Source organism: Phyllostomus discolor, chromosome 6 (assembly GCF_004126475.2).
Source record: "Phyllostomus discolor isolate MPI-MPIP mPhyDis1 chromosome 6, mPhyDis1.pri.v3, whole genome shotgun sequence".
NCBI classification, from domain to species: domain Eukaryota; kingdom Metazoa; phylum Chordata; class Mammalia; order Chiroptera; family Phyllostomidae; genus Phyllostomus; species Phyllostomus discolor.
The window spans coordinates 55,412,706-55,484,794 of record NC_040908.2 but is presented as its reverse complement, the minus strand read 5'-3'; the positions used below and the strand labels follow the sequence as shown (position 1 = coordinate 55,484,794).

The window sequence follows — 72,089 nt, the reverse complement described above, 5'->3', positions numbered from 1 at the left end:
TATGAACTTGTCTAGCTTTAGTTTCTTTCCCAGCATTGTAGCAGGCTGTGTACAAGGGTATGCCTCTGGAGCGAGGTGAGTTCACTGTGTCATTTAGTGTCCACACTGCCCAGCTGCCTCTGGTCCCATTACGCATGATAGGAGGTCCTATTTCAGAAGAAACCTACCATGGCCTATAACAGCCCAATACACATTTAATAAATACTTTTTGGTAGATACTTTTTATTAAATACTTTTAAAATGGAATGTAAGATATCTAGAAAAAGGAAATCTGGGACATGTGTGGTCAATACATTTTTCTTTACAATAAAGTATTTTTCTTCTTTCTATTATTTTCTTCCTGTCATTCCATTAATTTGAAAGAAGAAAGGGACATTGTTCTGTCCCCATCTTTGCCATTCCCTTTATTTTGTTCCCTTGGGGTCAACGTGTGCAGCTTGTGGCTAAGGCCAGCTTAGGTACCAGAAGAGTTTACTTATATCATAGAATGCAGAATTGGACTAGGTTTTAGAAACTAGTTAGTTTCCTCTCTTTACTTTATGTTTTTTTTTTCTTCTTGAAAAAAAGACCTAACGAAGGTGAGCAGCTTGCTCATGGCCACGTGGATTCCTACTTTTGGAGCTGGGGCAAACACATAGTGCTGTTTTGCTTCCAGTCTGGTGCTTGTTCTGTAACACAGCCATTGGTTCTTCAGTGAAATTTACACTCATTTCAGTCTTTTAAAAATTCTTGCAGTTGATCGGACATAATTTCCTTCCTGCAATTTGAAGCAGCTTATTGCTTTATGTTTGAAGGGAAGCCACTATTTCATCCTGAAGATGGTTCTTTTGTAATGGCAGGCTAACTAACTTTTATCTTTGGGTTTAAGAAGTGCTTGGGAAAGGGGGTGCTGTGCTCTATAAATATAAATGGTCATATTCTACTGAAACAAGCTATAGCATATCACATCTGATATTTTCCGTGACTTTGCATATAGATAGTATGAATTAGAAAATGCACTTCTTTTGAACTCTACAGCTGTTCATAAAATTGTCACAGAAATTTGCATTTAAAATATACATGTAGGAAATTTGCACACATTTATGGAGCTCTCTAGAATTCTTAAGAGTTAGAATTTAATACCTGCTGGCAAATACCCCCCAGTTATATAATAGGAAATACTGACATATGCAAGCATTGTTTAATTTGGGCCTTATGTGCTTAAATAATGGAGTAGACAGGACTTTGAATATTAGATGGATGATATTTCCATTTAAAAATGGGATAAAATTAGTGTCGTAGGTTCAATTCCCAGTCAGGGTACATGCCTGGGTTGTAGGCCATGACCCCCAGCAACTATACATTGATGTTTCTCTCTCTCTCTCTCTATCTCCCTCCCTTCCCTCTCTAAAAATAAATAAATAAAATCTTTAAAAAAATTGGATAAAATTGTACTTTTAATGAAAATATAGCAAAGTTATTATAGTATCACTGGATCAAGTCTATTTTTATAATGCCAAAGTAAAAAAATATATACTAGTCAAATTTTAAATAAATGGTCAGCATTTATTTCAATAGAATTTAAACACCATAAAAATAGAATTGTTCCAAAAAGAATTATTTAAATGAAGTATTTACATTTAAATTAACTTTTGTAGGCTGTGAATTTCTGCACAAGTAAAACTTATTGAAATGACTGCATTATTCCAAATAGTTTAATTCTAAAAGGTTAATTTTTGCTAATGAATTTATTTTTTATACAACCAAAGTAGTGCAAAATTATTGGTAGAGTTTAGAAAATACAAAAAAACCCCTAAAATGATAAATTAATGCTTTTGAAATTCCACCATCTGAAGATAATCCATTAATATTTTGTGTATCATTTTCAGATAAGGGTTTCAGTGAGAATGCAAACTTCCACCACTTCATTGCTAAATATTATAGTGTATTAAACTGAATCAGTGAGCCATGGTTAATTTTTTTCCCTCTTTTTGTGCATTTAAGGCATTTACATGGGTGTTATTTTTGATAAAATTAACATTTTGATAAACATTTCTATGCTTTCTCATTATTTGATTAGGATAAATTCCCAGAAGTGGATTTTCTAGATTAAAACATTTGTACATTACTAAGTCTTTGAATAAATATTTTTGTATTAACTTCAAAAAAGGCTATATCAAATGTACCAGACATGCTTGCTTCCTCTAAGTCTACACGACCTAAATTCTGAATCCCTGCCTACATCTTTTGCCAACATGATAGGGAAAAGCAAAACAGAATCATAATGTTTACTTTACATTTTAAATTGCCTATGAAGTTTTTCATTTTTTATTTGTTGTTCAAATATTCTAAAGAATCAATATACCCAGAGATTACTATGACAATATTCATAAGATGAGAAATACCTATGTTAATTATTTTTATTTTGGTTATAGTTGTACAGTTATATCTGTGTGTGTATGAGATAATTTCTTGCATATAATGTTGAATTTTCCCTTCTAATTTCCGTTTCTCTACTTTCATCTCCAGCAGCAACCACTTACCATAAATTAGTTCTATATCGTTGGAGTCTATGGTTTTAGTTCCAGGTGTTTGTTTTTTTTTTCTCCCCACATTAGATTTTAAATAATGAACATGTATTTAGATATACTTGATTTTCACTAGGTTTTTGGTTTTATTTTTTGTTTTCTACTAATGCTTCTCATATCTACTACTCTTATTTTTTTATGAAGTTGAAGTTCATGCTTAGGAAATTCTTTTAGAGAGGAAGAGCTAAGTTAGAAAATGGAGCTTAGGCTCCAGGCTAAATTGAAAGACTTGGAGAGTTCAGGGTTGTGTGTACTTTGCCTCACCCTGGCACAGCAAACAGGCAGGGAAGAGAATATAAATGTAAGAGTTTAAGTTGATGGATGCAGCGCCCCATTTTCTTCTTTGCATCTCACATAGGGCTTCCCAAATTCAGTGGTCTTGACAACCCATGTGGAGTGAAATGTGCTCCAGGCATAAGAAGGACAGATCAGGAGTTACAACCTAAGAAGAGCATGTTGGGAAGCTGCAAGTATTTACAGATTTATTTTGTGTAAGAGAGGATGTTTTGGGAGAGGGTAGGAAGGGGGAGAAAAAGGAGGAAAGAGGAGAAGAAGGAGAGGAAGGAGGGAGTAAAGAAGGGAGGACAATGTCTCTCTCTACAGATATGTTATAGGTAGGTAGGTAGGTAGGTAGGTAGGTAGGTAGATGATAGATAGATAGATAGATAGATAGATAGATAGATCCAAGAAGACACACACACAGAGACTAATTTGTTTAAGGTAGTATTTTGAGACATCTGTTACCAGCAATTAAACACAGCTTCTCACAGAGAAAGCCATATAACATAATAATCCCAAAGCTCATAGAATATTCACATCATCCAGAATGAATATCTGCTTTTTCTGGGCATTAAAACTTTTCCTTTGCTAGCCTTGCCAGAAGCTGTCCCTTTGCCTGAATTTGTGCAACACAATCCAGGTGTTTTCCTTGAATTAGAAATCAGGTGTTTCCTGTGGATGATTCCAGTCCTAGCCTAGCACATAATATTCTGTGGGATGTTTGAGTGATGGCAGTTCCAAACATGCTCTTATTTAGACTCATTACTTGAATGATTGCTTAAATAGGTATAGAAGAATCCTAGTTTCAAAATCACTTCTGTGTATATTATTAAAGATATTACTCCATTCAATGTTCTCTTGCCACCAGTACTGAGGCTGTAAAGAGTGATTCTAGTCTGATACTGCAGACTGTGAAAGCTTTTTATCATTTCAGTCTTATCTTTTCAGTTCACCAATTTGTTCTCAAATGTACACATTCAACTATTTAGTCCAACTTTTCTGTTTATTTCAATAATACTTCAATAATCATACATTTTCATTGCTAAGATCTCTAATTTATACTTTCTAAAAAAGTTTTCTTGTGTGGTGAGTATTCTGTTCTCTCTTGTAATTCTGAGTATTTTTAGAAATTATACTTATGTTCAAGTCTTCTTTTGCCTGCTCACTTAACCTACATGTGTTCTCAGCTGTTATTTTTGTTATTGATTTTCATTCTAGGTACCATTCTTTCTTGATGACTTGCCTGAAATATTTGGCATTTTTTGATTGTGTGCCCATCTTATATTTAGGGTTCCAGTTAGCCTAGTGTGATTCTGTTTGTTTACAGTGGTCTGTCTCCAGTAAGAAGGGAAAGGATATCTTCCACACGAGTGTGGTCGGGGGCTTCCCAGTTTCACTAGTTTTCTACTGCTGTGTAATAAATCAACACAAAATAAGTGGCCTGGGAGTTTATCCACTTATTGTCTCATTTCCTTAGGTTAGAAATCAGGTCTTCTGCTCAGGGTTTCACAAGTCTGAAATCAAAGTCATCTGGCCTGGGCTCTTGCCTGTTGTGTCAGGGGAAGAATCGGCTTCAAACTCATTTAGGGTGTGGCAGAATCCACTGTGTAGCTATGGGTCTGAGGTTTGTGTTTCCTTGCTGGCAGCTTTCCTTTCCTTGCTGGCAGCTTTGGGGTTGCTTGAATGCCTTCTCACATGTCCCTTCCATCTTTAAACCAAGAGGTGTGTGAGTCTTTCTCACTCTTAGTATCTGTCTAGGCTGCCTTTAGCCCAACAGCTAGGGGAATGGTCATTGTTTTGAAAATACTGGTGTGATTACCCTGGGTTCCCTTTGGGTAATCTGAGATAATATCCCTATGTTATATTCAGTTCTGCTTGCCACATAACACAGTCACAGGGTTGACTCAGAAGTCTGGGTCAGTAGGGTGTGGAATATGGGGAGGCCATTTTAGCAACAAAAACTCAGCCTTATCTCTTCATCCCAGGCACTCATACTTACTATTGTTACTTAAGACATAGATGCCTCTGCTTCTTACTGCTTTTTGGAACAATGTAGGGGGTGGAAGATGGATTCTTACCCAGTTGTATTAATGTAATCAAACTTAGAGTTAGATTTTAGGTTGCTTTGAGAATTACCTCTGCTTCCCATTACATCTGAGCTCAGAGAACTCTAAAGGATTCCTTCACCATTTATAGTTGTCCATTTTCATGTAAGTTTCAAATTTTAGTTTTTCCTCTTTCAACTTAACCTCATATGCCTTCTTTCTTTAAGGGAGTCATCAGAATTTTTGGCCCACTGAAGGCATTCTCATCCTTAGCAATCATACACAGCATCTCTTTTTAAGTCTTCCTATGACAACTGAATACTTCACAGTTATGGATTTATTTGACTTCTCATAAGCATTAAAGGAGGAGGAGTTCATCATCTCTCCTCCTTGGAATATTTTTGCCTCTCAGCTTTCATCTTCCTGGTCATTTTTCTCAATCTCCCTTGCAGAATTTTAAAAGTTGGAGCTGCTCAGTCTCCATTCTCCATTATCTTCTTGTATTATGTTTATTTTTCTTTAGTAATCAATTCCCACAGTTTTAAATACCAAGTAAATCCAAATGACTTAAATATTTAGTCACTATATCATACCTCACCCTTGTGTTTGGATCTGTATTTTAGTTCTCTATTTGTCAGGTATCACAAAATTAATATGTACAAAAGTGAATTCTTGATTAACTTCAACATGTTTCTATCCCAGTAATTCCCATTTCACTAGTGGCATCACCACCTACCTCACTGCTCAAAAAGGTGATGTGAAGGTGTTTTTCCCCCTTACTTGGTATGTCTGAAATATCACTAGCTTGTGTTAACTTGACATTAAATTGTAAACTGTGCCTATTAGCTCATGTCTCTCACCTAGACTAATGAGTAAGTCTCATGTAGTACCCTTACCTTCAGCCTTGCTATGATTTTGCCCATTCCACATGTGGTACCCAGCATGATACTAAAATATATAGTGTATAAACTCAACCACCTGCTCAACATTCTAATGGCTTCATGTTGCACTAGAATTAAAATTTTAACTTCTTCCCAATGCCTCATAAGGCATTCATGAACTGATTCCCATCTAACACTCTAATCTCACTTTTCCACTCTGCTGCACTCTAGCTATGTGATCTCTTCTAGCCTTTTCTTATGCTTCTCTTGTGCCTGGAAGGATTGTTCCTTGGCTCTTCACCCATGCAATTCATAATTGCCTTTCAGGTCCCTCTTAAATTTTGCTTCTCCAGAGAGGACATTTCTGTCTCCCTGTCTCATACTACTTCTCATATCCTGTTCTTGCTCATTTTCCAATTTGCTCTGATTTTTTCTTTTTTTATTAATTACTTAGTGTATGTCTCAACCACTAAGCTCTAAACTCCACAGGACATGGGCCATTACTGAATTGCTCATCACCAATGCCTAACACAGTTCTTCTATAAAGTGTGTTTTGGTGATATATTTCCTGAGTGACTAAGTAGATGATACAATGACTGAGTAACATATGGTGAAAGTACCTAATAAAATAGTATTGTTGTCAGTTGCCACAGGCATTTCCATCCATTTTTCTTTTATTTATGTCAAAAACATGCAATGTTATTCATGAATTTACTTTTTTGTATTGTTCCTTTTGTTAATATATTGATGATACTTTCTCAAATATGCATTTTGTTTGAATTCAACTTTATTTGAAATTATGATTTCACTTATTCTTTCATTTAGTATTTCTCTGGTAATCTCTGTCTCTTGTTTTTTTCTGATATTAAATAGATAGCATCTGGTTTGATTTCATATTTTTACCCAACTTGTAGTTATTGACATTTAGAAAAGGAGCTTACCCTCTTTGCATTTGTTGTTGTGAATTCTATGCCTGATTCCTTGCAATGACCCTATCTTTGCTCTTTCTCCTCTTAATCATTTAGTAGTGGGCTCTAGTGGGTGCTGAAAAAATCTTTTGGATTTTTTTCTTTACTTCTCTTTCCAAAATTGACACCCTGTCTAAGGGTAAGGAATAATAGTAAGAGTGGTATGGTTAGGTGAAAGCAATTGGAGTTTCCATTTAGCAGAAGGTTGGTGAAGAGCAGCACAAAAGAGCAGAGACCATGTCTCCTTTTGATTCCCCATGTGTCTTCAGTACCTAAATCAGTCTCCTCTACAGAGTGGGCCCCAGTGAGTCACTGTGGACTGAATGAATGGATATAAATGGTCCATTTGTCTTTTCCTGTCCCTGGAAAAGTGGCCTAAAGAATCTCAGCTCTAAGCACTGGGGGCCAATATCCTTTTTTTTTCTGTTTCAGATTATGGTCATCTTTTTCTTGGTAAGTTTCATAAGGGAGACAAATACATGGGATTAAAAAGCAAATTAATATTACATTAAGTAGAATTTTTGGCCCAAACTCCAGTACCTATCTCTAATATACTATATGCAACTAAGCGACTCTCTCTACTCCCTTATCTCTTTCCCCAAACCTGGAAAATGCATTAAATCACATCTCTGGCTTTCTCACTTAGATGATCTATGATATTGAATAAATGCACATCCATCAAGTAAAATGAAAATTCCAAGGTTCTTGGTTTCTTTCATTATAATTTTATGTCAACCTGAGCTGGCCTCAGTTTATAACAAGAATATTTACAACCTACTTTAAATTTTGTGATTTTTTTATTTTTAATTCCCATTTTACATATTTTTCATCAATTTTTCATTTGCTAAGCAATGTCTTCTGTGTCTGCCAGATGAGAAATGCAGAGAAGAGAAGGAGAAAGAGCAGATGCCATTCTTCATGCTGCTGCCTCTCCTTGGAGGTGTTGCTGAGTATATTCGGTGCTGACATTAACTTTATGCTCCCCTTGTCTATCTTCCTAAAATTATTGATTCACAGTCACATGAACCACACTGGGCTTGGGGATGAGATAGATTCTGTTAGAATCTTTAAATGAAAAAGTAACACAACGACATTAAGCCACCTATAATATTATAATGAGTCTTCCAATCCTTAAAAAAAAGCAATAATGTTAGTTCATTAGATAAAACAAACTTGTAACAAAATCTGCATGAATGCAAAATAAAGTCCCTACACCAAGGGATACGAACACTGGGCAAACAGTGTACATTTGGGAACAAAAACCAAGCCATTATTATAAAGGACTTTACCAAGAACTGCTATACTCCTCCATTCATTTGCTGGAAGCCAAGATGAACAGCTAGCTCTTTGTGTTCATGTCAAATGTCATATCAGAGCAACCTAATGCAAATTTTCAAAAAAGAAATAAAGAAAACAAACAAAGAAAAAAACAAAACCACTAAGTTCCCCTCCTCCTTCCCAAACAATAGAAGGAAGAAGGAAGATTTCACTCCTAGCACTTCCTAGCCTCAATTTGAACATCTATCTCCTTCAATCTTTTATTTGCATAATTATAAAGCAGTAGTGCCTTGAATTTTAAATCTGTTTAACAAACCCCTACACAATTTACTTCAAAAATAAAATGATATGGCTGAGAAGATAAAAATACAAATTGTTGAAAGAATGTGAATTTTTAAATCCAAAGTCTATTATAATATAAAAATACATTGACTAAATATGTATATAAAACATACCTTAGTTTTTTGATGTTGTCGAAAATATCTACAGGGGACCTAGAAATAATTAGATATGTGTGAAGGGGTTTTAGGATTATTTGTTGGAAGGACAGAAAGGTCCATAGTAATCTATTACACAGGGGCGTCGTTGGCTGCTGCACTGTGCAGAGAGCCAGACTTCAGACATGAAAAAGGTGCCTTTCTGAGGTTAGTGTGCAGATAACTCACCAAAAGAGATTTATCGAAAAAGTAATGAGCAAAGATCAATGCATTACCACTTAATTTATAAGTCAGTCTCTATAGACTCTGAGTGCATGAGAGGCCTAGCTTCATTCATAAGATTAAAATGCCCATAGTTACCGGAAAGAGATTTAAAGCCATTTTTCATCCATTCATTTTTGTTTATCATGTAGAAAAAAGATTTAGATGTCCAATCGAGATTGAAAGGAAAAACACTTCAGAAAAATTCAGTGACACGCCGACAGTTTGATGACGTGTTTTCTGCCACTGAAGCGATAGGATTAATGCTGCCTGGCACCAGTGACAACATTTAATCACTCCCAGCATGGGAGTGCCCTGGTGGTTTATCACCCACATTGTGCTTTACAGGAAAAGGGCTTTGCGTCATGAAAAACATGTAGTTAGTGGTCTGTCAACACGTTCTTCACATTAACTTTCATTATATGCTTTTAGGTATGGTCATTTCCCCTTCACCTCTACCACTGTTATATGCCTGTGACAAGGTGAGTGGTGATAAAATGGAAGAATTTGAAATTATACTAATATTTTTCAATCCCTCTTTGGAGTCAGTGTTAATCACACACTTTTTTGCCTGGAAGAGAGATGATGGCCCCGCTCTTCACCATGCTGCAAAGGCACTAATCTGAGGACACTGAAGGTATGCTTTAGGAATTCCTTTTCTCCCTGTGTTGTTGGAGGAGAGGGCTTGAGGCCAAAGTTGTTGAAGCCTGCAGAGGTCCACTGCATGGAGTGAGCTTCCTCTAGCCTCTCAGAGGCAGGTTTAGAATGGTCAGTAGCTTGAGCTTTTGCTACTTCCCCAGAATCACAGCTTTACCTGCAGCAGTGCAGAATTGCATGGATTGTAGGGGACAACCAGCATTAATGGCTGTGGTTTCAGAGTCCTTCACTGGGTGTAGGAGCAGTGAAGACTGATGCATGGAGCTACAGAAGAGCAGAGTTTCTGCTCCAAGATCTGCAGGAGTATCAACAGTAGTCAAACCTGACTTTGGCTGGATCCACCAGAAGAGAATTCCCCTGGGGATCATTTGCAGGGAAGAGAGCAACATGGTAACAAAATAGAAACACTAGAGGAAGAACAGTTGTGTTAATTTGTTTACTTAAACACACTTAAAACTTAAAGCTCTTAGGGCTAACATCAAGGAAGTGTCTGCATTTACAAGTGGATATTTATTGAGCACGTAATTTGGAATTCAAAACTGAACAAGGTACAGTCCTTAGCCTTGAATTTACTGCGTCACCAGGGAGATGGACACATAAACAGATCACTTCCATTTGAATGCACTCTGTAATAGATATAATGGAAACAAAGCAAGGAATTAGACAATTAAGTCCTATGAACATTCATTTCCTCATCATTAGAGTAGGGATCACAGTAGCTCCAAACCATCACCATGATGATAAAATGGAGCAATAAATGTAAAGTGCCGAGTACAGTGCTTGAAACCTGAGTTTTCTCATCTGTGAAATAATCTCACTTCATGGAGTTTGGATAAAGACTGAGTGAGGCAACATGTGTAAAGCACTTAGTACACTGCTTGGCACATGTTAAGCACTCAAAATTGTTAGCTATTGATGTTAGCTATTGATATTGATTGTAGCTATTGATCTTGACACTGCCATTGTGATTTTTATGGTGCAAACACAAGGCAGCTACGGTAATTCAGGTGTTTATGGGGTGGGGTGTCTGAGAGGCTGTCAGAGCAACCTCCCCAGAAAATATGATACCTGAGGTGAGTCATGAAGAATGAAAAGCTGTCTGATAAGTAAAAAAAAAAAATATGGGTAAGAGGGCTTTGCAATGTATTCAATTTTCCCCTGCAAGTTCACCTTGGTGGACTGGCCAGATTTTTTCTCTGAACTGCAGAAGCCCAGGGTAAGTCAGGGTAGGCTATTAGAGTTGTTCCTGCAGCTTTGCCGCCATGAGTGCTGTGTGTAATTGTGCGCACATAACGCACAGAGTTAGGAAACTCAAAATTTTATACCATTAGGTGAGAGCTATTAAAGACAGTTAAAAAAAAGCAAGAATATGCTTTAGTTAGAGATTTGGGTTGCAAAGTGCTGAAACTCACTCAAGTTCAAATAAAGAGGTGTTTTGGTGATGAGGAATATGTACTGAAAGTGAAGAATCTGTAGCAAATTCTGAACTGAAGCAAGTCTGTTTTTTAAAAGAGGTTTGTGTTTCATGCAGGTTAGCCAGAGAAAGGTTGAAGATTACATAGACTTTTCACATTCTAATTCTACCTGTCTTACATATTTCTTGCAATTATTCCAAGATTCTGTCATGCTGTCTTTTTAATTAAATATTTATTTTTTAAATTTTATTATTTTTATAACTTACAAAGCGATCAACTCAATTAAGTTTAGTATCCATCTGACACCATACATAGTTAGTACAATATTACTGACTATATTCCCTATGCTTTACATTCCCGTGACTATTTTTATAACTGCTACATTATCTCTTGATATTCTTTCATCTCTTTGTGATGTTTTGTATTTTCTTATTATTAAGTGTATTTTGTGGTGTTTTTGCAATATATTGGAAGAAGATCAATTTGGGGGTTGTTATCCACTTACCAAATTTAAACCTACATCCCTAGGACCTTTTAAACCTCCCATAGAGCTCGTTTCATTGGCTATGTTATACATGAGTGTATTTATGATTAGACTTGCAAATTCAATGTAGCTGAAGCACGGGCAACCTTGACCAATTTTAGCTGATTCAGTGTAGGAGCAGGAGTGATCAGCTTTCCTTTTTCAATAGCTCAACCATGGAAGGGTGATGGCAACCATCTTCTCTTACTTAAGGGTAGTTCAAAGGCTGATCTAGACTTCATCATTCTTAACTGCTATGAGCAAAAACTTATGCTGAATTGTTGCCTGTAAATCAGAAGATTCATACCAAAATCTACATGCATGCTGTGAAACATGTATCCATTTACCCCAGAACTGGAAAGCTTTTGCTGTATAATACTGGACTAGGAGAAAAAACAGATTCATACTTTTGTATTAATAGTGATGTGGTTTTTCAAGTAATTGGAGAGATGACTATCTCTCTGCTCTGAGTGAGTTGTTTTAAGGTGGATTCTCCTAAGTCTCTTTCTGGTAATATGCCCATTTTTTTATGCAAAAAAAAAAAAAACATGGTAAACTTTTTTTTAAGAAAAAGAGATTCTCCTTTCCATCTCCATATTTAGGAGGCATAAGTCTTTGAAAAGCTCTGGGCCAGAAAGTCATTTCCCATTATTACATGTGGATACTGAGAGCATGTGTCCCACCTGAGCAAACACGAGACCCTCAATAGATATTTATTGCATGGGTGAATCATGGCAAAGTGTGGGATCAATCATTCTAAATTAATTTTCTCTTCTTTTTAAAACAGTTTTGATAGTGTTAGAGGTAAACAAGAGCCCCACAATATCCTAGATAAAAAGACAGAACAAAGATACCCTCAGCTGAATATGGACACATGATTATAGGTCTTTCTGCAAGCAAATCAATTGAGAACTTTTTAGAGAATGCTGTTGTTCACTTTTTTATTGTTGTTCTATTACCGTTGTCCCCATTTCCCCCCATTCCTCTCCCCTACCCTACCTACCTCCTTACCTTCCACATTCAATCCCCCCATTGTCTTTGTCCATGGGTCTCTTGCACATGTTCTTTGAATTGACCATCCCCCTTTTCTCCCTCGTTACCCTCTCCCCTACCCCCTCAACAAACAAGTGAGCAAAACAGAACCAGAGACATTGAAATAAAGAAAAAAATTGACAGTGACCAGAGGAGACAATGCTGTTTTGATTATTTAGCTCCTTCATGACAGTTAGCCTTTCCTCATTTTCCTCATTCAGGAGTGCCTGATAGTCACATTCACTGTACTTGTTGTTCCTGTACTTATTCACCCAAAGTTACTGAAGATTTTCCCAAGCTACAGGGCAGATCATGAAATGCTTATCAGCTATTTTTAAGAGAGGAAAGGTAAGAAGCGATTTTTTTATGATATTGCAATATATTTCATGCTATGGATACTTAATCATAGTCAATCAAGTATGGCTACTCTGGTTTCAGATTATTGAAGTGATAATGTGAGTTTGAGCTAAATGCAACCATATACAATAAGGGAAGCTAAGCTTCTCTGAACAGGTGTGGCATGAAACATTGGCCAACTGTGGGTGCTCCCTATCATATCTTTTCGCACAGGAAAAACAATCACTGAGCAAGTCTAGTCATTTAAACTAAGTCATAAATACTATTAAATTATTGATCTATTATATATTTCAGGATTTCAGAGCCAGAGTAGTTGTGAAGCTATGATTTGATGTTCACACTGTCTACATTCTCTGCCTTCTTTCATAATGTAACCTAGGGTGTCCTCGTTCCTGTAACCTTAAAGAGCTAAATAAAACACTAAACACTTTTAAATCTGCACATAAAATCCTGGGTACTGAGCCCTCTTCACAATAATCAGTTTTAAGGTATGTATTATGTGGGACCTATAAATCATCCATAGTCAGCAAGGTTGATATATTGCAAGGTTGCAACAGAGGACTGAAACAAATAAATAATAGTTTAATAGTAATAGAAAGAAGAATCCATTTTATTCTATTTTATTTCTTGGTCATATATCCATGCACTTGAACTTTCCATGATGTTTCCACAGAGGATTGTTTACAACCAGAAATTTATAAATATAAAATTATGTACAATAATTTCTGTATATAACTTTTATCAAAACTTCTTAAAATGATGTTGTTATGAACAATAGCCCAAAGGCAATACAAGCATGGTAGAAATCTATCAGAATATGTTTGTGGGTAAGCAACTGGCCTGGAAAGACTCCCCTAGGGCAGCAGGGCTGCCTAAGGCAGCAATGCCCTCTGTGTGGTTTCCTTGCTGAGGAAACTGCAATTTTGATTTTACAGAGAGTTGAGGTACATATAGTCTAGCTTTCTTTCTAGAACAATTTCTGGAGCTGTTTCCTGCATAAAGTGAGAGAGAAGGGTCAATTTAGAATGATTAGGTTGTCACCATTTTTAAGATTAAGTTGTGCACTAAATAATTATTAAGGGCCTACTGTTTGTAAGGTACTCTTCTAGGTGCTGCAGACCACAATAAAAACCTCAGTTCTCATGGAATTATTGTTCTAGTTGGATGAACAGTCAACAAATACAGAATTAAATATGTACTATATCAGAGTGTGAGCCATGCAATGCGTGGGGAAAAATAAAGCAGGTCAAACTTCTAGGATGAGCACTCACCAGGAGAGAGTGGAGGAGATTGTGTGAGAGGGAAAATAGTGAAAGCTAAGACTAGGAAGGTGGGTGTTGGGGAGGTGGGATGGGATGGGAGTGGGAGGGGTTGGAAGGTGATGTATCAAATAGCAATTGATAGGCAATTATAAGGAATTTAGTTATATTTTAACTTGTAGAAATTTATCGGATATATATTTTTTGGCTTGGCATAAGCTACTATTGTAAAATTTTTGGTGTTTTGTTCATAAAGAAGTTTTTGAAGGAATGGTAACTTCTGAAGGATTGTGAATAAACACATTTTCACATTTTAAAAAGTTTCCATGTCTCCTTGTTCAAGACCTAAATTCAAGTACTGCTGGAGAATTAACTCTGCCTTGGTGATATCAGAGTTTCTGCCATCTCAGTTTCTTAGATCTTCCTGCTTCTCTGGCTGCTCATTTCATTCCAACCTGAGATGATTTGCTGCTGGGTATCGGGGTCTCACAACCAATGTTAGAGAGTAACATCTCTGGGATTGCTGCTCATTTGTGTGTTAAGACTATCCTTAACATTTTTGAGGAAACTTTCCCTCTATTGTGGCTTTTAAAAACCTGCACTATTTGGGACCAAGCCTTTTTTAATAATAGACTTATCATAGCATTGAAATTTTTCTAATTAAAAAATTATATTATAGTTTACTTTTAAGATTATTATGAATCAGTTTCAGGTGTACAGCTTAGTGGTTAGACAGTCATATACTTTACATAGTGTTACCCTTGATATTTTCAGTAGCCACCTAGCACCCTACATAGTTATCACAATATTGTTTACTATCTTCCATGTCCTTTATTTTACATCCCTGTGACTATTTTGTAACTGCCAATTTGTACTTCTTAATCTCTTCACCTCTTTCTCCCAGTCCTCCAACTCCTAACCCCTTCCCTCTGGCAACCACCAGTTTTCTCCCTGTGTCTATGAGTTTGCTTCAGTTTTGTTTGTTCACTTATTTTGTTCTTTAGATTTTACATATAAGTGCAATCACATGTTACTTGTCTTTCTCTGACTGACTTATTTCACCAAGCATAATATCCTCTAGGTTCATCCATGCTGTCACAAATGGTAATATTTCATTCTTTTCTTTGGCTGAGTTATATTCCATTGTATAGATGTATCACCGCCTTTATCATATGCTCTGTTGATGGGCACTTGGGCTACTTCCATATCTTGGTTACTGTAATAACATTGCAATGAACATGGGGTGCATATATTCTTTTGAATTAGTGTTTTGGATTTCTTCATATAAATTCCCAGAAGTGAAATTGCTGTATGTTAAGCAGCTCCATTTTAATTTTTTTGAGGAAAGTCCATACTGTTTTCCATAGTCACAGCATTTTCTTGTACGTGTTATGGGCCAAGGGATAGAACTTATTCCATTTCTTCCCACATCTTCAGAATTGAGGATTACTTAAGGTGATCATAGTTAAGGAAAGCTGAGAATATTTGCAATTCTGCTTTAGAATATGAACAGCAAAATGACAACAAACTCCCAACTACCAACAACTGAACATAAAACAAAAACAAAAACAAACTAAGCAAACAACTAGAACGGAAACATAATCACAGAAATGGAGATCACATGGAGGGTTATCAGTGAGGAGAGGGAGTGGGAAGAATGGGGGAAAGGCACATGGAATAAGAAGCATAAATGATAGGTATAAAATAGACAGGAGGAGGTTAAGAATAGTATAGGAAATAGTACTTATATGTACAACCCATGGACATGAACTCACGGGTAAGGATGCTGGTGGGTGGGGGGTTACAGGGCAGAAAGGAATAAAGGGGAGAAAAAAAGCAGGACAATTGTAATAGCATAATCAATAAATACATTAAAAACAAAAAATAAAGTATACAATTATAAATTTATAAATTCCAAAATTTTATTTTTCCTGTCTTCATTCTCTCACCAGGCAATTTCCCATTTCTATAGACTATTACATGGGCTGTTCCTACTGAGAGAAAGTGGGAGAGTTTTAGGATTAAATAAAAATATTTGATGAAAATAAATACACATAAATAAGATGTTTTAATTTTTTTAAAGGAAGAAAGTTTTTTTAAAGATTTTATTTATTTATTTATTTTTAGAGAGGGAAGAGAGGGAGATAGAGATAGAGATAGAGATAAAGAGAGAGACAGAGAGAGAGAGAGAGAGAGAGAGACATCAATGTGTAGTTGCTGGGGGTCATGGCCTGCAACCCAGGCATGTACTGACTAGGAATCCAACCTGCGCACTTTGGTTCACAGCCCATGCTCAATCCACTGAGCTACACCAGCCAGGGAGATGTTTTAATGTTTTATGTTGAGGTTAGCTTTCAGTTCATACAGTCTGTTTCATGATAAATATGGTTGATGTCTCATAAAAGCAATGTTCTGGAACGGTCTTCATCTTTGTGATATGTTGAGGAAGACACCGAGGCCGGAAGTCTTGTTCTGAGGTTGTGGTTGCTCTGGTCAGCTGTTAAGGTTCCCTGCTGAACTGCTGTGATGGGAACTAAAGTCATATTATGTCTGTGCTTGTGGACAGAGTGGTTCCAGTGTGAGTTCAGATGAGTAACTGCATACAATGACACTTCATGTGCAAAATAGTTAAACATGTTTCCTGGTTTGTGGCTGCATTTTAACCATTTTAGTCCCAATATCTGAGCATTAGGCTTAGAAAAAATACTGTACAAACTGTGTATTGCCATTTTCTATTTTACTCCACATAAACTGTCACTCTAGTTCCCACCCTGCATTGAAAGAACTGGTTTCATAATGAGTTTTCTTCACAGAATTTTGGACTGGAGGTATTCAAATGACAATGTAATTGATTATAAACTCAACATGGAATGCTTTAACTGGAAAAAAACATCATAGCAAAATAAAATACAACTTCAAATTGTCAAGCTGTACCTTCAAATAAATTTTAATAGTAAAACTATTAAATCTTACACAATGCCTTATAAAGAGGGACAAGGAACAGTGGTTCCTTTCTATTTTGCTACAGTTAGGGCAACCTTGGGTCCACAGAAGGAAAAAAGAAAGGACTTTTCATCTGGAATACAAACTATGTCAGTCATAATGTGAAGAATACACACATATATTAACCCATGTTCTATGAGGCAGATATAATTCTGTTTCTAAAGCTCAGAAAATGGGCAAGCAGACAGCATATCCAAAGTAGAGCATGTTTAAGTTGTTTTTTTTTTTTATGTTATGTACAAAGAAGATTCAACTGCTCAGCTACCCAGGAGCTTTAAATTTCTTCTTCTATACCTAGAAAAAGTCAGCATGCACCACAAATTCCTAGGTGTCACTATTTCTCCCCCTTTGATAGCATGGCTTCACAAGCATACAGTGATTCCCTTTCTCCAGAATTGCAAAAGACAAATTTAATAAAACATAAAAGCAAGCCAAACTAGGTTTTTAGGTGTGGCCATTAGTGTCTAGAATTTTTGTTGAATATATGATTATAAAAGTGGCCCCAAATATTTCAAGCCTCCAAATCCCCAGGACCTATGAATATGATGATAGCATTCCCAGGATTGCATTATGAAATATGGCACAGATGACTTTATAACACTGAGACTATCCAGATGTATCTTATCACATGAGCTTGTAAAAACAGAGAGCTTTCTCTATCATGGGAAAGCATGGAAGAAGTCAAAGATATTTGAAACATTGGTAGGATTCAATGCACTGTTGATAAGTTGAGATGGAGGGACCACATCAGAGGGAATGCAGATGACTTCTGGAAGCTGAGAGTAGCTGAAGGCTTTTCCAGCAAAGAAGAGGAGATCTCAGACACACAACCATAAGGACCTGTATTCTGCCAACAACCTGAATGAACTTGAAAGCAGATTCTTCCTGGCTCCAAATAAATATCCAGCCAGCCAACCCCTTGACATAGAACTTGTGATACCTAAGCAGAGAAAGCAGTTGAGCATGTCAGACTTCTAACCAATAGAACTTTGAGCTAATACATGGGTGTTTTATTAAGATACTAAATTTGTGCTAATGATGTGTTAAGCAGCAAGAGAAAATTAGTTAAAATTATTGCTTTCTAACTCTTTGAATGTCTAGGCCAGTTTTACTCTTTTTGTCCCTTACCATGCAACTAAAGAGACAGAGACATCTACCAGTTGCTTGCTATTTTATCACCGTGTTCATTTTCAGTATATCACAATTTGTCGATCAGTAATAACCTTATTTATAAGTTTCTGTGTTGGCTGCTTCCTGGGTAAACTATAAAGTCTGTGAGGGTAGGATTTGTTTTCCTTACTATATCCTTGAACCTCATACATGGTACGACTAGCTTTTATTTGAGGAATTGAGTGAATAAATATTGCTTCCAGGAACTTGACATCTACCTTAAATAAACTACCTTCTGAATAACTTAAAATATATTTGAATGAAGACTCGACTACCACAAATTGTGTGGAAATGGTTATTTAAATATTTTAAATGTTTTGGCAATTCAGTAAATTTCTAAAACCAATTATTATTTCCTGTGTCTTTTTACTTGTAGGATTATTGATTTCCTATAGTTAACTTTAAATACTTTTTCTTACAAATAATTTAGCTACAACCTAGTATTTGTTTTTATTTATATATACAGAGTGCTTTCTGGTTTTCTTTGTTACCATTTTACTCTATTAGGTAGATAATATACACATAAAGTACACGTTGCAATTTATGAAAAATGGAGAAACATACAAAGAGATGCTTAGATCAGAAATGGAACATTGTACTGCTGTTCAGAGAGAAAAATATCCTTGGGTAATTGATTTCAAAGCATGCAAAATTATACCAATTTGTGTGTGAGACAAGCTGAAAAGTTCTAAGCCAAACAATGTCTTGCAGACTGACTGTATAAAGGTTACAGGGAGAAAAAAATGGAGTTTGTTAGTGGTGGGATTAATTAGGCAGGCACTGAAGGCTGAATGACAAGAATGTCTACACCTAGACATCAGGAATATCAAAATGAGGGGGGAAATGGGAGGGTTCCATTAATAATTCAGAAGCTAAGAATTGTAACTGAATATTTGCACTTACTCTCCATTTGATGTCTCCACAGAACGCTGGGATTGTACACTAAATAAACAAGAGGTTACCAGCCAAGGAACTGTCTGAACAACACCCCTAATAGCACCCAGATCAGCTTATTAAATATGGGACCAAGAAAATCACTATGGAAGTCTTCCTCAGAACATGAAGTAATATCAAGAAAATCACTGCCAGCCATGCAGGAAATGGTGGGTAATCCAACACTGATATTGCATAGATGAGTCATCTCAGGGTGACCCATTGCTTTCCCCCCCTTCTCCACTCACTTCTCCAACCCTTTCACCTTAATCTGTATATGAAACTATCCTCCAGTTCCAAAAAAATGCCTTGCTTTTCTTGTATCCATAGTTTTTCACTGTCTGTCCCACTACCTGGAATATTCTTTTCCTTATTCTAAAATTAGACAAAACAAATACCTCTAATGCCCATTTAATCATGTACTAATGGTATGGCCATAAAAATTATTTAAACTTTCCAAGCATTAGTTTACTAATTTTCAAGAGAAGAATAATTATAGTAACTACTGTATTAGCTTTTTAGGACTGTCATTACACAGTGCTACTGTCTGGGTACTATCGATCACAGAAATATTCTTTCACTGTTCAGGGTGCTAGAAGTCCTAAATCAAGGTGTCAGCAGGGTCAAATCCTCCCGAGGGCAAAGGCAGAGGTTGTTCCAAATCTCTGTCCTAGCTTCTGATGGGCTCCTGCAGGGTTTGGCATTTCTTGGCAGCATAACTCCGCTCTTCGCTTGGCATTCCTCCTGTTTTTCTATCCGAATTTCCTCTTGTACTAGGACAAAGTCAGATTGGATTAGGGTCCCACCCTACTCTAGCAAGACCAAAGCTTAAATGAACTAATCTTATCTAATTATACATGCAATGATCCTCTTTCCAAATGAGGTTACATTCTGATGTGCTGGGGGTTAGGGCTTCCATGGATGATTTTGGGGGTGGGGACTGGAATATAAACCATACCACCTATTTCATTGGGTTGTTATAAAAACTCAAAATAATGTATAAAAATATTTTGCTCAATGTTTGGCACATAATATTTACTGAATAAATTATCTGATAATAATGGGTTTGAAACATTTTGTTTACATAAAATGTTGCAACTAATTTTTGCTGCTTATTATTTGCACTTCTGTCTGTCTGTATACCTCACAAACACACTCCCAAACAGTTCACTCTTTCACTCGTCATGTAGTCAAATGTTTCTGTGTTTCCTTTTTGTGCTTTCTACCACGGGCATCATCATGCTGTGTTTCTTTACATGTCTCTGTTAGCCTGAATTTTATTTCCTGTAGTAAAAGAATTGTGACAAGGAAATCGTTGGCACAGGTTATGCTTTACAAGACACCGATTCTGTTTGTCTTTTCTACAACATTTGGCTGTCTCAACCTCAAAAAGACCATCTTGAAAACAGCTGGACTTTAAAAGTAGGTCATTTGTTAGACATCAGCCTTGGTCAGTAACACAATGCTATTCCATACAGAGAAGGCAAGCTCTCACATCAAAAGGTCCCCAAACCTTCTACTTTGCAAGGACTTGCTCGTAATATTCTCATAAGAAATTGACTTTGGTAGAAAATTCACTGTAAGCTGTCAAAACAAATGTGAAACTTTCTGGTTTGAAAATCATGGTTAATACACATCTCATTGCTGCAGTGACAGCTGAAGCTGGCAGAGTTGTCCACTGTAAAAGGTTAACACTAGATGGATTTTAATAAAAAGCCCTTAGAGAATCGTGAGGTCTCAAAGTGCTGCATAAATGGCTAAAATTAAAATAACAACAAAACTGGAAACAAATGATAAGCACTTTAGGGTGTGTCAACTGTAAAATCTCCTGTCTTTTTGTTTCTTTAGGCACAACTTTCATGTAAGTACATCTGAACAGTACCAAAATTAAGTAACTTAAATTTGAACCTGAACCATATCAGAGGTCCTAGTAGTCACCTTTCAAAACATGAGACTGCTGCTTGTCATGATAATTCAATTATACATTCTGTACAAGAAGAATCTTAGCACAGTGCCCAGGCATGAGATTTATCATTGCCATCATCACTGTTATATTAAAAATATTTTTATAAAACATCTAAATGAAATGTTATATTTTTTTATTAATTGCCTAGAAGACTACAAATAAAAGAGAAATTTCTAAAATAAATTCTATTGTTTTTAGAAATTGAAATGTTTGCAGTTCTGTAACAGGGTGCAGCCAAGAGGGGAGCCCAGACAGAAATTTGTAATGGGGCTCAGAACCCAGGGTATCCAGGGAGTATTAGAAAAAAATATATAGGATATTTTCACCCCCCACAAATCTGAGCTGGGAAATGAGACATTCGAAGCAGGGCTGTTGAAAGCTGTTTTGTACAGCAACAGCTTTGCAGCTAACCTCTGGCATGGCCATTTAACATATCTATGACCTTTAACTGGTGTCATGGATATGTTAAATAGCTGTGCCCACTCTTTGAGCCAGGGGATGGAAGTGACTTCCACTCAAAATATAACTGGGAGGCAATGCCCCCTGGTTACAGTGCCTGCTTAAGAGCTTGGAGATGATAGACTCCTCGCCATGGGGCCATGCCTGCCCAAATTTACCATGGCAGCCCAGTAAAGCTGGACAAATACAGGAATACTGGCAGGTGTAACTGATTGTGGGAGGAGTCGGAAATGGGGCTGCAGAGGAAGATTGGCACAGGGATTTAAACCCAGGCATAGCAGCCACGCCAAAGGGGGACCACTCAGTTTTGGTGGAGTGGGGATGCTGCAGCTTGGGCAAGGGTCTCTTGCTGGTGGGCCATGAGAAGGTGCCGCATGACTTTGGATTAACTGGAGGTTGTGGAGGCAACACAGCTGGTGGTTCTGGGAACCTGAGCCACGGACTTATACTTCTTTTCCTGAGATACAGTACCCCAGACTGGGCTGAGGGAGGAGGAAAGACTGTGTGCATCTGTGGGTATTCTAAAGAAGTTTATTATTTTAATGAAGACATTAAGTCATTACTCTAAATCTGTATAACTTTTAAATAAATAATTCCTTTCCTTTTCACCAATCTCTGGCATTGAGAGATGTCTCTACCTGGTGGTGGGCAAGGCAAACCTAGTAGGTGGGGGGGGACCCTGGAGAAAAAAAGGGATGTCCTTTCAGTAATAGTATATCGTTTAGCCCACCCCAAGCCTGTTCTGTAACAATTCTTCTTTCTCTCATCGCTGCTCTTTGAACTGTCCTGTATCTCAGAGTAAATAATCCCTTCTGTTTGTGCATCACCTCAAAGCACACAAAATTCAGAAATGCTAGGATGCAGTTTGGGATTATTTGCATGTCACAGATGAGGTGCCTTGGGCTCCATAGCCCCTCTCAAGGACATTGAGAATGTAACAAAAATAATTTAAAAAAAACATAAATGCTTCAGAGTCTATTCAAACAAATGTTCAAATTTCTTACAGCCTAACCTAATACTACAGTATAGGGGCAATGTTCAGATCAATGATATTACTTTGTTACAGAGCTTATTGTTTTAAACAGTCTCAAAGTAGCCATTGTTAATTTAGCAGCTAGTGGAATAGGCAGAACATTGATGTCAGTAATTAAAGATGAATTTGTAGCCTTAATAAAAAATCTTTAGTCAAGACCTTTGGCTATCATTACTTCAACTTGGGTCTGATCAGAAATAAATACATTGAGAATTTACCAAGTTTTGAGGAAATAATATTTCTAAAGAACATCTAAACCAGGCTTATACTAGCTTCTCAGTATCAAATTACCAGAAAAATCTAGGGTCTCCAAACCTCCCCCAATAGCAGTGAAGCTGCTGAGACTCCATGGCCTCCAGAAAGGACAACCTCACCAACACCCATCTTGCTGTGAGCATGAGAGGAAAAGGGCAGATGTACCTCCCAGATGGCAGAACAGAGGCCATGGAGGGAAAGCTAAAGCAAAACCAGGAGTTGCCAGATGGTTTAATCATAGAATTCACTTCTTTGCCAGGAAAAGAGTCCTCATTCTTCCTTCCAAGCAGGATAGGTTCATTATTCTGGCCCAGAGATGGTTGTATGGTTCCTATTATTTTCTCTTTTTCCACTGGAAGTTTTTATTGTATCTACTTATTTTCCTCCTATGTTTCTTCATTCTTATGTTTGATGTCCTGAAGTGGGAAAGCAGATGTCTTTGTAATTTACCAGACCACAGGGGCTGCATATAGGCTTGAAGAAGAGGGCAGCACATTACCTGGACTTTGAGCTGGGTGTAATTAACAGATACAGAAACTGGGTTGTTACCTTTTGACAGGGAAACAAGTACAGAATGGAAGAAGGACATGTAAAGATGTGAGTAATTAAGAAGAGGCTGTCACAAACACTGTATTAGATTATCAAATATCTCATTTCACCATCTTCTTTAAAACATAATTTTTACTTTACTCTGGGTTGATTTTATTCATAGTTAAAGGCATACATTTTCCAGTCAATCTTTCAGGTTAAAATGAACAAAGAATGCTCTGGCTGGTGTGGCTCAGTGGACTGAGTGTTGGCCTGTGAACCAGAGGGTTGTGTGTTTGATTCCCAATCAGGGCACATGCTTGGACTGCAGGCCAGGACCCCAGTAGGGGCCATGTGAGAGGCAATCACACATTGATACTTCTCTTTCTTTCTCCCTCCCTTCCCCTCTGTCTAAAAATAAATATTAAAATCTTCTTTAAAAAAATGAACAAGGGAATATAAGCAGAAGTTGCTGGGTAGGGCTTCTAGAAATTCTCTTTAAGAAGGCTGACTCAGACATGAAGGCTGTGGTTTCGCCTGTCTTTACCCTTTTCTTTACAACCTGGAATTCAAACATAGTGGCTGGACTCCTGCAGTCCTCTTGTGACTTCAAAAATGGAAGCAACACACTAAAGACAGGTTGGCAAAAACAAAGGAAGTCTGAATCCTGACCAAGGTGTTCTCAATGTTTCCCACAGATTGAATAAACTTTAGACAGGTTACTTCCTGGCTATAAACTGGACCCTCCTTTTTCTTAGCACGTTTACTTTAGAAAACTTATAATTACTAAGCTTTTCTCTGCCCCTTTGAAATATTTCTGAATCTCCTGAAAGGCTCTTGCCAGTTTTAAGACTCTAGGAGTTGTTTTCCTCTAGGACCTGAGAATCATTTCTTTGAAGTATAAACATAAAAAAAGGAGCCTATCTCTCAGTCTCTGTGGAAGTATAGGAACCTAAGTTCAGTGGGGGCCTTGCTCCAAATTGTAAACCTACCTCCTGGGAAGAGGAGAGGAGAATATTTAATTTTCTTTTGGGTACAGCTAATTGGCAAATCCAGATGGCCTATGACCTCCAACCCCAGTTCTTAATACACTTTCCTGTCCTTTGCTTCAGTAGGTTTGACTATCCAGACCTGGTCTGTGCTCTTTCCTCTTTGGCTGGCAGCATTATCGGAATTAATCAATTTCTGTCTGTGCATCTTGTCCAGTGCAATTTTTCTTTAACAATCACTAATGACTTTGTGGAACCACAAGCACATCTCTGGACTGCCAAGCATCAAACTTCTTTAACTTGATCAAATAAACTCTCAATTTGTTTAAATCACTGTAGTCAATTCACTGTTACCAGGAGCCCAAGGCAATTCCTAACTGATAGGAAGATTTGAGATGCAAGAGTGAGTAAGGAAACTAGGAAGAGCCTAGAGCAATCTCTAGAGTGCTTTTGGGAATGGGCTGATCAGAGTTAAAATATTTTAATCTCCTTTTACTTTCTGAGAGAAGGATATAAAGTATTAATTTAATTGGAACTTTATAAATTTAAATATGCATGATAAAATTTAAAATAACCACTATAAGATTAAATATTGAAAAATATAATTTTCAAAACTGTAGAGGTAAAACATAAAAAATGAAAATGGGAGCCCTGGCTGGTGTGGCTCAGTGGACTGAGTCCCAGCCTTTGAGCCAGGGGGTCTCTGGTTTGATTCCCAGTCAGGGCAAATGCTTGGGTTGCAGGTCAGGTTCCCAGTAGTGGGTGCATGAGGGGCAGCCACACATTGATGTTTTTCTATCTCTTTCTCTTCCTCCCTCCCCTCTGTATAAAAGTAAATGAATAAAATCTTTAGAAAGAAATGAAAATGGGAATTTAATCAATCCAATAGAAGATCAATAAAATAGAAACAAAAATAATGTGTATAAAATGCCAGGGGGCTAGAATGCACAAAAGCAGATATTTCACCAGATGCTAACTATGCGAGGTGATGGACGTGTGAATTAACTTGATTGTGGAAATAACTTCACAATTGATATGTAGATTAAATCATGTTATGATACAGGGAGCCCCAAAATAGTGACTTGTAATGGAGCCCAGAACTCAGGGTGTCCACGAAATATTAGAAAATATATATATGGTGTCCTTACCCTCACAAGTCTGAACTGAGGGATGGGACACATGGATCAGGGCCTTTGAGAGATGCTTTGCATAGCAATAGTTCTGCAGCTAACCTCTAGCATGGTCATTTAATATATCTATAACTTTTGACTGGTTTCATGGATATGTTAAACAGCTATGGTCATGCTTTGAGCCAGGAGTGACTTCCACACAGGGTATAACTGGGAGGCAGCTCCCCCTGGTTACAGTGCCTGTGTGAGACTTTGGAGAAAGGGAGGACCACATGGCTTTGGGGCTCCCTTTGCTATGCAGCTTAGGAAGCTGGGAAGCAAGAGGTAGCATCGATGTATAACTCTCTCTTGGCAGTTTGGAAGAATGCAGGAGAGCCTCTGTGGGAAGGAAAGGGGTGAAAAAACTCTTGCTGGTGGGCCATGAGAAGGTGCCATGTGGGTTTGGATTAACTGGAGATAGAGGTGGCAACACAGCTGATGGTACCGCAAACCACGGGAGGCCTGCCAGCCGAGCACGATTACTGGGAAGAACCAGCGACTACTTGAGCCACGGACTTCTTTTTCTTTCCCTGAGATACGGTACTCTGGACTGGGCAAAGGGGTGAAGGAAGGACTGTGTGTGTTTGTGGATGTTTTAAGGGACTTGGGGATTTTAATGAAGACATTAAGTCATTACTCTTAAGTCTTGTATAAACTTTGAATAATAAAATTCCTTTCCTTTTCACCAGTCTCTGATATTGAGAGATGTCATTGCCTGGCGGCAGGCAAGGGGAACCTAGTACAGGGGGACCTGGGGAGGAGAAAAGGGGGGCCATTGGGTAATGGTATTTTATCTCTCCCTACCGGGCCCATTCTGTAACAGTTATACTCTTTAAGAATTGTGCTGTACAGCATCAATATATACAATTTTAACTTGTCAACCATACCTCCATAAGGTTGGGGAAACAAGGATTTATCTCAAAAGGATTAATCTCAAAATACATAATGTATTGAGTGCAGGCTGTGAACCAAAGTATCGCAGGTTCGATTCCCAGCCAGGGCACATGCCAGGGTTGCAGGCCACAGCCCCCAGCAACCACACATTCATGTCTCTCTCTCGATCTTTCTCCCTCCATTTCCTCTCTAAAAATAAATAAATAAATAAATCTTAAAAAAAATACATAATGTAAATAGTTATAAAACTACCAATCAGCCATACTTTTTTTTTTCAGTAATTGAGAAGTTAGGAAAGAGAAAAACGGAACACATGCACACACCATGCGATGTTCACAGTGCAATTAAGTTTAACAGATATGTTTAGAAATCTTCACCTAACAACAATCAAAGAATATACATACATTTTTCTCACACATATGCAACACTTACAAATAATTTTTGTAGAACTAAATGATAGTGACAATAATATGTATTGCAGCTCATGGTATACAACTTAAATTGTACTTAAGGAGAAATATACATAATAATCTTATTCAAGTAGTTTTGAATACTTGAATAAGAAAAAATGATCGAATTTAATAAAGTGTGAGAGTAAGATGTTGAAAATAGAGCAATTGACTTTAAAACATAATTGAGGTGATAAAGACAAAAGTAAAACTTAGTTATCAGAGAAATATATAATAAAGAGGATCAAAATAGCCAATGGTTGTTTTTTGGAAAAAAATAATAAAATAAAGAAATGAAACTCCATTACAACTAATCAAGAAACTGATAAAATGCTCAAAAATATTTTAGACACTGAAAGGGAATATATTAATAGATACAGCAGAGATTATAAAGGTGGGTGACTTTAAGCTGTCATAATTAAGAGCATCCTACAAGAATCTAAAACTAGCTTTACACATTGGCTCTGGGATATGCATAAAACCTAGAACATTAAAACATAAATCATTAATTAACAGTCCCACAAAGAAAACTCTAGACACAGGTGGTTTTATAAGTGAGTACTACACAGCATTGCATTAACAGATTATTTCAGTCTTACACAATAGTGTCTAAACAATAGAAAATTAGATGACTCTCCAGTTCATTTTATAATCTTATATATGTTATATATAAGATCATTTTTATAAAGATTATAATCTTTATAAAAGATTATATAGAAGATCATATATAAATATTATATGTTATGTATGATTATAAAATAGTATATCTTTTATATCACTTTATAATCATATATAATACAATATCTTATGAGATAAGATATATGTTATATCATATAAACTTAAACTCTTAAAATCTTGTAATAAAATTATAAGATTTTAAGAGTTTTGTATAACACTTATATAATTTTATATAAGTTTATATAAAAATAAGTCCATTACTATAAAATAATATTAAACTAGGCCAGTCTTCTCATGAACTCAGATTTTATAATATGCTAAATAAAATATTGTATGAATCCAAGCAATATGTATGAAAATATTAAAAAGTCATGGCAAAATATTTATATTCCAGGATCCTGGGTTAATTTGACATAAAACCAATTATTGAAACCACCATGTTGTAATGTTAATTATGTTTAGAAAAAACAAAAATAGTCTCAATGGATGTAAAAAGTTATTTGATAAAATGCAAAACCCATTTATGATACAAAAAAACTTTAGCAAATTATAAGTGAAAAGAGTATAACAAGTATTATACATAATAATAAAATAATGCAGTCATTCATTTTCAAATCAGACATAAGACAGTAATGACTGGTATCAAGGCTTCAACATTATTTTGAAGTCCCTGATAATGCACTATAACAAAAAAAGGCAGGGTATGAAAATTTGAAAGAGTGAAACCAAACTACCATGTTGTATACAATATGAGTATATACAGAGAAAACTCAGTTCTACAATATTAGCAGGAATAAGGCAGTTAAGCAAGTTTGCTGATATATGTTCAATAAAGAAAAAGAAAACAAATTCTTTTTCTGTGCTCCAGAAAACAATGGAACAAAATTCCAATTATCAAAGCTATAAAAATACAAAAAGAGCTCTTATTCCAGGGAAGACAGACCATGAAAATTCCATTCTCACTCTTCTGCTAAATGCAACTATAAAACCTGGATGGAATGCAGGGAGCAGCTATTTTGAGTCTGAAAAGTGAATATGATCCTGAAGATAAGGTGAAAAGACCAGAATTCAAAGTACCACCAAAGCAGTGGAGAGGCACTGTTGTTTTCCTCTGTGATACCCCTCTGCTTTGAAATAGACCAAACCTGGTGTGATTAACCCCTTCTCTTAGAACCTGTTTGAAACATATGTTGGACAGGATTAAAATGCTTAGTTATATATTCCTCTATCAGGAAATCTTCATCTTTATTTGTGTAGTTAAACAAATGGGCACTAGGTGGACTTTTGAAAATCAAGGCATACTTGGGTCAGGGGTGTCAGGATTCTACAATAACTTTGTGTCTTTTCTTGTGAAGCTTAGAAGCAATTGAGTTTGCAGTGCTTGTATTCCTCATTTACACTTTGTAAAATTTAGAAGTGAGTATTAAAAGCCAAATCTGGAATGTTTACATTTAGGTCAGAGTATCTACTATTCTATTCTATTGTAGAGAAGAATCACATTCCATCGTTACTCTGGTCATAATAGACTCCTATAATATTTTTTTATATTCTCAGATTAAAGGTTTACAGTCTTGCCTTATACATTTAAAGCAAGTATGGAACTGGAATTGATTCCCCCGTTTTTATGGATAATCAACTTTCCTGGGACCATGATCAGATCTGCAAATAATGCCATTCTTCGCTACCATGTGTGTGCTTTGTCTTGTTTACATTGGCCTATTTAGCTCTTCTACTGCCTTGGTTATTATAGTTGATTAATAATGATGAATAACATGTCATCATGTTTGACAAGGAACTCCTTGACTGTCAGTGTTCTTCTTTGGGGTATCAAAGTCATCCCTGGCCTTCTGAATTTCCATATTCATTTATATCAATAAATCATATTATTAGATCCTATGAAAAAATCCTTTCTTGTTTTTGTATGTAATTATGTTGAATCTGCAGATTTATGTAAAGATAAATGATGTGTATAACAGTATGCTTTTCTATAGCTGAACATCTAGTCTTCTTCAGTTTATTAATAATGTTCTTTTATTTTTTCCATAAAGCACTTGTCCAACTTTTCTCGCAGGCAAACATATGTACTGTTACTGTTAATAAATATGACTCTGACTTAGCTTTCTGAGAGGTTTTGCAGAATGATTTTATGTGATGTGTTACCAGTGTTGTTATCTATCTAATGGACCCATGCTTGTCCAACAAACCTTAGAGTGATATTTATCTGAAAGACTCTCAATGCTTATTTTCTTCTAAAAATTATCATTATTACTATCACTATTAATACCTTACTTTTGAAAAAATATATAACAGATTATGTTAGTGAAACATTAATTTTTACTATGGTAGCTAACATCATAAACATCAAATTCAATATTCAATTTAATATTAACTTGTTTTCATTGGCTATCTATTTAAACTACATTAGAAATGTTCAAGTCAAAATTTAAAAGAATTCTACCATTTTCTATTTACAAGGGCTTCCCCATATTTCCCAGCTCCTGGTCATCTTTTGAGCTCCAGATGTCGTATTCTCAGCAGGACTTGAAAGCTTTGCAAGCTTGAGGCTGTGCATTTCTAGGATGGCTGCTGCTGCTGCTTTCCATTTTAACCACTCAGGTCTCAAAGGCACAGGTAAAATTAGCCCATAGGGTTTGGGTTTCAACTGGGACAGACAAAGCCAAATAAACATACTCAGAGATTTAGTCTAACCTGATCTAGCATTAATTGTGTATATATATATATATATATATATATATATATATATATACACACACACACACACATATATATATGTAATATATATATAATTGTATATATATATATATACATACACACACACATGTGTATATATAGGAATTTACTAATTCTATGCATATATGAATTAAAATAGGAGGATAGGATCACCTTACTGTGATTCCCCAAGGTCTTAACTGCTAATATTAACTGGTCCCAAATCCAATTTTATAAACAAAGAAAAACAGAAAATGTTCCTGATTTTAGGGACCACCTGGTCAGTCTCAAATGTGTAAGAACTATTCAAGACTGCAAAAGGAAAAGACATTCCCACTGCCCTCTTTAACTTCTGGCATCATTAAAATAAGACAGAACATTACCTGGCCTTCTGCTTCTTCTTCAAGTGACTTACAGGAGTTGGCCAAAACATTTGAGGATGGAATTGATCAAAGAAAGGAAAAACTCCAGGCAAAAGTAATAGTCCTTCCAATTAAACAATTAGATGACTAATGAAATAAATTTCATCCCTATGCTAATGGAAAATAGGTAAGTGCACTTAACAGTATTGTAAGAAAAGTGACCTTGGAAAAGTATGCATGGGCCTACAGTCCATTTAGTTTTTTCCATAAAATAAAAAACACATTTTTCATTTTCACCAACAACTTCATTGATTTGTATATTTTATTTTATTTTTTTAAGGTTTTATTTATTTATTTTTAGAGAGGGAAGGGAGGGAGAAAAAGAGAGAGAGAGAAACATCAATGTGTGGTTGCTGGGGGCCATGGCCTGCAACCCAGGCAGGAACCCTGACTGGGAATTGAACCTGAGATGCTTTGGTTCACAGCCTGTGCTCAATCCACTGAGCTACGCCAGCCAGGACTTTGATTTGTATATTTTAAATATGTTGGCTATCTCCCACATTTATGGAATAATGTTGATTGTTCTCAATTAATGTCTCAATTTTATCACTATCAACTTCAACTGGTCTACCTAACTGTGGAGCATCACCCAGTGAAAAATCTATAGCATGAAACTTTGCAAACTACTTTTGACATATTTGACCAGTCACAGCACCTTCTCCATACATGGCACAAATCTTTTTTTGTGTATTTCAGTTGCATTTTTACCTTTCTTGAAATAATAAAGCATAATATGCTGAAAATGTTGTGTATTTTCTTCTATCTTCAATATTAAAATGGCTACACAAAAATTCACCAATTTTGATAACTTTTTTAATGCACCTTGATATGACAGCTGTCACAGTATTATCTAACAACATGGCTTTGAATGAAGTTAAAAACAACTAAGTGCTACTAGAACCATGTTACAGGAAAAAAAATATCTTACAGATTTTTGGCCCACCTAATACTTACCCAGCATTGGTTCAATAGCATGGAAAAAGAAACAGAATGATATCCTTTTCCTAAATGAGGGTTGTCCAAAGAAGTAGTATCTCCTTCTGTCCACAACTACAACTATATTCTAAAGAGAAACCATCTGTGCAGTTACAGGGACAAAGGATCATTTTTTTAGTAGACAAATGATAAATAATTCAGTCATTAATCCTGCCATCATTCTGCCACCTTTTCCTTGGTGTAATCATACTGTTTTAGGGGAAGCAATTTCAATCACTCTTCAAACTCTATCTTTATCTCATTCTTTTTCTGTTTCCTTAACCCACTCAAATAGTCAGAATACCCTCCTGACCCCATTAATCTGGCAGGACAAGATCTGTGAAGTGTGTTTAACAAATGTGCTTTTCAAATGTGTTTTCAAATGTGACCAAAATGGTTTCTGGAAATCCCAGAAGAAGAACCCCACTCATTTGACATCCCAGAATGATTACCCACTTCCTGATACTTCCCCTATTGGTATAGACCTTAAGTATATCCTACATAGTCTCTGAGACAATGATCTCCCAGATGTGAGATTCATACACAAACCCTTGAAAGTCTTAATTGAGCTGGCTATTCCTTTATGATTACTAGCCCCATACTCAATGAAAAAAAACAAAACAAAAACAAACTGTGACCCATCATATGTTTGTATCTCCAGGAAGGACTTGTTTTCCCCTGTGCTATCCCTACCAATTCTTCTTTCCACTTATCAAATGGACACATAGGTAAGGATATCCCTTGAGACAAGAATTAAGAGATATTAATAGGTTTGCTCTTCTTTACTTCCCTATAGTGCCAACTCCAATACCATCTTCTCACTAATCTCCAATGTTCATTTTACAGTAGAGAGTCTATGCTTAGTGTTACTACCAGCTTCCTGAGAACGCAGTCTGTGCAGTAGCAGAAGTGCTCCTGCTTGGAAGGGTTCTACACTTAGTTTTAAGCTGCTGTTACTACCTTGAATTTTTTAACAACTTTAAACAGGGTGCCCTCATCTTCATTTGTACCAGGCCCCACAAACTCAGTTGCCAGTCCTGGTCAGCATTCTTTAGCAAAGCCAGGCACCTAGACTCACACTGTCAATTTTCATACATAGTAGGGAATTATCAGTATATATGGAAAGTAATTTCTTAAAAGTTTAAGAACTGCTTTCTTACTTTTCTGCCATAACCCTGCAAATAAACTCTAATTTTGTCAGACTCAACTGCATTACCTAGGTTATGACTGTACACAATGGAAAAGTTGATCACCAAATACCTCATACATGTGGAAATCTTATCTCCTATTCATGATGTGGCTCTTTTATAGACTGAGATGGCCTGTAAACACTGTGAAGAATTAATTCAATGTACTAAAATTTATAATCAACAGATGCAGATGACTTTTCTCAAGGATAAACCACAATAACCAATACACACCCTTCATCTGGGATGATTGGTTCACCAAATATGACACCAACAGAAGAGTACTTATGAACCTCATATAGAACCTCATAAACACAAATACTGCAGAAATGCTCCAGGGAATATACTCTTGTCAGGTTCCTCAGTTAAAAAGACATCATAGACCTCATCAAAATTAAAAGTGTTTGCTTTGTGAAAGACCCTGTGAAGAGGATAGAATGATAAGCTACAGATTGGATGACAATATTTGCAAACCACATCAGCAAAGGACTTGCATCTAGGTTATGCAAAGAATTTTCAAAACTCAACAGTGAAACAAACAAATAAAACCAATCTAATTAGAAAATGGAAAAAAGACAAGAGCACACACTTTTTTTCATCAAAAAAGACAAGCTGATGGCAAGTAAGTGCATAAAAAGATGTTTAGCATCATTAATCATTAGGGAAAAGTAAATTAAAACCACATGATATATGATTTTAATTGATAATAATCACTATATACCACCAAAAATGTCTTAAAAATAGTGGCAACATCAAATATAGTGAGAATGCAAAGAAACTGGATCACTAGTACATTGCTGGTGAGAACATAAAATGATACAGCCACTCTGGCAGCAATAAAATGTAATGAACTTTCCTATATGCAATAGCTTGGATAAATCTGGAGGTAATTATGCTGTGTGGAAAAAAGTAGATCTAAAGGTTATATAATGAATGTATATACATATATATGTAGTTACACACAGTATGGTTTCACTTATATGATATTCTTAAAATGAAAAAAAAAAATGTAGAAATGAGGACCATATGAATGACTTCCAGGGTTTCAGGCCTGGGTGGGTGAATATGGAAGGTAGATAACTGTGACTATAAACAGACAATACCAGAGGTTGTAGTGGTGTTAGAATCTTGATTATATTGATAACAATATTCTGGTGGTGACTTTGTATTAGAGCTTGGCAAGATGCTACCATTGTTGAAAACTGAGTAAGGGTACACAGGAGATCTGTGATGTTTTCTACAACTGCATATGAATAAAAAATTTCCAAAAATAAAAAATTAATACAATTCCTTTACATAGTCTCTTGAAAGGTAGCATGTTACCGTGCTACATTTAAGAAATTGATTTTTACCTAATTTTTTATTTTGCCCATATTCTAGTCAAGAAAGGCTTGAGTCAGTATTTTAAGAGTCTTAAAGTAAGATAAAGCAAAGTTGTCTACTGAGATTCCAAGTCAGGTTGTAATTTCAGCTGAGCTTTTGGTCTTATAATTAATGGGGGCCATTAGATTAAGCAATTAATTATGTCTTTTGAGGCTTATTATTAATAATCTCTGTTCAGTTCCAGTTTTTTACTATGGGTAACAGTGTTATATTTCAATGTTTTGGCTGACCTTCCTTTTTATTTAGCAGATATAAGGTTACAAAAGTAGTTATAAAGAAATATGACATCTGTAGTTGATCTGATAATTGGTGTCTTTGATTCTCTAAAGGAATCACTGTGCTGGCTGACATTCAAACCCAAACTGGTGTAAAAAGGAAGAGGAAACCAGCACCATCACAAGTGTCTAATGTGGTGATCTAGAAACAAAGGATCTCATTCAGGGATGCTGTGAACAGGAATGGATGACTGAAATTGTACTGAAATGTGTTGGTGTGGAAGAGAGAATGTGGTTAGTTCTAACCACTTAAAATATAGGGTCAGGTAAGTCTCAAACTATGACAGAATTTCTTGCATATTGAAATTGAAAGGCATAAGATAGCTAAGGCAGTCTTAAACAAATATACATGGCAGAAAGTCTTGCTCTACCAATTAACAAAACCTACCACAAAGCTACCACAATTCGAACAGCATGGGGTTTGTACACAACTAGACAAAAAGTGAAGGCATTTGTGTTGTGTATATATCTCTCCTTATTTTCCTCTTTCCTCACTGGCTTCTGCCTGACTTTTTACTGTCTCATTTTCCTGGTCTGTGAATATTGGAGTGCCCTGAAACTCAGACTTATTTTCCTTTACACACATTTTAAAATAATTTTAGTATTCTTAGTTTATATATTATCCAAAAGCATGTAGATCTAAATATTACATCTTCAGTCTCATTTTTGTGGCAAACATCACTATTTGTCTACTGACGTTCATTCTGTCTCTGTTTAGGAACAGAAACTCGAATTTTGCCTGCATACATTGCCACGTAGTTAGAGACTGCATGATTGACTCTTGAATAATGTGAGGCTAGCGGAGCTGATCCCTAGCACAGTTGAAAACCCACAGATAACATTTACTACTCCCTGAATTCAGGGTTTTGGGGAAATTATAGGAAACAGGTACTAAACAAAGGACTATCAGGATTGTGGAAATAGAGGCATATTGTGTTAATGAGACAGATAATGAAGGACCACTTAGTTCTCATGATTTCAGAGGGGAAGTTGCCCTGAGAAAATGATATCCCAGCTAGGTCCAAGGAAAGCCAATAGCTACCAGAAGCTGGAAAAGACAAGGAATGGATTCTCCTTGAGAGCAGCTAGAGGGACTATAAACCTGCCAGCACCTTGATCTCACCCAAATAATACTGATTTTGTACTTCTGAATTCCAGAGCTGTGAGGTCCTGAAGGTGAAACGGTATCTGGTTTCTGGCAGATACATGGCCAACTGGTTGGCCTGACTACTCAGGACAGAGTAACTGTCATTCAAGAACCACAGAAGACTGTATCTTAGGAGAAGCTGGCTAGAGAAAGAAGCACATATGGAGGAAAAACTGGAATTCGTTGCTGCAAAGTGAAAAAAAGCCTACACACAGCAGTGGTGTTCAGATTCCTAGCAACAGTTCTCTCTCCAGTGTTAGATTGGACATTACATTAACTTCTGCAAGATTAGGACAAAGTCCTGAATGCTGGCAGAGTAAATTCCTACAATTTTCAGCTATGAAAGAAAACCTAGAGGCCACCCATTCTGAGCCCTTCATTGTTCAGATATATAAAACCAGCATATTTTTCAACCCAACTTTAAAATATTTAGATATTAGATATTTGCTTTGTAGTCTTGTTTCAGTGTCCATGGAGTTTTACTGGGTCAGGTACTGATTCATGACAATGAAAACATAAGTGAATTTCAATTATGTAGAATTACCACAATCCCTCCTTTGCCCGCCAAGGCTGCAGACTACAATTTCCTCTTGTACTCCAGACACGCCTCTTCAGATCTGGGACACAGACACGTTTGCAACCCGAGACTTAGCAGAACCATGAGGAGAAATGCTTGTAGCTGGTGCAGTTGCTTTGAGAAAACAGTGCCAGCTGACGAGGCGGTATCCTTCACTGGTGGGTCCTATGTCCTCAGCCCTCAGGTTCTGATTTGTCAGGCTAACACTGGGAGGTGGGCTTGCGTCAGGATCCTTCTCCCCCACTGGCTGCTGGTGAGGTGGATGTTTGGAGTGAGGCTACCCCATTAAACCAAAGTCTCTGCTGAGTGCCCCAACACAAGGCTTGGTGTTTAGCCAAGTGTGCGGTAGGAATCCGGCTCTGGGTCAGGTCTGGGTTCTCAGGGAATGGATCATGTATGGACTGTGTAGGGTGGGAAGTATGGCAAAGAGAAAAAGGTTGCTACCCCTGTGGGCTCAACACATTGTAATAGCCTGGCTAAGTGGGGTCAGGTGACAGTGTATCTGTTTTGTGTGGCCATAAATTGCCATGGGAAGTGCTGAATGGCATCACAGCGTGGAGGAGCAGGTGAGGCAATGAAGCCCTGGCAGTGGCTTCTGCTGGTACTCTCTAAGCTCTTAGATGTAATCTAGTGGTTTGGGATGAACTCAGACTGCTCTATGGCATGGGATTGGTCAGGTTTGTTACTCTTATCTTGGAGAGGAAGACTGTCAGGGTGCCCTCAAGTTCCTGACTCAGGAGATGAACATTCCAGATTGCATTGTTCAACTTTGCCATGAGTTGACCCACAAGAAAGTATCCCATATAAATGTCGCAGAGGTTGCTTTTTGACCTGTGTTGACTCCAGAAGACCTACTGGTGCCATCAACAAGAGAAGAGCCTAAGAGAGATCTGGGAGTTGGAGGAGGACAAGGTAGAGGCAGATGAAGACAACCAAGAGGATCTAAAGAATATTGCTGATGACATCACAGAATGGAAACCAAGGCCTGAAATGAGGGGGAAAGTGCAAAGCTGGATGACAGGGCTGATGGACAGCTGGGGTGACACAGACATTGATGCACAATGGGAAAGATCTCAGAGACATATAGAGCTATATGAAAGAGCCCAAGGACTACTGATATCATACGAAAAGGAGGAGTTTAAGGTGCTAGAGAAATTTAGGCATTTACCTCAGGCCATTAAAACATGGAATCACCTATTCCCACCTGTAGACTGCACGCAGGCAGAGCTCAAGGGCATTACATGGGAGAACAGGGAAGCTACACTGGACACTTTTCTGGTTGATGGCTTTCTCATCCCCACATTTGAGCAGTTAGCAGCTTTGCAGAGAAAACATGGACATAAAGATATTCTGGTGCCAAAGCCATTCTCTCAATTCTGGTAGCCCCTGCTCAGGGACCTGCACTCCCAGGCCTTGACACAGGCCCTACTAGAAAGGATGCTCCCCAAGTTGTCAGCCGTGGGAAACAGTGAGACCTGGCCCAACTATACCCTCAGATGCACTGTTGAATTAATCGTGGCTAACACCAAGACTGGACAGGATGCTCACTGATTTTCTGCAGTCCGGTGAAGAAAAGCAAGGAAGAGCTGAAGGCTATTCAGCTGCTCTGCCTCCCTTGATTGGCCCTTGGTTGTTGAGTCCCACTCGAGCTCACATTGAGGAACCAGTCTCCATTTTCTTCAGCTCATATTCAAAGCCATGAGGCAAGTCCTGCCAGATGAGGAGCAGGAGAAATTGCTGCACATCTGTTCCATTTTTGCCCAGAATTGAAAAAATCAGCTTGGTGCAGGAGAGCTCAGAGACCTCCCACAGTGGGAAGTCTGCATGCACAATAGACAGGCTGAATTGGAATCTCAAGCCAGCTTGTTCCAGCTCCAGGCCTGAAGGAGAAGCCCAGCAGTAGGAGGAGAAGGGGAGCTTTAATGATGTCAAGAAAGATGAAAAGGGGAAAGAGGTCTTGGAAGACCTGGTAGAAGAGAAATAAGAGGAATAAGATGACCAAGAAAACTAGGAGGAGGATGAATATGATGGGAAGGAAGACAGAATGGAGGTGAGATCTTTCTCTTTGGGGAAGGAGTCCCCAAATGCCGAGAATGCCAGGCTCCTGGCCCAGAAAAGAGGAGCTTCAGGGTTCTGCCTGGCAAGTTAGTTCAGAAGATGAGCTGATCTCATGCCAAGTCAGACTGAGGACCCAGCAAAACTTATGTTGGGGAAATATGTCACCATGTATCTTTTAGACCAGCCTGTGCTAGAGTAGCAGCTGTAACTCCCAACATGCAAAATGTCAGGCCTGCTTCAGCCCTGACCTGTGGCATAGGCAGTGGCAACTGTAGTAAGGGTAGTATCAACTTGGATGGCCTTTTCTGGAGCCAGGGCCAGCTACACTGGCTTAGACCTGGTCTGCAGCTCTTACGATGTCATACTGAGGCAGGAGCCCACCCTCCTCACCAGTGCACCTGATGTTCCCTGAAACAACCTGGGAGACAGCCCTTGTCAGTCACATCAGCTCGGCTTTCACCACAATGTCATTTTGTTTGTTCCATTTTTGTTTCTTTTTAAAAACGATAAACAGGAAGCTGTTAAAAATATTATCTTACATGATAAAAAAACTCTTGCTTTATGGTAGCCTATTGCAATTGTTACAATTTCCTCACAGTACCATAGCCTATACAGTGATGGATGGTTATAAAAATTTGTGTCATACAGTATTACCATCATATTAATAATACAGTATTAAAACATTGTTATATATTTTTAAAAAATCATTTAACTGCTGATAGGCTGATACACAGTTTTTCCAATTATGAGAGAGAGAGAGAGAGTGAGGCAGACCATATGGTAACATAATTCTTTAGAAAAAGTTATAAAACAGTTATAAGTTATAACGCATTATTAATTTTGCATGAAATATCACTCATCTTATGTCCATATTAGGATAAGCTATCCATTTGCATACAAGTCTTGAACACAGTGCTCTGCACCTGGAATACTTAGGCAATGATGGTGACGTAAAGACTTCTTGTACACTTCTTGCTGCACAGTTATTAGATTTTCACATAAAGACTCATACATGCACAACAAATAAATTTATTAACTATATAGCATGATGGTTATTTACATTAAGTGGAAGTGGGTCATCACAAGGTCTTCATGCTCATTGTCTTCACATTGAGTAGGCTGTGGAGGAAGAGGAAGGGGAGGGTATGCCTTGCTGTCTCAGGTGTATAAAGGTGGAAGCGATGGAGAAGATGGAAGGGGAAGTAAGAGAGGCAGGCACACTCAGTGTAAATTTAGAGAAATTCAGGCTAATTTCTGTCTGACTTTGCCTTTTCATTTCTTTAAAAATATTTCTCTATTTCTTTTTCCACCATTTGCTTTAGTTTCAGTGCCTGTACCATAGAGGGTTCATGTCATAAAGGAAATCAAAAACAGTCTTGAATAATCAGAACTTTTATGCAAACTGTCTAATGTCAGTTTGTTTGCTAGCTCTGTATCTTCAAGGTTTTCTTCCTCATCTCCTGGCACTGGTTTGGAAGCACTCATCTCCACCAAGCTGTCTTCTGTTAAATCCTCTGGGTGGGGGGATGTCTATTACCTCTCGAATTTCTCCAGGTCCACATCTTAAAACCCTTTACATGCCCCCCGACACATTTTTTGTTATATCCACAACCTTTTTCATGATTTCTTTGATTGACTCTACCATAAATTATGTCATGCACAACATCTGGTCATAGTTTTTTCTCCAGCATAAATTTGTTTTTGGAGCGATGGCTCCCATGGCTTTTTCTATAACAACAGTGGCAACTTCAGTGATTTAATTCTTCTAAACTTCCATGACATTTTCTCTATCAGCATTCTCTTCTATAGGATCACCAATACTTTCCAATGAGTACCATGTGTAATAAGCTTTAAAGTTCCTTATGACCCCCTTGATGTACAGGCTGAATTATGGATGTTGTGTTTGGAAGCAATAGACCATTTTGACACCTTTGGTGTTGAACTCATGGGGTCCTGAGTGGCCAGGGTCAGTTTCTAAAATCAATATAACTTTAAAAGGCAATCTCTTACAGGCAAGGTACTTCTGGGCATCAGGGACAGAGCATCAATGGAACCAATCCAGAAGAAGTGCTCTTGTCCAAACCTTCTCCTTGTACAACTGAAAGACTGGCAGCTGGTGCTTATCCTTTCCCTTTAAGCCTCAGGGGTTAGCAACTTTGTAAATAAGGGCAATCCTGAACATAAACCTGACTGCATTTGCACAAAACAATCCATTCCTGCCTTGTGCACTATTGCTCACTTCTCTTCTTTACTAATTCATATCTTTTGTGGCTTTTTTTTTTCAGAATAGGGCACTTTGTCTGCATTAAAAACCTGTTCAGACAGATATCCTTTTCCTCAATGATTTTCTTAAATGAGTCTGGGAAATATTTTATAGCTTCTTGGTTGGCAGAAGCTTCTTTTTTAAGTTATCTTGACATTTTTTAAGCCAAGCTTCTTTCTGAAATTATTAAAACAGCCTTTGCTGACATTAAATTATCTAGCTTTGGATCCCTCACCTTTCTTCTGCTTTACGAAGTCATGTAGTGACTTTGCTTTTTCTTCAAACATATCGAGTCTATAGGTTTGCCTTTCTAGTCGTAATCCTGAACCCCAATATAGCTGCATTTTCAATATGAGATTAAAGGTATTTCATTAAAAGTTCAAGGTTTTCTTGCCTGCTACTATAGCAGTAGTGATGCTTCACAAATTTCCTTTTATTTTTGTTTACAATGGTCCTTGCACTGGATTCATTTATAATCAAGTGGTGAGCAACTGAAGCTTCAGACCTCAATCTATGATACCTATCAAGCTGTTCAACTTTTTCTTGTAATGCTGTGAGTTCTCTGTTTCTTGGGAGCACTTCCAGCATCTCTACTGGCACTTCATATGGGCCCCATGGTGTTATTCAAGGTTTATGGTATTGCACTAAAGATGATGAAAAATACACGAGAACTGCAGGAGATCACTTTTTACTGCAATATGCAATTTATTGGAGAGACAAACTGCTTTCCCAAATATTAGCATTACATGACAATTTAAATGGATACTTGTAACACTTGAGCTCACTGCAATAGCAACAGGATGTGACTATAAAATTATTATAATAGAACAGTATGTACTACAGTTAATGTTATGCAGTTATGATTTAACACCGCATGTTTGCATTTGTTCACATTTCTCTTGACTGAAAATAGCATCATGTATGGTCTGTGTTTGTGTGCATAAGTTTTGACCAATTTTAACTTTATATAATAGATTTGTGCTTATTTTTTATCAGTAAATAATAAAATAGGCTAGTGTTTACATATATTTTTTTGCATTCATGACATACCTAACTTTTTCTTACTTTCTTTGCTATTTCTAGGCTGTGTGGTTTGAGAGGTTTTTTTTTAATGGAGTATTTTTTAAAGATTTTACTTACTTTATTTTTAGAGAGGTGAAGTGAGGGGAAAGAGATGGAGAGAAACATCAATGTGTGGTTGCTTCTCACACAACCCCTACTGGGGACCTGGCCCACAACCCAGGCATATGCACTGACTGGAAATCAAATTGGCAATCCTTTGGTTCACAGGCTGTGTTCAATCCACTGAGCCACATCAGCCAGGGCTGAGAGATTTTTTTTTTAATTGCCACAAGTCCACAGAAAATTTTTTAACTTTTATTTTAAGAATTCTCATACAGTGGACCTGCATTGTTCAAACCTATGTTGTTCAAGATTCACCTGTCTTTGTATTATATCTTTTTTTTCTGCTGTTACTGTGAAATAAAACTGTGGCTCCTGGAATGTTAATAGAAGCTTTGTCTTCTACCTCTAGGTCCTCTTCTTAAAGAAGAGTTTATTTGTTCTGGAGTTTCCTACGACCTTTACTGTGGGCTGGGCTTGTGATATGGGAGTAAGCTTCACTCATGAGAAACACAACAACCATTTGGAAAATTATGCAGCAAAAGGACTGAAACAAATCTGGATCCCACAGTTACTCCTGGAGTGGAAAAATCTTTCTATCCCTGATGGGCTTTTCTCTAGAATGCTTTGTGAGGTAGAAATAAGTCCCTCTATTTGTTAAACCACTATTTTAGGTGTCTCTTTTCTAGCACTGTATTCTGTACTCTATTTCATACACTCCCCTAACTTAATGCTGTCTCATTTTTCTTCATCATTGATTCCTTTTACACCCTATGGTCAAGGCTTGAGTTGGGTCTACTTTCAAAACAGATACAAAATCAGATCAGTCTAACCTACTACATTGTCTAAATTACCATAACATCCTACATGGGTTATTGTAATAGTAGCTTAACTATTCTTTGTCTTCCTCAGATTCATTTTCAATTTAGCAGCTAGAATGTTCATTTAAAATGTCTAATTTTGTCACACACATGCTTAATTGCCTCCAATGGCTTCAGCCTTCTGATTGAGTAAAAAAACAATTCTTATGGGAACTTACATACTATACACTACTTCTACCTCTATAAACTTATTTTCTTCACTATACCCCTTACATGTTACTATACATAGATTTTGAGCAATATGCTGAGGACATTTTCTTTTCAAGAACCTCCATTTGCCTGAAATAGTTTCATGCAAGATGTCCACATGGCTTACTCTGTCATTTTCTTTAGATCTCTTTGCAAGCATCATTTTATCAGTGAGGTCTTCTCTATAAAATACCAACTCCATGCCATTTCCTCTTACTACCATTTTTAGTACTTTTGTTTATTTTTCTCCATAATACTTGCCACTTTTTGACTTACAATGACTTTCATCTTTCATGTGAATTCTATGAAGATAGAGGTGCTTTTTAGAGTGGGGGGGTATTTTATTTTGTATTTTATTGCTGCCTTGGTATTATATTACCTATCTAGAAAAGTGCTTGCATCATAGTGGCCACTCAATAAATAATGCTAGGGAAGAATACATAATAAATTTCTATCTGTTCAATGAGATATAAAATATGACTATAGCAAATGATATGAAAAATAATGATATAAAAATAATCACAACATGCTAATTTTAAAAAGGAAATATTTACATAAAAACAATGTGATTAAAAAATACATGAAAACTGTTGAATAAGATGTCCCTTGTACATCTCCCTTTGCCCCCAACAATAACAATTTGACATCCATCAACAGACAAAAATGACTTTATAGGAACTTTGGGAACCAGGTAGGAGTCCGTGAAATTCCAGTGCAGTCCAAGACCAAGGAAAGTCATTTTGAGAAGGCAGTCTCAGGCCCAGTTAGGTGACTCACCAACTGTGGCTTCAGCTACAGACCTGGAAACAACTGTGTGCCTGTGAGAAATCAATGGCAGACCCGTTTTCAATGATCTTGTCACCAGCACCATATCCCAAGGGAAAAAGAAGAAAGTTATGCCCACGTGTGCACTGGGTAACAGACATATAACACTTAGAACAGGCTGCAGGCCCTGACATGGCTCATTAACCAGCTGCAGCCCCTCTTGGCTGCAGTCCAAATGCCCCTGAAAGTAAGCCAACCAAGCACAGTCAGACTGTAGATTCTAAAGGATCCATGTAACTGGGCTGAAGCTCATCCCAGTCACAGTCTGCCAGGAATCCTGATGATCCAGGGTTCCAGTGATAGACATTCCCATCTACAACCCTTGATTCCATAAAGACCCACTATTGGGCTCAAGCCTCTTCTAACTACAGCCTGTGATCAGTCCTACTGGCACAGGGATCCAACAAGGCATATGTGTGGATGTACATCTGGAGATGTTAAAGATCCCTATACTAGGCTCCAGGCACATCACAGCTGCATTTAAGCAATAGACCTGCTGGTCCAGAGATCCAGTGGAAAACTCTCTTGTCTATGCTCCTGGAGGTCCCAAGAGGAACTTATGCCCAGCTCCAGCCCTTCTTATCCATAGTCTACAAATGGTGTGGTGATCTAGGGAACTAGTGGGAAACACTCCCATCTATATCTTAGAAAATCCTGAAAGGCCCTCCTGCCTGTCTCTAGTCCCTCCAGTCAGAGTCAGGAACCAGGCTAGCCTTCCCGGCAACCTGGTAGGAGACCTGCACGTTCACGCATTCAGAGCCAGGTCTGCAGATGTCAGTCTGGGCTGTGGAATCTCAAACAGTCCTTGATTCAAGTCTCTCAGTCATAATCCAGGTCCAGTTCTGTATACCCAGGGATGCATCTAGTGACCATATTCCAGCCATCTTAGGGAACCAGCAGGAACCACACAACTGGTAATAGCTCTGCTGTCTGAGGAACCGACTGTGAAATATGAAGCATATTCTTATTTCAGTACCAGCCTACTGAACATGTGACTAGATATAGTCCCATCCACCCAGGGACCAGAGAGTATCCAAATCTGCTCTAGTCCCTGGTAACAAGCTTGCCAACATTAGACCCTACTGCCCACCAATGACATCATCATAACCAGCTTCAACCTAGCACACTGCAATTCTGGAACAACAGCTAAAGTAACAGATGAGAGGAGGTCTTTAGCTGCTGAAACTGGTATATGAACACTTGAAGAAGTGTTTGCTCCTTCAAGTGCACAATCACCAAGGCAAAGCTACATGAACCATAAAAAACTAGGCAAATATACAATCAGCAAATAAAACTTAAAGCTCCAGTAACTGACTTTAAGTAAGTAAAGATCTAAGAATTTTCTGAGAAAGAATTCAAAATAATCATTTTAAAGAAACACAGTGAGATGCAGAAGAATACAGAACAACTAAACAAAAATTAAGAAAACACTGCAGAAGCAAAATGAGAAAGGTAATTAAAAAATAGAAAGCATAAAAGAAAATCAAACAAAAATCCAGAAGCTAAAAGAATACAATGACAGAACTAGAAATCTCAGTAGAGAGCTTCCACAACCAACTTGAAAAATCAAAATAAAAAATTAGCAAACTTGAAGATAGATAGATCAAAGTAATGAACCAGGTAGTAGAAGAAAAGTAAAAAAGAGAGAGAGAAGAGAATGAAAAAGAATTAATAAGGCTTATGTGAATTATAGAACACCATCAAGCAAATGAACATTCGCATTATAGAAGTGTCAGAGGGAGAAGAGATAGAAAGGGGTAGAAACATTATTTAAAGAAATAATATCTGAAAATTTCCCAAAGCTAGCAAGAGATATGGACAACCTAGTACGAAATATTCAAAAGATCCCAAGCAACATCAAACCAAAGAAGACTACCCTAAGACATATTTTAATCAAAATGTTAAAAAGTCAAGGACAAGGAGATAATTTTGAAAGTAACAAGAGTAAAATGACACATTATATATGAGGAAACTCTCATGAGGCTATTAGCAGATTTCTATGCAGAAACTTCATAAATCAGGAGAGATTTAATATATTTAAAGTGCTGAGAGAGAAAAAAAATCTGTCAACAAAAGGTATTATATCCAATAATGCTGTCCTTGAGAAATAAAGGAGAAATAGAGACATTTCCATACAAACAAAACCTGAGGAAGTTCATTACAACTAGACCCACTTTATAAAAAATGCCAAAGGAAGTTCTTCAAGATAAAAATGAAAGGATGCTATATAACAACATGAAAACACATAAAACTCACTGGTAAAGATAATTATGCAGTCAACTACAGAATACACTAATATGAAATGGTGTGTAAATCACTTCTACCTCTGGTATAAAAGTTAAAAGAATAACATTAAAATGACTATAGCTATAATTTATTATTGAATGAACAATGTAAAAAATGTAAAGTATGATATCAGTAGCATAAATCGTGATGGGAGAAGTAAAAGTGTAGAGGTTTTGTATGTGATTGAATGTAACATTAGCTTGAAACAGACTATGTCTACACTAAGATGCTTTATATAAGCTTCATGGTAAACACACACACACACACACACACACACACACACACACAAACCCTATTGTAGTTAAACAAAAGATAAAGACAAAAAAATAAAGCATAACACTACAAAAATTAAATCACCAAGGAAGACATTTAAAAGGAACAAATAAAGAAACTTACAAAGTCAGAAAAAATTAACGAAATGACAATACTTATTACTTATTAATAGTCACTTAAGTAGAAATGGACTAAATCCTCCAATCAAAAAACACAAAGTGGCTGAATGTGCTAAAAAAGAAAAAAAAGGTCCAATAATATTCTCTCCACAGGAGACTAGCTTTAGGGGCACACACAGGTTGAAAAGAAAGGAAAGAAAAAAATGCATTCCATGTCAATGGTAACCAAAAGAGAATAGGAGTGCTTATGTTTGTATTAGATAAAACAGATATTACGTCAAATCTATGATAAGAAACATAGTCACTATATAGTGATATAGGGGTCAATTTGTCAAGAGAATATACAAAATGTGAATATATGAGCACCCAACATTAAAGTACCTAAATGTTAAAAAGCAAATATTAACAGACATAAAGGAAGAAATTAGCTCTACAATAAAAGTAGAGAACTGGACAGTGTGGCTCAGTTGGTTGGAACATTGTCCCATAACCAAACAGTTGCAGGTTCAATTCCTGGTCAGATCATGCACCTAGGTTTTGGGTTCCATCCCCTGTCTGGGTGCTTGTGATGCCCAGTCTCAGTGCATACAGGAGGCAACCAATAGATGCTTCTTGCTTGTATTGATGTTTCTCTCTCTCCCTGTTTATCTAGAAATCAATGAAAAAATATCCTCAGGTGAGGATAAAAAAACTTTAGACTACATAACAACCCATTTTCAACTATGAATAGTTCATCCAGATAGAAAATTAATAAGGAAATTCTCAACCTGCATGACACAGTAGATCAAACTGAAAGACATAGAATATTTCATTCAACAGCTAAAATACACAAATTTCTCTCAAGTAGACATGAAGCATTCTACAGGACAAAAGGCCACTAAGCAAGGATTAGCAAATTTAAAAAAGATTAAAGTCATATCTAGTATTTTTTTTCTGGCCACAGTGGCATGAAAATAGAAACAAATAACAGGAGGAAAAGAGAGAAATTAAGAAAAACATGAAAATTAAACAACACTCTCCTGAAAAGCCAAAGGTTCAAAAAGAAATCAAACGGGAAGTAGAAAATATCTTGAGATAAATTAAAACAAAAACACCTCATATTAAACTTACAGGATGTAGCATAAGCAGTGTTAAGAGGAAATTTCATAGCAATAAAAGCCTACCTCATGCCCTGGCTGGTGTGGTTCAGCAGATTGAGTGCCAGCCTGTGAACCAAAGGGTTTTCCAGTTCATTTCCCAGTCAGGCACATGCCTGGTTTGCAGGCCAGGTCCCCAGGTGGGGGTGTGCAAGAGGCAACCATACATTGATGTTTTTCTCCCTTTCTTCCTCCCTCCCATCCCCTTTGTCTCAGAATAAATGAATAAAATCTTTTTTTTTTTAAAAAAGCCTACCTTAAATAACAAGAAAGATTTTAAATAAACCAGCTAACTTTATACCTCAAAAATTAGAAAAAAAAAAACTTGGTCAAGTGATCAGAAGGGAAGAAATAATATAGATTAGAATAAAAATCAATGAAATAAAGATTGGAAAGAAAATAGAAAAATCAGTGAAACTAAGACTTTTTTTGAAAAGATAAACAAAATTGACAAAACTTTAGCTAGACTAACCAAGAAACAAGAGAACGGGTTCAAAAAACATTATAAATAAAAAAAAAGAGAGTTTACAACTAACACAACAGAAACACAAAGAATTATGAGGACTAGTATAAACATTTATACATCAACAAATTGGATAAAGTACAAGAGATGGATAAATTCTTAGAAAAATACTACTTACCAAGACTCATGAAGAAATAAAAAGATGCAATATTTTTAAGGACATTAAAGAGAACAGAGGGACCCTTATGAATTATACCAAATCTTTAAAAAATTAATACAAAGCCTTCTCAAATTTTTAAAGAAAATTATTTAAGAGGAATAATGCCTAAGTTCATTCTATGAGACCTAAACTACCTTGATACTAAAGCCAGAACAGGACGCTAAAGAAAACAAAATAACAGGCCCATATCTCTGATGAATACAAATGCAAAATTTCTCAACAAAGTTCCAGTAAACTGAATTCAAAAGCGCAATAAAAGGATCATACACCGTGATCAAGTGGGATTCATTCCTGGGATGTAAGAATGGTCCAACATATGCAAATAAATGAATGTGATATACCATATTAGTAGAATGAGTGACAAAAACCATTTGATCCTCTTAACAGCTAGAGAAAAATATTTGACAAAATTCAGTTTCCATTAGTGATAAAAGCTCTCAACCAATTGGGAATAGAGGAACATGCCTCATTCTAATAAAGGCTTTATATGACAAACCAACAACTGACATGTTACTAAGTGATGAAAGCTGAAAGTTTGCATTCTAAGATCAGGAACAAAGCAAAGGTATCAATACTTACCACCTATATTCTACATAATACTGGAAATCCTAATCAGAGCAATTAGGTGAGAAAAAGAAATAAAAGTGTCCAAATTGCAAACAAAAACTAAAAATACCTTTGTTTGCAGGTGGCATAACCTTATACATAGAAACCTCTAAGGACTCCACCACAAAATATTTGGATTTATAAATATTAAGTGTTTTCTTTACTTAACAGGTTTATAATAGAGTACTACTTCATTTTTGTAATTCTATTAGTGCAATACAAAAATAGTTTAACAACAAAAAATAAGTAAATGAAGATTATTAATAACAAAAATGAAAATACTTTTAAAAAAGAAAATGGAAATGTATCTTGTTTTAACAATTTATCATAGCAGAAATAGAAATGGTTAATAAATATATGAAAAAGTCTTTACTCAGCATTTTTATTTTTTGTTTTTATATTAACCCTATATTTTTAATTTATTTTTTGTCCTTTATCTTTGAGGCTGTGTTTTCTTACTTCTATTGAAAATATTGAAATGTTCTGTAAAATTCTCTGTAATCATATTGAGAGCTCTTAATCCTCAAAATTATTTTCCTTTTCTTTGTAATGTAGTCTTTCTGCATGCTGACTTGCCCTGTTTACCCATCCTTCAGGCAGAGAGAAAGAGAGAGTGAGAGAAAAATATATCCAGATCCTATAATGGCCCCAAAAGGTTGTGTGGTTTGCCGTTGGCTTCTCTCTCTGCGCATTTGGTGCTATTCTAATAATCTCAGAATTACAGCTGAAAAACAGCTAGATGTAGGCACATCTCTCAGACGGTTTCCAGTTTCCAGGAAAAAACAGAGTCTGTTAAACTTTCATCTAGTATGGACTTAGTGACCCCAGATCAAATTTTTCTCCTTCACTCACTTTTTATATGGCACTCTTAGTAGTTAAGATACATTAATCAAAGCACATAAACTCCCCCAAAACTTAGTTTCACTCATGAGGTGCTGTCAAGGCTCTCTCCCTCTTTTTTTTTTTGTTCTCTGCCACCTGAAGACCATTAGATGCATCTTTTCCTTTATTTTCTTTCTAATTGTCTATAAAAAAGTATGTTGATGAAGTAAAAAATATCATTTTGCCCCCACAATCAAGAGATAGTGGCATAGTTATATTATTGTTGGATACATGAGGTTTTGAACCAAAGTTCACACAATCATCAAAATTCTTGCTATGTACTTCCTAATTACGAGCTTTGCTCTCTCTCTGATAAGGTGGACAGAGAATGAGTTGCCCAATCATTTCCTTTGGCCTTCAGGTTAATGATATTCTTTTTGGACTGCGATAACAGGTTTATTGTTATTTCTAGTTTTTAATCTTAAATGTGCATCTTCTCTGGCTGTTTTCCAAGCACTTTAGTTGAATGTGAAGAGATTTTGCACTGGTGTCTAGAAACCATTTTAAACCAAAATTTTCTTTAATTAATTGATATTTATTATCAGATTTGTTTTTGGGGTTAACTTTTTGCCACTATATTTCATTGAGAATTAATGTGAAATTTAACTTGTAAATAATTTCTTGTCTGACATACGTGTATCAGTGGTACCATTTTTCATTAAATAGCACTCAAATTTAAGGACACATTTTTTCCTATTAAAATTCTGTTCATAGATGGTGATGTACTTAGGTTTACTTGAGGAAATATTGGTGTTGTAGATATACCAGATTTTAGTATTTTCATTATATAATCAGTGAATACCATTATGAACTTCACCCCCCTTGCCTTCCCCTTTTCCCAAATCCTTGTCTGACTTTGTTGCAGAGCTATGGGAGAAGCCAATGGCATGCTAGTTCTGGAGCCAAAGTCCTGTGCTTGCTTCTTTCAATTACATAAAAACACTATTCCTCTCTTTTTTCTTTGCTAGCCCCTTGATTTGGAGTCAGTATAGTGTGGCAAAAAAGAAACTGGCTGCTGGAAAAGTTTTAGCTCTGCTAATTGATAAGCCTTCAACTGAGTGGACAGGCTATCTACTTTCCTGAGCTTGTTTACTTATCTGTAATATAGAGATAATCCCTTTGGGGAGCTCTTAAAAAGATTGCTTGCTTCAGCAGTAAGTGTCCAATAAATATAATTTTCATTTCTTGATTCCCTGAACATCAAAACAGCTCATTGTCTTAAAATTTGAAAGTGCTTAGGTGTGGAAAAAGATAATCATTATTCTTTTCTCCAACCCTAGTATGTTTACTTTCCAAAGAGCCTGGCAGAGTAATTCTGTTAAATAGAAGCAAGAACTCACACATATACTATTCCCTTTTCCTTTACAAATTTCCCTCTTAGAACTGGCGAATATATACTTTTGTTTAAAAATTGCTAACATTTTACACCTCAGGATTGAAATCTTTACTAAGGACCTAACCTCTCTGGCTCTGTAATAGTTTCAGGGGACATGATTTTGAACATTGAGTATTCAATGTTCAGCACAAATAGATATCTCTTCCTTCCTGAAGTTAAGCATTGAAAAGAAAAATAGACACTAATACAGAAATCATACATATGAATATAAAGTTTTAATTTTGTAAGTGCTAAAAGGAGTTTCAAGACCTATTAAAAGCTATTTTGAGGATATGACCTAGTAAGAGAAGTAAAAGAAAGTTTTTAAGACTTGAGATGTCAATGTTATGAAGATGAAAGGAAAAAGAGAAACACAAAGTTAGCAACAGGTTCCATGGCCCTGTGGTTCAAGGCAGAATTCCAGTTTCAAGAGCCAGAGAGATTGTCTTTCTGTCTAGAGGGGAGAGAATGAAGAGGAACATGGTGTTAGATGAGACAATAGCTTGATAAGGGCCATACGTTGTAGGGATTTTCAGGTTATTTCAGTTATTGATTACAGCATAACAAACCATCCATAGCTTAATGACATAAATCAGTAATCATTTTATTGTGCTCAAAAACACTGTTTATCAGTAATTAGAAAATGGCATGGTGAGAATGGCCCTCCTTTGTCTCCTGATGTCTGGAATGACCTGAAAGGATGGGGGCTGAAATGCTTGGGCTTGAAAGATCCACTTTCAAGATAGTTTCTCCATTCTCATATTGTGCAACTAACTTTGGATGGCTAATGGATGGTTCAGCTGCAGGTGTTAAAGTGTGTCTAAATGTAGCTTCTTTGGTATGTCAGTTGTAAGGCCATCCTACTTCTTACTTGTCAGCTTAGCACTCCAGAAGCCAGTGTTCCACCAACAGGAAAGCTGCATCACACTATATGATCTAGTCTTAGCAGTGACACAATGTCACTTCTAATGTAGTCTGTTGGGCGTAGTCACTTCTAATGTAGTCTGTTGGGTCACAAGCTCACCCAGATTCAAGAGAAATACTGACTCCAGGTCTTGATGGGATAATTGTCAAAGGATTTGTGGCCATGTGAAAAGTCACCACACAGGAAATGTTAAGGGCTTGTTCCTTTTATCTCAAAAAGAGTGGACAGGGTTTTCAGCATGGGGTAAATATGTTCATGTGTGTGTTTTTAGAATATCACTGGATATGGAGTGAATAACAGATTAGAGGAGGGTTGAAGTAGAGGCAAATGGACAAGATGGATGTGTAAATAAGCGATCCAGGCAACAGATAATATTAGCCTGAACAAGAGTGGTATTGGTGGAGAAGGAGAGAAGTAGATGACTTTGGTTGATGTTTTGGAGTTGAAATCGGAGAACCTGGTGATGGGTTAGATGGGAGAGGTGAGAAGAGAGGAAGTTACAAGGGTAATTCATATATCCAGTTGTGGATAAGGAAATAAGGAATAAAACTAGAGGTGAGACAAATATGAGTTTTATTTAGCAATTAATGAATTTAGGATAATTTCAAGATATCCAGAAAGAGATGTGACTAGATCATTATATGGATTAGGAAAAGAAAGAATAATATAAAATAAGAATACAATGGTAATAAGATGAAGGCACCTCATCAATTGCATTATATTACTTGGATTGGTAATTAGTTTGGTGGATGTGTGTAATTCAATATCATTTAATAAATACATATTTTTGATTATCTACTATGTGAACTCTGATGTAGTAGGAGAAGGATTATAGATAAATGCCTTACTCTTAAAGAAAGAATAAGGTATAACAATTCAGTAAATATTGCAATGTAATGCACTTATAATTGTTTAGAAATCCAGGGATGCCTGATGTAGCCTACTAGCAGTAGGTAAGTCAGGTTCCAATCAGTCATCAAAAAACAGAGCTATGGTACAGTTCAGGTGCATAAGTATTCAGTGATAAGCATATTATATAATAAAAGTGAAGAACAAGGGCTTAAAGCTTGGTTAATATTAATTAAATTCTCACAACAACATGACATGATTTGCAATAGTTTGTTTTTACTTGCTAGTAAAACCCAGTTGATAAAACCCAGCTTTGGCTTTTAGGTTGTGACCCTCCTCACCTCTTCACTGTCCCCAGTATAACCTCTGCTCCAGTACTTAGGGAATTTTAGTTTATGGCTGGCACTCTATAAAAGAAGAAGCTCTTAAAGGGGATGCCAGCATCCCTTGGATTCTGATACTATCCAATCTTGTACATTTCCTGTAAAATAAATCCTTTTTTCCAGAGATTTTTGGAACTATGTAAATAACCTTGTGGTGGGAGAATAATGTGTTACCAAACAGGAGATGCAGAAAATAAATTCTAGAGCAGTGAGTTTTATGACATGTTACTGGGTTATTAAATCAACTTAGTGTGCTGTGGCCAGAATTTAATAAAATGAAATAGGATGTGATGGGATAGAAAATAATGGAATAAAACAAGTGCAATATAATAGGATGTGTTGAAATGTGGTGCTATTATTACTACTCACACAGAACAGATCCATGGACTAAAGTAGACATGCACACTTTGCTTTCATTAAAAAATAGAAGAAACAGGCTCAACAATGTGGCAGATTTGCGTGTCACATCAGCCTCATGAGTGCCATGCTGGATTAATTTGTAATCTAGCTAGCAGCACTGGAAGTGTTCAACCTCTTTCCTAATATTTGATTTTATTTTACTCAAACAGGGATTTCCCTCTAAATTTTGTATTTAATGTTAATAATCTCAAATTTTTATTAATTTTTGTATGATTAATTTTTGTCATACCTTATAAGGAAAAGTGTGGTTTTGTATAACATAATTCTATCCCCAGATATCTCTGGTGTTATTTAATGGTGGGGATTTATTTTAGTCTTATTTGTATACTAGGATGCCAGCTCAGTACTTGATAAATTGTGGTTGTTTAAAATATGTTTGCATGGCTATTAAATAAGTGAATTAATTCATTAATAACATGTAGGACAACTACCATTTTGTATAATCTTTCAACTTCAACATAAGAGAATAAAGCTGGTGCTTAAAAGGCTTGGCGTGCTCTTATGGACACTCTTCCCTCTGGGATGACAAATGGGTAAAGCCTGGCTGAGTGGCAACACATTATTCTCCTCCTTCAAATCACCTGCCTCAGGCTTCAGCTATCCCTTTGAGAACATTATTCTGATCCTCTGGCTCACTGATTCAGAATCATGTCACCATTTTCCATGTGGATGATAACGATTACATGTTAACCAGTGAACCTGAAGTTTTCTGGTCTAAAGCTCTCCAGTAATCAAGCTTTGTTTGGAAACCCTTTTTCCATCTCGTGAATCCACCTCTGTTCACCTTCTCTGCCCTTCAGGGAAGGGGCAACAAGAAGAGGGCCTGTGTAGACTGTTACACTGAGTTGCAGCAACCATGGGTACTGGTCATCAGAAGAGGACCTATTCTTAAGAGAAGGCAGCACCCATCACAGTGTGATTCCGAAGTCTCCCAAGAAATTCCACCTACCCTGGATGAACTGCCAGGCCTGGCATTCATTCCACTGTAGTTTCTCACCTACACCAACCCGATAATCTTGCTTGAAATCATGGTCACAGTTATGTCCCATATTTAAGTGATAAATTCAGAAAATTTATTCAAAAGGTCACCTTTACAATGCATCTACCACCTGAGAAAGATCTAAACCTCCTTGTCTGTCTTATCAGCTCAGAGGACTTTAGCAAATTAACTTTTTTTTTCCATTTTGGGAACAGTCTCAGAGATATCTTTTAAAGAATTCTTTAACACCTTAGGTCTCTTTTAGAAGTTCGGATTCCCACAATATCAAATGAAATAGTTTTATTTAGTGAGGTAGAAATACAGGGAAGTTGATTTACCTGAAATATTTATGAAATCAAATGTGGAAACTACACCTTTCAAGATTAGAAATAAGGATTTACGTTTTAATCGGTATTCCTTATGCTCATCCATCCAGTTAAGATTTCTCAAGATATTGATTTTTTAGTGAAAGAAAATTTAACTAGATCAAAATGACAAGGTTTGCATCAGAACTACTACTCCTGAAGTAGTTACATTCTGGTTCCTTTCTACAGCGGCAGTGATTTGCTTTCATGTCAGACAATGACAGAGATATGGTCATAATGGGGTTCTAGTGAACCCCATTCTGCAAGGCAAAAGGAGACATCTATTAGCCAATAATTTCTCTGCTGAAGTATCCTTTTTATTTGATCAAATGTTGATAGATTGACAAGAAGGAGGGAACAACTGAGCTTTGGGAATTGAAATATGGAACTTTGCCACACTTATTCCTTTATTTCCTTGGCAAGGTCTTAAAGGAATGTTGACTTCTAGTGATTAAGTCACTTAGGGTGACAACTGGACTGAAGCCTTAGGAGTGAGTGAACTTGGAGAGTGCCCTGCAGTGAACCCTGAACACCAGAATATTTTTTTTCTGTTTTTTGAAAGCTGGAGTTGTGTTTAGAGGAGATTATTTTTTGGTTAATTTTAGAACTTCTAGTAAGGTAACATTAGAAGTTTTTCAAATATACTGGTATTATTCAGACTCAATTATGAAAAAATATGAGTTGGATCTTCTTTAAATAATTGTACATCATTTTAGATGTTTTCATTTCTGTGCATATTTTATACAAATACTTTCAATAAACAAAAATACTTTTGAATCTTCTGGATATCTTACAAAATAAATAATTTTGGAATTATTAAAATAATCTATTTATTTTACATATACTCCCTTCCATCCTCCCAGTAACTTTAAGTGAAGGGTAGAGAGGATTGAATAACTTACCAAATCTCTCAGGGTTTGTGTAGTATTCTACTTTGCATTGTAGTTGTTTGTGTATATTTTATTTATCATTGCAGTGTTATCTAGAAGAAGTTTCTTGATTATGTTACTCTCATCCACCATCATTCATAGAAAAGTCCCTGTTGTTACATAGTAAAACATCAAAATTTTGCGAGGGAAAGATTAATACATGATTCTTTATATTTTTAAAGGAAAAAATTGTAATGGAGCTAGTTTCTCCAGACTATAAATGTGAGAATAAATTAATCAATAGATAATAAACTAAAGAGAGTTCAGGAGACACAAATTGCTAAAAACTAGAAATAGAATGGAAGGTTTAGTTAAAGATGGCAGATTACCCACATATGTTTGGCTCTTTTTTGGTACCTACCAAATGACAAGGGGTTTTTTAAAAGACATATTCTCAAGGACTAAAAATGTAGTAAAGACAATCCAGCAAAAAATGTCAGAAGCTGGAAAATCAATGCACAGTGGCAATAATGTAGTAGACCTGAGAAAAGTAAATCCTAAACTTGAAGAAACCAAATTTATTAAGCAATCTAGCAGTTATAGTGGGATTAACACCCAAAGTGTCGTAATTTGGAAGTACAAATTACCTTTGTGAGTAGTGACAAAAATGAGCTTAAAAATAGAAGGATTGGCCCTGGCTGGCATAGCTCAGTGGATTGAGTGCAGGCTGCGAACCAAAGCATCACAGGTTCGATTCCCAGTCAGGGTACATGCCTGGGTTGCAGGCCATGACCCCCAGCAACTGCACATTGAGGTTTCTCTTCTCTCTCTTTCTCCCTCCCTTCCCTCTATAAAAATAAATAAATAAAATCTTAAAAAAATAGAAGGGTTGGTTCAAAGTCTGTTTAAGAAACAGATTTTATAATCCCTCCTGCATTTCACATTGCCAAGACAATCCCTCCTACTCTCTAATTCTGATAGAAATAAAACAAGTTTGGTGACAGATTGGAATAGATACCTGAATTGGTTACAAATAATTGAGAAACTTGGGGACAGAGACAATAAAAATGCAAAATATCTGACAGAATTAAAATTGGAAACAATAAGAGTGAATAATTTGCCTTAAAGGAAATACCAGAAATACTAAAATCAATTAAAGAGACACTCTATTTGAGTGATTATCATATAAGTACAAATTAAACTAACACTGAGATAACATTTCAATTTTATATTGGAAAAAATGGATGGTCAACTTCTTAAGCAGTAGTAGAGAAACTTTTATAGTCTTTGTAGGATTGTTAATGAGTGAGATCACCTTTTAAAACAATTGGGCTTTTCCTAGACAATTAAATACATAATTTTTAATTCTGTCTTACCTGTGTAACACAAAGAAACTATGTTATTGATACATTGAAGCATTTACTAGGTGATCATCTTGGATTTGTTTATTCTAAGTAGAGTTGAAGTCATCCTTGGTGTTCATAAGATAAAAAGTGGAATGCACATTTTGACTAGTTTTTGTTTCTGATTTTATGTGGGAACATGTAATTCATGATTTTTTGTTTCTGGATTATTTCACTGAGCATAATGTCCTCCAAGTTCATGTAGGATATCAAAAAACAGGATTTCTTCTTTTTTAAGGCTACTCAGCCTTAATAATAATATTTCATTGTATGCATATTACCACATTTTCTTTATCCATTCATCTGTAAATGGACCTTTAGGTTGTTTCCATGTCATTGCTATTGTAAACAGTGATGCAATGGGCATGGGAGCGTTAAATATATACAGGTTTTTTAAATTAACCATACCTCAAAAAATGAACAAGTGGAACATGCCTATCTTTGACTGTTACACAGTTGTTAGAAGCCACTAAACAAATATACATGAACTATCATGTAGAGGGAAAAAATAGGAAACCAAATGAGACTGATAGCTTAATACCAACTACTACATTACAGCATATGTCTACCTAAAATATACTAAATAATGCATTTTTATAGGTTAAAAATATATGTTATAAACAAAGAGAGTGGGTCTGTGTAAGAGAACTGGTGAGGTTAGAAATGGGTGTAAATACAGACTATGAGAAAAATGATAAAGTAGTGAGAATGTGTTATTAAATAAGGGTGGTGATTAGCACAATCAGACAAACAATTAAAAAGCAAGTCACAAAAGGTAATCTGAAGCAAGGAGAAAATGCCCAGTGAAATACCTGACACCTAGTTGTTGTTCAATAATTGCTTTTTGAGCAACTGTATGAATAAATTGATTTGTGAATAACAGATAAAAAAATGAACAATATGTATTTTATATATTATGAGTTTATTATATTGGGTAGAAAGTATGTACAAAAATAAAAAGCAAACAAAAAACATTTCTTTTTTTTCATATATAATTCAAATAGATATGTGCCACAATGATTGATAATTGGTTTGTAGTGGGGCTTAACTATGATTATTTATGAAACTGAGGAGAAATGCATAATTGATTCAGATGATACTGATTATGCTGACAAAGCATGATGGTGGCTGGGATTCAATTCATTACATGAGTTTGTGGCCATCTTAGGGGCTCTTAAGTCTAAGAAAAGGAAACTATGATCAATTTAGAAATCTCTCTAAGGCAAACATATTTCAGTGGGAAATACATTTCCTACCTCCAATGTTTAGTTCAGCATAATTAACATGAATAATTCAGAACAATTTCCTGATACTTATGTTTGAGAGCTTAGCTGGATTCTAATTGCCCTTGAAATGTAGTCAGAATGTAAATTTCTCAGGAAAGAGTATGAAGTAGGTAATTTGATTAAAATATAATATGTACTTAGAATTAATGATATGTAGGGCCTTAACAAAATGACCTTAACAGTATTATTTTAGAGTAACACATTTGCATAACTGTATCCATGACATCTCTCTCTCCTCCCGGCTCTTGCCCCACAGCTCCACACATATTTAATTTCTCCTTTGATCGATATACTTTCATGGATAGAAACATAGCTTACTCTGTAGGTCATTTTAAGTCAAATGCCAGCTAAATGAGAAAGTGTCATTTTAACCCAAGAAAAGTAGAAAGAAATCTCTGCTTTTATAAAAATGAGAATATTTGAATCAATTATTTGTACTGTTTACCATATTTACCTCATTATGTAGCAAGACATTCACATTCATGAAAATCCAAATTAGCTTTCTGTGTGTAAACCCCAGAAAAAGGCTGCAAGTTATAGGATGGGTTGTAAGAGAATGGACTTTGTATGTTAAAGTAGGATTTTTTAAAAAATTCAAGCTCTTCGAGTCAATTTGAAGTCTTTTCAGTAGGAAACAAAATATCTGAATAGGACTCCTTTTTTTTAAATTTGGAAATCTTTAATTTTGCCCACTGAACTATATGTCAATTCAATTCAACAAAAAGTTAATCATACCCTGAGAACTGGATGGGCACTGGGCATACATCTTCAAAGAACTTTGCTAAAAGGCAAATCCTGTTTTGGAAAATGTATCTTTTTAACTTTCTGGTAGTCATTTCAATTTGAGTGTAAGGGTCTTCAATCTTTACTTGAGAATAGATTTTGATTAGAATAGAGAATGTGAGGGCATTTGAGCACCTAAGAGGTAAAGAAAGACACTCTCCTTGAAACAATGAAGTGAAGAAAACGGCTTGTAGAACTTTAGTCATTCTTAAGAATGGGTTGAGGAGATTAGTTATAGGAGATTTTTGGAGAGAGGAAGGTTTGTTAGTTATTTGTTTGTTGGTTTTGATTATTTGTTGTTTTGTTGGTTGGTTTAGGAGAGGGAAAAAAGGAATAGAATGGACACAAGGACATTACAGAAGTTCCAGCATACCTTGCTGTAGTTACCTAGTCCCTGGTTAGGGAGTGTGAGTAGGGCAGGTAGAGGGAATAAGTTCTAGAAACACAGGGTCTCATCGTCTTAATATAAATGGGCACTAGCCTAAGCATGCCACAGAGTTTGCCAATTAAGTAACTTAGGAGCCATCCTTGAGAAGCCACATAGCTTAATTCTTGTTGAGAGCAAAATCTAGGAAATCTTATTTCCTTGTCTATTCAATTAACATATGGCTGCTTTCAGCACTTCGGTTTGATACTTTGTTTTAGTGATTTGAGTGGTTTCCATTAATGAAGAAATAGCCTGCATATGTCAAGCATTAAGTGTTTCTATTATTGTCCCTGTGTTAAAATGTTTATAATTTTGTTCTGGGGAAAAATAAAGGTGTAGGCAACTGGGGAGGAGAAAGGCTGGGAACTAAGGTAAGGTTAAGTTGGAAAGATAGAATCTTTATCAGTTTGTTGACACTGCCCAGACTTCATCCTATTCTCAGAGAGGAGTATAGCTTGTTACAGGGTTCATACCTTTTATTCATGTCTTGTAGCAAACAGATAAACAAAGTCAATGTTGTGTTTACATTTCCCAAAAAGCATAGATAAGACTACTTGACTGCTGGTAAATTAGAGCAAACTGTAACTGAGTGCTTTCACTGTCTTGAGGTATGGAGATATATTCTCTCATTGGCCTCTAGTACTTTTAGTGGCAACAGTTAGTTGTTGCACTGGTTTCAGAGAAATAACTGCTTTGATCCGGTCTTGGAGAAGCAGAGAGGCATCAGGGACTGTTCGAGGGTGAACATTTTACATGCAACAAAAGGGTGAAAAGAAAAGGAGAGAGGCCAGATGCAAGATATCAGCAAGCAGTTGATTACCATCAGCCAAGGAAATCATGATGATGAGGCTCTTGGTTTAGACCAGTGCTCTTAGACTGTTAGGGCTCATGGGTCTCTGGAATCCGAGTAAAATTACTCCCATCAAATACACTTAGGTTCATATCTGCCTCTGTGTTACATGGGGCTTTCCTGTTACATGGAACTCTTAGAAAGAAAGAAATTAAAGAAAATGTAAAGTCCTGGATGTCTTCTTTTCCATTTTTTAGAACTGTACTTCATATCTGAGTTTAAATCTATCTCTGTAATTTATAAGCTGTGGGTCACTGGGCAACTTAATGTATTTGAGTATGTTACTTAATGTACATATATTACACATATTATGTATACATTATTAATGTATCTAATAATGTATCCATTATTTTAAGATGAATGACTGGGAATGGCAGCAGAAATTGAAGATGCCTCCTGGTAGATACAGAGTAGCATCAGCTATTCCCAAATTATAAGGAGAGAGGCCAGGAGTATTTTCTCCGTACAATGTTAGCATGAGAAGGGCTTGGCTCCAGCAAACTGAAAGAGACTACCTTACACTTATGAGGCAGAGTGGGGAGGATGCTGCACCAAAAGGCTCAAAATGTATGCATAAGAAGAACAATGTAAAGATATTAATTCCCCCAAAATTAATCTTTAGAAAAAAGTAAATTTCAATAATACATTTTCTTGAATCTTGCTTTATGATTCTAAATTCTATTTGGAAGCATAAACATGTTATCCAGAACAAATAAGCAAAATTTGTTAAGAAAAATAATTTGTCCTTGCTCCACAAGACATTAAATAATTTATACATTAATAATAAAAACATCAGTGCTCACATAGGAGTACATAGACATATAAAAGAAAATAAAAGGTATGAAACCAAAGAAATCTCAATAGTCTATAATTTAGTTCATATTGCACCAACATTAAATGTTTCATTTTGTCAATTGTACTTATGCTTATATAAGATGTTAACACTAAGAAAACTGGGTAGAGGCTATAATGAGAAATGTCTGTGGTACATTTGCACTTTAATTTTAACACTTTATTATATGACAAAATTATGCTTTGAGTCATTAAATCTCTAACTAATTACTTACTATAGATAGAATAGCTATTTGTTGATAAAAATGAAAACAAAGAAATTCCAGTAATAACTACACTCAGATGCCATAAAGAGAACCATAAATATTTTTATATCAGCCTTAAACTACATACAATCCTTTCAGAAAACACTATAAAGAAAAATAAAAAGTAAACTGAGGAAAATTTTCAATATATATAAGAATAATTAATGATAATTTTAATACATAAATAATTCTCCCAAATTTTATGGAAAAGGTGAACTACACATGGAGAAAAAGACTAAGAACATAAAGAGTAAATATTCTAGGAGAAAAATATAAATATATAATTTTACAGACAAGGGTGCAACCACCCCTAATATAATAAGGAAATGTGCCCTCGCTGGCATAGCTCAGTGGATTGAGCATGGGCTGTGAACCAAAGTGACACAGGTTTGATTCCCAGTCAGGGTACATGCCTGGGTTGCAAGCCATGACCCCCAACAACTGCACATTGATGTTTCTCTCTCTCTCTATCTCCCTCCCTTCCCCCTCTAAAAATAAATAAATAAAATATTTTAAAAGAAACAAGGAAATGCAAATACAATAGGTAAAAATAATTTTTTAACTATAGTGTTAAGAAGTTTAAAGAGTATGATAACTTCAGTGTTTGAAAAGGTATGAAGGAAAGACACTAGAATACATTGGTAGAAATAATTTAAATTAGAAGATAATCTGGAAAGTTTCATAAGATGACTTAAATAGTACATTCAATTCATGTTTTTATCCTTAGGAAATGAATGACCAAGTAATTAAAGACAAATATATGTATATATAAGTATATACATATACATCAAATAATGGGATGGGTTTTACTAAATGTTTCTGATGTTACCTCTGGATCCTTCTATATGAAGTAGGATATATTCAGGCCAAGGAAACAGAACATTGAGAAATAATAACCTCTCTTCTTTACTTTCTAAGAAGTCTCAAAAGATGTTGTTTCACCGTATCATCAAAACCCAAAAGTCTTAATTTATATCTTTCTGTACTATTGTTTTCAGCCCTCTTTATACTTGCACAGGCCACCTCATGGTTCCAGGTGGATGATGCAGATCCAAACAATGTGTTCTCATATCTGTATCCCAAGTAGGAAGGAAAGGAGTATTTAGAGAAAAGGCTCCTATTTTTCTCATTGGTCAGAACTGTGTCATGTGGTCATTCCTAACTGTAAGAGTGATTGGGAAAAATATTCTTGGAATAAATACTGTATCCACCATAATTGGCTTAGATCAACTCTGTGTTTGGGATAATAAAACTTCTGTTAACAAGGAACAATAAGGAACAACTGTTGTTGAACAAAAAAACACTGTAGCTGCTAGTGTTTAATGACCACACTGCATAATACAATGAGAAACTGCCTTATGATACAGAGTCCCTATTTCATTGCTCAAGACATCTCACTTAGGGCCTCTGCTCTAATCTAGGTCCAATTTCTGAAGCTTCAGCATGAAATATTTTCTTTTAATACTAATTTAAGTTCTTTTGGACATCCAAATTGTGATCAATTATTCAACTTCTCCTCTTAAGTCATTGGACAGAATTTGGTCATATGCTCATTCCTAAGCCAACACCTGTCAACAAAAGTGGGAGTGTCATTAGATTAGAGTTTCTCAATTTTGACACTACTGATATTTGGGTCCAGATAACTTTTTTAGTGGGGAGGTCTCTGATGCATGCTAGGAGGTTTAGCAGCATCTTCAGATGATCCCCATAAATATACCCCTCCAAAATCCAAAATATCCAAAATATCCAATCCAGTATATAATGACAATCCAAAATATCTCCAGACATTGCTAAATGTCCCTGAAAAAAAACCAGTCAAGAAATTAGCCCTAGACTAATAAAGCTCACTACTAAAGATAAAGATAAGCTGTAATTCCCAGCTATCTCAGAGAGAGGTAACTACTCTATTCAAAGCAAGATTCTTTAAGAATGAAGGTAAAAACAATGGTTATGTGCAGGTAAATAACATGTAAACAACATGTTGAACTCAAGTCCTGCTTGCATATTGCTGATGATCAACCTAGAAGAATTTTGACACTGACTAGTGAGGTTGTTACTCATTGTCTCAGGGAAACATCTATAATGCACAAGACCTGGATAAAAAGAAGGAAGCCTCACTCCTTATGGAAGATCTCATTTCTACCACTATGACTGCTCAGTTGGACAATAGTCTTCAGCTTCAACTGATTGAAGGAATGAAGCTGTTCTCAATTATCTACATAAACACATCACTGTTAGCATCAGAGATTTGTCAGCAGTTACAAGATTTTCAGAACACTTTGGGTGTGCTGTGGCACACTGGGATAAACATTATACTTACTTAATAAATCAGACGATTCAGTAACACTTGCACTGACCTGTCATTTTGTGCACCTGTCCCATGGGGAACATTAAGAAGTAGGATCTATCTTGCAGCCATTCTGAATCTTTTGCTATGCCCTTCAATTTTGTGTGAGAGAGTTCCCCACTTCTCAGGAACCCATGACAAAGACAGATGTTCTTTATACTGCTTAACAATGAAGATGACAAGTAGAACATACATATTAATTATTTTGGTGTTTACTGAAACATAGTGCAGGATAAACCCCATTCACAGCCTATGGCAATGTTATGTGTATTATTACATGCTGGCATTAATCTGTTTCTTTTATGAGCCTTTCCCAGACACTGGCCTGGATGCCTAGGGCAATGATTTCTGTTTTAATGCTAGCAGAGGCAGGTATCAAGCTGCTTTCTTCTCAACTTATTGTCACTTGTATCACACAGTGATGGTCCTGTTATTTTAAAACCAAGCACCAGTCTCAGATAAAGGCGGATTTTGATATGGCCTCTTTTTTTAGCTAAAATGGACTACCACAAAACTGTGTTACAAATTGTGCAGTCATTCATTCACAATACATTTATTCATTCACCACACATTGTGTAAGTTCCTAAAGGTGTATTGATGATTGCCCAAAGAACTCAGGGTCTATTGTATAAGAAAGATATGTAAAGAGGTAATTAAACTAGGTTTTAAAGTTTTCATAATGGAAATGTACAAAATGATGTCAGAGGACAGGTGCTGTAAACTTCTAAAAGCAATTTAGAGGTCAAATTCCTAGAAGGAAACAAGGCACATTAACTGAATTAAGAATTAACTAAGAATTAACTGAAAATAATTAACTGACTGGAACTTAGTAAAGCAACTATTTACAGAGATGTGGGCTACATTTGGAGACACAGAATAGAATGATGAGGCTCCCTGGGACCAGTAACAGCAGAAGCCATGGTCCCTGAAGAGGATGAAAAAAAATGAGACTGGAATTTACAAACATGGCAGATGTAGCACAAGAACTTTCCACAGCACTGAGGTGTTGGGTAGAAGAACACAGAAATGCAGCACTGTCTTAATGGTCATCTAGGAGGGGGTGGAGGTGAGTGCAGGGGGCAGTATGTAGAATAAATAACCTGACTTTTCTCACTGCCTACATTTGATTTTGTGTCGCTTCCTCTAATTAGTTGTGTCCAACGAAAAAACAAAAGGTATGGTGATGTATTTTACAGAATCAGCCTTGGCAAACACAGAAGGGAAAAGGGCAACAGTGGTAAATCTGTTGCATGCCAGCAGGGTCAGATGCATGGAGATGGTGCTGCTGGTTGGGCATAGGCAGCTGATGCCAGACTGAGAACGACTTTGGGCTCATCTCACCTCATTTAGTAGAAAGGAGAAGACACTGGCAGGGTGAAGAAAATTTGGTTTTATTCTCTAACTTTCCCCTTGTTATATAAGGAATTTTAGCAAAAGACTCTGTGTGTACGTATGTATGTAGTGTACATGTGCACTTTGCTTTCTTATTTGCGTAAGGCAAGATTCTTAAAAAGTTAAGATAATCTTCCAAAAGTGTTTTCTAAGAAGATTTTTAATATTATTTCATAGAGCAACTACTATAACTAGGAAAATATTTTAATAGGAGAAAAAATAACTGACCAGGATAAGTAGGTTCCTAATCATACCAAAAATGCAAAGCATTGCAACTCTATCAATCTTGGGGTGCCTAGAGAACTCATAAGAGATTTGTGAGTGTAATATCCATGCAGATTCTAAAATTTTCAGTTTTTTACATCACATATTAGGTTGATCAGAGATGCCCTGATGTTCTATGTCCTCATTAAAATAAAGGAGCTTAGTGTGTTTTGAGATATGCTATTTTGCCCCCACTCCCATTTTATCTGGGCTCTAGACACCTGAGGTTTTTAAAACACACTTAGAAATAATTGGCAAAATATATATATTGTTCCATCAGTTTTCATAATTAGGTTTGCTTTTTTCCTCCAAATTTAGTCAGAAAAACAACAAAGGATGAGCTGCTTGCATATCATTAATCTATATCCTTGTTAACTAAAGTAAGATCTTCAGTCAACAGGAAGAGATTGAGCTAATGATGGTTTCTGGCTGTTTGATTGTTTATTACTCTTTTTGTCATTTTTCATCCTCTACATCCCCTTGATTGAGCCAATTGTGAATATAAGCAGTCAACAAAACTCCAGGTGCCACGACTTGGCACTCCTCTTGCATATATTATGTGAATGGGGGGAAAGAAGCTGTAGTATGCTAACCAGCAAACAATTTAAGAAAAAACACACAACAAAGTCTCTGAATTTTTTCAAATCAAACACAAAACATTTATATTTTGTGGGCACAGATTTGTATAGAATTTTGACTGGAACATTATTTTGGCAAAACAAGTATGTAATATGAGCTCCCAAAGGCTATATTTTAGCCATATATAGATTATATATTCCCATATATATTCCAATTGCATTAATTTAATTGTAAATCATTGCATATGAGTATTTTAACAATTGACAAGCTTTAAACAGTTTTAATAGATCTTATTTTCCACATACTAACAAAAAGAAACAATTATTGACATTTATTTTGGTACCTAAGATATCAACCAGCCAGCAAGTACTTTCTAAGCATATTATCTACTAGTCTACAGATGATAAAAAAAAATTTCCAGCATGATTCCTCTCTACATAAAAATAAAATGAATTATAGAGTAAATTTAAACCACCACAAGTTCTGTGAAAATCTCTAATAGAAAATATATCAGATTATTTTATTTAGCATAATGCCCTCTAAGACCATCCATGTTGTTGAAAATGGAAAGATTCCACTCTTTTTATTGGCCAAGTAATACCATTGTATATATGTACTGATTTCTTTTAATAAATAATTTTTTATTATTTATTTTTTAATGTTCAATTATAGTTGTCCCCATTTCCCCCATTTCTCTCCCCTGCCATGCCCACTCGCACTGGCCACATTCAATCCCCTGCCTTCCCCCCACCTCCATTGTCCCTGTCCATGGGTCTTCTGTATCTATTCCTTGATGACCCTTCCTGGCCCAAGCAACCTACTGTACCTTTTGCCCTGGTAGTGTGGCCCAGTGGACTGAGTGCCAGCCTGTACTGCATTCTTTATCAACATGGCTATTGATAGGCATTTAGATTATTTCCATATCTTTGCTACTGTAAATAATACCATAATGAACACCGGGTGAAAATAGTCACAGGGATGTAAAGTATATCATAGAAAATATAGTCAATGATTTGTAATAACTAGGGAATGTAAACTGCAGCTATTATGGAAATCAGTGTGGAGTTTCCTCAAAAAATTAAGAGTATATTTGCCATATGACCCAGCAATCCTTTTTCTGGGTATCTACTTGAGAAAATAGAAAACATTTGTTTTGTTTTTAATTTTTTATTGTTGTTCAATTACAGTTGAAAACATGTATTTGCAAAGATATATGCACCCTTATGTTTACCAAAGCATTGTTTATTGTGGCCAAGACATGGAAATGACTGAAGTGTCCCTCAATAAACAATTGGATAAAGCAGGTGTGATATATCCATGTAATGGAATGCTGCTCAGCCATAAGAAAAACATTAAATAGTACCATTTGTAGCAACATGGATGGATCTTGAGAATGTCATGCTAAGTAAAATAATCATGCAGAAAAAGTCAAGAAGCATAGAATTTCACTCTTATATGAGATATATAACTGAAAGCAAACAAATGAACAAACAAGAAAAACAAACAAACAAAACCTCATAGACACAGATGACAGTATGGTAGTTACCAGAGGGAAGGGGGAAGGCAAGGTAGTAAAGGGTAAAAGGGATCAAATATATGGTGACAGAAAATTTGACTTTTGGTGGTAAACACTCAATGCAATATACAGAAGATGTATCATCAAATTGTACAGATAAAACCAATGTAATTTTATTAACCAATATGACTAATATATTTAATAAAAAGACATTTTTATTCTTTTGAAAATAAAAATTTTAAATAAAAACTATGTATTTAAGTTGTATAACAGGATATCTATCTATATATATGTACAGGGGTCTGGCATAAATAATGCCCCTTTTTATTACAAAATCTTTTATTGCAAAATTATAAGCATGTAATTCTATAGTATAACAATACCATACTCAAGCACACCATATGACAGTTTAGGTGAAATGTTCAAATTAAAACTATAAATTATTACACCCATATTATTACTCTACCAACCACATTAAAGCAAGAACCCTGTATATAAACATAGCGAAGTAATTACTACCATGAAGCTAATTAACACATCCATTTCTCCAGTCATCTTTTTTCAGTGAGTCCACCTGAAATCCCTCCTAGCAAATTTCCATATCCAATACAACAGTGTTAACTATAGTCACCATGTTGTACATTACATCTCAAGAACTATTCATCTTCTATAACTACAACAGACTGCCCTTTGTCCCACATTCCTCATTTCTTTTACTTCCCTACCTCTGTAATCACCATTCTACTACCTGCCTCTACATATTATACTTTTTTAGATTCCATATATAGATGAGATCATGCAGTTTTTTCTTTCTTTGTGGTTTATTTCACTTATCATAATGTCCCCAGATTCATCCATGTTCTTGCAAATGGAATATTATTCAGCCTTAAGATGGAAAATAAATTTTCTTAATTTCAAGTATAATGCATTATACAAAGGTAGTTTTAAATGAGCTCTAATAAATAAAAGATAAGCCAAGAAAAGAAAATCACCAAATTTACATAGTGTATTATGAATATAACATGTCAACCACAAATGATTAAATTTTGAAATCAGCAATTGAAAGAAATCAACCAGTCGATTGGGGATGCATCCTTGGTTTTATGACCTCTGCGTCTTAAACAATTACCAATTTTAAACCAGAGCCCCTTCACTTATTAATAAACCCTTTTGATTTGGAAAGGAAGAAATTATTTTGATCTTAATTTAATTCAAAGCCCACAGTCTCAACTGGACTATGATGCATACTAAAATGCAGAATTTGGAGTCAGGAAGGTAGACCATTGGGAGTGTTTGCTGAATATAGCCACACCACATTACCATTGGAACTTCCCTGTTCCTTGTCCCACATTCTCCTGCAGAGTAGAAAACTCACTTTGAAAAATGGTGTCACTGGTATGGATTTTTGCACCTGTCTCTGTTAATCTAAAAAGCCCACCTGAGACCTGCTCCTGAGTAGTGACTCTGTCACCATGGCTGTGTGAATGACAAGGATAATAGAGAGACACTGGGAAAGCAGATGTTGTTACACTGTCCTTGCTGCGTGACTTGGAAGCAGGGAAGAAAACGACTGAATAGCAGTGTCCATTGAGCAGCTGCGTTGATATTGCTGATTGTGCCCAAGAATTATTGGCTGATGCCTCTCCTTGCTGCAATAATTGTGAAAAACAAATCCAAGCAGCCACTTCCCAATCAGTTCTGCTTTCAGGGGTTCAGTGGGCTGCCATCTGGAGTTGTTTTCTCTTTCTTATAGAACTCCAAATGAAGACTTACAAAGGTTGAATAAGAATCTTTTAAACATATTTTTCCCTCCCCTCCCCTCCCTCCCTTCCCCTTCCTTTCTCTTCCTTTCCCTTCCCTTCTCTTCTCTTCCCTTCATTTCCTTTCCTACCCTCTCCCCTTTCCCACTTCCTTTCCCTTTCCCTTTTTTGCTAACTCCCTTACTTCCTTTTTCTCTTTCCCTCTTTCTTCACCCTGTCTTTTTGTTCTTCCCTTGATCATTCTATATTCAAGTTGTGAATCACTTCTATGTATTAGTGTTGAAGCACTAGGTATACAGAAGTGAATAAACAATGTCCTTGCCCACTTGGAGCTAGTGAGGGGAAAAAAAGCATGTAAAAACAAACAAAAATATAAAATAATGCATTATATACTGATATGCGTTTAAGAAAAATAAAGGACACGAGAAAATAGAAAGCGTTATTTTAGATAGATGGTTATATTTGTTTTCTAGGGCAACTGTAACAACCATAAACTTGGTGGCTTAAAACAATAAAAATTTATTTATAAATACTTCTGGAGGCCAAAAATCCTAAATCAAGGTGTGAGAACTGTGATCCCTGTAGAAACTGCAGGGGAGAATCTTTTCTAAGCTCTTCTAGTTTCTCACAGCTCCATGTGTCCCGTGCTTGTCACTGATAACTCCCATCTCTTTCCCCACCTTCACAGGGCCTCTCTTCCTCTGTCTCTTGCAAGTACACTTGTCACTGGGTGCGCCTGGGAAATCCAGGAAGATGTCATCTTAATATCTTTAACTTAATTACATTTGCAAAGACTTTTTTCCAAATAAGGTCACATTTATAGTTTCCAGGGATTAGGACAATGACATACCTTTTGGAGTGGGGACCAACATTCAGCCCACTCAAATGGACAGGAAAAGCCTGTCTAACAAACTGGTCAAGAGAGGACTTTCAGATGAGATAATATTTAAACTGAAACCAGGTTAAAGTAAAAAAATAAGCCAATGTGGAAATATTATGTAATACAAATATACAGCTCTGACAGTCCATCGATAAAAGAATTGATATCTTCACAGATGTTTAAAAACATATATGGATTATACTCTAAAAGAAGTTCTGCATTCATCTTTTGGGGCCAGGAATTAATGAAAGTGCTGGGAGCTCCTTGAGTTTTAATCACAATTATTGTCCTATCCACAGTGCTATGCACAACTCCCACAATAAGACCTCCTCAACCCACTTCCAATTCTACCCTTAAAATTTTACTTTTACATATTACTAACATTTTCATTCCTCACAAAATGCACACCATTCTGGAAAGTCCATAATTGGTGCAAATGTCATGTGGAGGTGCCAACATGAGGAAAATGAGGACACAATAGGACTGGTTATGAGGTTTGGAGGGATAACATAAAGAGGATGTGTAAAGGGAGTGATTATTTTCCAAAATGAAATTTAAAAACTTCAAAATGTAGGTAAGAACTGACCACAATAATCACAGCGGATTTTAAATGCTGGTGGGAAGTGTCTTGCTATGCGCAGGGGGAAGCAGATGTTCTGTTCTATAGCAAGGGGTTTTCATTTCTGCTTTGTAACAGTAATTCTTTATGCTTGAAGCAGAACAATTGCATTATATGGCAGAAAACAGCATGAGGTAGATCTGTTTTAGATTCTTCAAGAAGATGTTTTACTTACTGAGATAATATTTTACCTGTGACCCAGTTTAAGTCACAGATGTGAGATTAGTTAAATGTTGCCTTTCCCTCTTCACAGATTCTTCAAATCAATATTATACACCCACTTTTCTAAGCAACCTAATGCAACAATCAGAATTCCCAAAGTAATTAAGGCTCTCTCCTGTTAATGATAATATTTTACTTACCAGATAACACAAAATGTTAAAGCTAGAGTGAGCCTTCTGTAATGCGTGTTGAAGAAAAACAAACTTTGTATGCAAGAGTCAGGAAATTTGATTCCTAAAAAAAATGTTTCTGAAACCTTCTTGTTTGCTGATTTGTTAGTGATGGCCATTCTGACCAGTGTGAAGCAATATCTTATTATGGTTTTATTTTGCATCTCTCTGATGGCTAGTGATGCTGAATGGCCACCATAAACAAATCAACGAACAAGTGTTGGAGCAAATGTGGAGAAAAGGGAACCCTAGTGCATTGTTGGTGGGAATGCAGACTGGTGCAACCACTGTGGAAAACAGTATGACATTTCCTAAAAAAAACTAAAAATAGAGCTGCCTTTTGTCCCATTAAATTCACTGCTGGGATTATACCTTAAAAATCCAGAAACACCAATTCAAAAGAACTTATGGACCCCGATGTTCATAACAGTGCTATTTACAATAGCCAAGTGCTGGAAACAGCCTAAGCACCCATCAGTGGATCAAAAAACTAGGACACATTTACACAATGTAATACTATATAGTAGAAAGAAAGGAGGAACTCCTACACTTTGTGGCAGCTTAGATGAATCTGGAAAGCATTATGCTAAGTGAAATAAGCCAGGTGGTGAAATACCATATGATGTCACCTATAAGTGGAAACTAATCAACAAAACAAACAAGCAAGCAAAATATAACCAGAGACATTGAAATTAAGAACAAACTGACAATAACCAGAGGGGAGGTGAGAGGGGACAATGGGGGGGAATGGGGGAAGGATTTTCAGGAACATGCATAAAGACACTTGGACAAAGCCAAAGGGGGGTAGGATAGAGGGTGGGAGGT

The 72,089-nt window shown here is 36.3% G+C and overlaps 1 long non-coding RNA gene and 1 pseudogene across 1 annotated transcript; both read left to right on the top strand.

Annotated features, from left to right (window-relative positions):
* The first annotated feature begins 19,061 nt into the window (after positions 1 to 19,061).
* Positions 19,062 to 34,551, top strand: LOC118501512. The gene is made up of 2 exons (XR_004904136.1): positions 19,062 to 19,235; positions 34,512 to 34,551. It is a non-coding gene; the product is annotated as an uncharacterized LOC118501512 (long non-coding RNA).
* A 1,712-nt stretch (positions 34,552 to 36,263) lies between these two features.
* LOC114498511 lies at positions 36,264 to 38,641 on the top strand (annotated as a pseudogene).
* Positions 38,642 to 72,089: the final 33,448 nt, after the last annotated feature.